Source organism: Malus domestica, chromosome 06, assembly GCF_042453785.1.
Source record: "Malus domestica chromosome 06, GDT2T_hap1".
Lineage (NCBI taxonomy): Eukaryota > Viridiplantae > Streptophyta > Magnoliopsida > Rosales > Rosaceae > Malus > Malus domestica.
Window position 1 is genome coordinate 507,138 of NC_091666.1, and position 66,085 is coordinate 573,222.

The following is a 66,085-nucleotide window of genomic DNA, read 5'->3' on the forward strand; positions in this document are numbered from 1 at the left end:
TACCCCAGCATAGCTCACCTGATACCAAAGCCAAAGCCGAGGCACCCAGATTACACGCCCCCGAATAACGCGGGCATGTTTTGTTGCTACCATGAGCACAACGGCCATGATAGCGAGAAATGTATCATCCTCCGTGATCGTATTGAAGCTTTGGCACGAGAAGGAAAAATTGATCAATTCCTTCTTCACCCTCAAAGGGATAACCGTAACCAACGCCAGGTGAATGTCATATATTCCATAAGCGGCGGCACACCCATATCTGAATCTTCCAATAGGGCCATGAAAAACAGTGAACGAAGTCTGAGGCCTGGTCACCAAGTGTTTCACGTGGAAGACATCAGGGGAGGGAAGTATCAAAAACCTAACTGGGATCCGATATGTTTCTACCCTGAGGAAGAAAGAGGCATCATCTACCCTCATAACGACCCATTGATCGTGGAGGCTCACATAGCCAACTTTGATGTTCGACGAATCCTCGTAGACACAGGGGCTTCGGTCAATATCATGTTTGCCGAAGCTTTCAGGGCACTCAGTGTAGCTGAACACTTGCTCGATCGCTCGATTTCTCCTCTGATAAGCTTCTCCGGTGATATCGTGCAACCCTTAGGGAGCATACATTTACCCTTTACTATTGGTACAGGCCCTTACACGGCTACCATTACCACTAACTTCCTAGTGGTTGACTGCCCAACGGCATACAATGTCATCTTTGGGCGCACAGGCATCAATGATCTCAAGGCTATGGTATCCACGCATATGCTGTTGATGAAATTTCCAACCTCCCATGGCAACGGCTACATCAGAGGAGATCAGCTTAGTGCACGATCATGTTACAACACTTCAGTTAAGCAACAACACTTGCCCGGACCCAAGGAAACCTGTCTGTACATGACCAAGTCACAAAGACCAGCCTAGATGAAGCGACCTTGGATCTTCCTGATAGCAACAATCAACCCGATGATCCTCGAGATGACTCTTTCACCCAGCAAGCCCAACCTGCTGAAGAGTTGGAGAAGGTACCTATCTCAAGAGATCATCCAGACCGCATGGTGAATATTGGCACCACATTGTCACCATCCCTTCGGTTAGCATTGATATCTTTTTTGAAAGAGAACACTGAAGTCTTCGCCTGGTCATACGAGGACATGCCAGGCATCTCTCCCGATGTCATCTGTCATCGTTTCAGTATTGACCCCAAGATCAAGCCGGTGAGACAGAAGCGAAGATCTTATGACGCTGAACGATACGAGGCAATGAAAGCAGAAGTTGAAAAACTCAAAGGCATAGGCTTTGTCCGCGAAGTCAATTACCCGACATGGGTAGCAAATGTGGTCCTTGTTAGGAAAAATCCAACCAAAGAAAGTCTTTCGCTTCAAAAGGTCTTGTGGAGGATGTGTGTTGACTACACCGACCTAAACAAAGGGTGTCCGAAAGATAGTTTCCCTCTTCCTCTTATTGACAGGCTTATAGACTCTACGGCAGGGTGTGAGCTCTTGAGCTTTATGGACGCTTATTCAGGATACAACCAAATCCTCATGAACCCCTCAGACCAAGAACACACGGCCTTCACTACTGACAGGGGACTATATTGCTATAAAGTCATGCCTTTCGGCCTAAAGAATGCAGGAGCAACTTATCAGAGACTGGTCAATTCAATGTTCGCCGAACAAATTGGGAAGAACATGGAAGTTTACGTTGATGATATGCTAGTCAAAAGCAAACATGCTGACCAACACATCACCAACCTATCTGAAACTTTCACCATTCTAAAGAGGTATCGAATGAGGTTGAACCCCAACAAATGTGCCTTCGGCGTGGGCTCTGGCAAATTCTTAGGCTTCATGATTAGCCAACGAGGCATTGAAGCTAACCCTGAAAAGATCAAAGCAATCCTCGACATGAAAGAGCCAATAACTTCAAAAGACATCCAAAGCCTTACTGGCAAGGTGGCAGCCTTAACCAGATTCATCTCTAAGGCCACAGACAGATATGCTCCTTTCTTCAAAGCACTCAAGGGAAATAAGAAGTACATTACATGGACGGAGGAATGTGCCAAGGCATTCAGGAACCTCAAGGAGTACATGAGTAAAGCCCATCTGCTCTCCAAACCAGAAGTTGGTGACACTCTCATCATCTATCTATCGGTTTCGGCTTCAGCAGTCAGTTCTGTTCTTATTCGAATGGACAGTGGTGTCGAACGGCCCGTCTACTACGCTAGCAAGGCCCTACAAGATGCGGAGACACGATACTCCAACATTGAGAAATTAGCTCTAGCATTGGTCATGTCTGCTCGGAAACTTCGCCCTTATTTCCAAGCACACGCCATCATCGTGCTTACCAATCACCCTCTTCGACAGATACTCCAGAGTCCTGACACATCTGGGCGAATGATCAAATGGGTGATAGCATTGGGTGAGTTTGACATCTCCTACCAACCAAAACCAGCCGAAAAAGGTCAAGCAGTAGCAGATTTCATCGCCGACTTCACATATCCGGTTGACATTGCTTCTACACCTGAAGCAGTAGCTTCATTACCATCGGAAGCTCAGAAAGTAGAATCAACGACCTCAGCATGGAGTCTGTATGTTGATGGCTCATCCAACCAACAGGGCTGTGGAGCGGGACTAGTCTTGACTACGCCCGACAAAGTAGCGATGGAGTATGCTCTTCGTTTCAAATTCAAGGCATCAAACAATGAGGCCGAGTATGAAGCCCTTCTAGCAGGATTACGTTTGGCCAAACACCTCGGGGTTAAACAAATTGATATTTTCAGTGACTCCCAATTAGTGGTCAACCAGGTTACCAACAACTTTGATGCTAAGGACAGCTCCATGGCAGCATATCTTGCGCAAACACAACTTTTGCTCAAGCACTTCCACTACCAGATCACCCAAGTTCCTCGAGCGGCAAACAGTCATGCAGACGCCCTGGCTCGCCTCGCCTCAGCTGTGGAAGACAAGATTGGAAGAAAAATTCATGTCGAACTGTTGGCAACACCAAGCACCATGGCCGCAGAAGTATGCAACTTACAACAGGGGGATAGTTGGATCACCCCGATCTATAATTTCCTTGCTCATGGCACCCTCCCAAATGATAAAGTCCAGGCTAAGCAAATTCGATACAAGTCTACCCGCTACCTGATCATCAATGATCAACTCTATAAGCGAGGTTTTAGCCTGCCATACTTAAGGTGTCTTACGCCTGCCGAGGTGAAAATCGTTCTTCGGGAAATACATGAGGGAGTCTGTGGAGATCATGCTAGATCTCGGTCCCTAGCACACAAGACTTTTCGCCAAGGATATTACTAGCCAACACTCCACCAGGATGCCATCAAAGTATCCCGCTCATGTGACAAATGTCAACGATATGCAACTATTCCTCATTCCCCTCCAGAGCCTCTTACTCCTATGATCAACCCTTGGCCCTTCGCCCAGTGGGGACTTGATTTGATCGGCCCAATGCCGGCAGGGAAGGGCAAAGTCTGTTACGCAGTCGTTGCAGTGGACTACTTCACAAAGTGGGCCGAAGTAGAACCCTTGGCAACCATTACTGAGGTAAAGATAGAAGACTTCGTGTGGAAGAACATCCTTTGTAGATTCGGCATTCCCAATGCGATAGTCACTGACAATGGGCGACAGTTTGACAACAAGAAGTTCAGGTTGTTCTGCTCTAAGTTCAACATCAACTTATGCTTTGCCTCTCCAGCTCATCCCCAGTCTAATGGACAAGTTGAGGCCATCAACAAAATAATCAAGCGCACTTTGAAAACCAGCTTGGACAAAGCTAAAGGCTGTTGGCCAGAATTTGTACCCCAAGTTCTTTGGTCATATCGCACTTCATATCGGACTTCAACAGGAGAAACTCCATTCTCACTTGCCTTTGGCACAGAGGCGGTTGTCCCTGTTGAGCTCGAGCAAGCAACATTCCGAGTCCAGAACTACATTCAAAGTGAAAATGACAAACAACTCACCCTCAACTTGGATTTAGTCGAGGAACACAGAAACCAAGCTCACTTGAGGAATGTCGCCTACAAGCAGCGCATCTCCAACTATTATGACTCTAGGGTCAAGCCTCGTTCTTTCAAAATAGGAGACTGGGTCTTAAAGAAAAGATTACTCTGCGACAGAGTCCCGAGTGAAGGCACACTTAGTCCAAACTGGGATGGACCGTATGAAGTCATTGGCATCAGTCGCCCTGGCTCTTACACACTTAGAAGCTCCGATGGCAAGACCCTTGGCCATCCATGGAACGCTGATCACTTGAAGTACTACTACAAATAGACTCACGATGTACAAGTGTTGAGCTATAGCCGTTCGGCATCCTATGTAATGAAGGCCATTTGGCAATGAATTCAATAAAGAGGTAATTTAGCCAACTCAGCCCTCACTCTTTTACATTCCTAGCAAGGGAACACTCAAGTGTTGAAACCTCAAAGCAGATATATCCAACACGAAACAAAATCTAAGTATGTGTCGACAAGACTATACAAAGAAAGGAACAACCAAACAATGGCTTATATCCAAACAATAGATCTATTCATACATAGCCAAACATGCATTAATAATAGTGCAAACACTCATAAACACCTAAAATCCAAAACTCTCAAGCTTATAACATGGGCACATGTTATACACACATCAGACTACTACATCCAGAATACATGCAGATAGTAAAGACACTGCTATTCATTCTCATCTGAAGCCGAACCCCTGGCAGTATCACTCCGCGTCCTACCATCATCCTCTGCATCCCCAAGATCCTTTTCACCATGCTGAGTCTGTGCATCAGCATTACCTTCATTATCAGACTCATCTTCGCTGCTAGGATCAACAGCAAGGACAAATGTCTCGCCCTTTCGATGATGCTCATCTATATCTTCGTGGTATTTTCGAAGAATGCTCCCATCATCATAACGATCAAGGACGGCCATCCATTTCCTTTTTTCAAAGCGAGCTTCTTGAGCACAGTAGGGTTTAATAGCAAGATGAAAGGTCGAAGAACTTAAGTATTCTTGCACAGCAGCCTCCCTTTCAGTTGGAATGCTCTTCTCCAGTTCAGAAATCTCAACTAAGGCACCATCCAATTCTCCCCTAACCTTGGATACCTCCAAGGTAGCCACCTCCAACTGTTTTTTAGTTGCCTCAAACAATTTCTTAAGCCTTAGGTTCTCACCATTTCGCCTTTTCAAGCTCTCCATGGTTTCGTCCTTCAGTTGGAGAGCCTGAGTCAAAAGTCCCTTATTCCTTCGGGCCTCGTCCACAAGCTGCTTATTCTCCTTCAGTTTTGCCTTGTACCGCTCAACCTCTTGCAGTCTGTCGTGATACTCGGCCATGACCTGCATGGCAAGACGATCAACACTACCTAAATAATGATAATAAAGAGGAAAAAGTAAGGAAATGACAAAGTAACACTCACATATGAAGACAGCTTCAACATCCGGTCGCAATCCGATTCATCCTTAGCTAAGGGCTCTCCGAGCTCATCGAAGGCGAATCGACGCCCTGCCAAGCAATTGTTGATATCCCCAAAATCCTTTGGCCGCGTGGCAACCCTCAAGTCCTTCCACGGGACACTGCCAGCTCTTTCCTTGCCTTTCCCCTCATGGCGGGAACCAGGATCACTTTCCTGGACAGTGTGCTCCATAGTAAGAGGAGGAGGCAACAGTCGGCTCCCTTCTCCTGCAACTACGGCAGCAGCATTTTCAACGGCCTCGACTCCAGTCTTCCTAAAGGCAGGCCCCTTAAGGACCTCATCTTGGGACTTAGGTCTAACGGATGGTTCCCCTCGGAACTTATGAATTTTCTTATGCGGTAGGATGTCTTCCGAAGGAACTAACACTGGTGCTTTCCTTTTATGGGTGCTAGTCCCTGTTTTCTTGCTTACCTTCTCCACTGCATAAGGAAAATCAAAATAAGAAATACAACTTTCCAAATAAAGTAAGGAAAAGAGCAAAGTTTACATGAAGGATACAACTTACTCGATCGTCCCTGGCTCTCGGAAACTAAGGGTTGGAAACCGTACCGACGAAATAAGGGTCGTAGTTTGCTTAAGTGTCTATCCTCTTTGGGCACCCTCAACACCTTCTCTATGTCAGATAGCTCCTGCCCAAACAGTTTGATGGTGTCCCGCGTCACTACATGAAGCAAAGTGTTAGAAGCAAGAAAAGACCACAACAAATAGCAAATAGTACGAACGGTTGATACGTTACAACCTACAGTCTGGAAGTGAGTAAGCACACGTCGCTCAGGCGTGACACCCTTATCATACTCCCAATCATTATACAGAAAGCACCAACGGTTTTTCCATGTGTAGTATGCCTTTTTCTTACCATACACAATACGCTCTCTCTCACTCCGACATGCACACTCGGCATAACCAGTGCATGATTTTGCTGGGCGCATCTTGTAACAGTAACGCCACTGATGGAAGGAAGGCTCACACAACCCACACTCCATCCAAATGATATAAAATCCAATCAAAGTATCCCAGAAACCAGGATTGAGTTGCCCAGGTGCATATCCGATCAAAGATAACATCTTTTGCAACCACGGATGTAAAGGTAGTCTCACCCCTAAAGTCAGTAATATCTGGGTGTAGAACATAACATGACCCTGGGGAGGCTCAGAAGGCCATTCTTCATCATGTACCAAACGTATCCCTACACTACGAGGGATATTACATGACTGCCTTAGCGCCTCAACCTGCTTCTCATTATCTAACAAGTTATTCTTTAGATGGTCTGCTGTGAACTCAGAGCGAACTATGGGTATGGCATCAAAAACAACCCCCTCACCCAACGCCATGGAGGAAGAACTAGCAATAGCTAAAGTTTGACGGTTGGGAAGATCATCCAATGTTTCTCTAGTACCGGACTCTAACAAAGACCCTGAAGACTCCGACATTGCAGACTCAGACTTAGAGCTAAAGCTAGAAGAGCCCTCATCACTAGAACTTCCAGGCTCTGACATCTACAATAAGAAGAAACAAATTCTATCACTACATGCATGATCAAAACATAAGGAAGTTCCTATATTACCCACATGAAGATGGTGCAAAGCGATGCCGGAACCCTTCTCAATCAGAAAGCAATCCGTCTTCCACAGTCACTACAAAACAAGCAAATGAAGACCGTGTCAAGCGCCAAAAAAAAAAAAAAAAAAAAAAAAAAAAAAAAAAAAAAAAAAAAAAAACAACAGCTTCATCCAAAAAGCTTCACCCGAAAAGCTTCACCTCCAAAGCTTCACCCACAAAGCTTCACCTAAAAAACTTCACCTCCAAAGCTTCACCCACAAAGCTTCACCTAAAAAACTTCACCCACAAAGCTTCACCCAAAAAACTTCACCCGAAAAGCTTCACTTAAAAAAGCTTCACCTAAAAAAGCTTCACCTAGAAAGCTCCCTCTACATACTTTCACCATCAAAGCTTCACCTACAAAGCTTCAACACAAAACCTTGCTCCAAATAAACAAATTTTGTTCACAAAACCCAAGATGCCCTTGAACTTGTACAAAAACACTTGGGTAAACATAAACATTTTTTGTTTTACACCCACAAGGGCCCAAAATCTTCCATCTTATTTATTCACTTATATATGTTCCCAAACATATTATAATAGATCAAATAATAATTCAAAGTCCAAAATTTAGTTATGGACAAAAATACAAGCAATTCACCAGTACTGAAGTTGCTACAAAAACTGGAATCTTCCCCAGCCTAGAAATCCAACAAAGCTTCGCCTCCTTTCCCCTATCAAATTTTTGCAGCTGCTGCTTTTCTACAATGGAGCTGAATTTTGGACACCCTCTAGTTCTTGAGCAGATGAACAACTTTCAAGAAGGAATCGTTTCTGTTTGAGCAACGGAAATTAAAGTGTTGAAGCTCCAAACATGATAGTCGGCTTCTTGCAGATTTCGAAGCTGTTGTGATGTTTCGAAGATCTGGAAATATTTAACCGTTAGTTCATCCTGAATATTTGATATGTTATGAAAGAGTCGATGAGGAACAACTTCAATGAAGAAAGTATGCCGATCTGAACAATAGAAAATGGAGTTTCGAAGCTCACAACAAATCTGACGGGTTGACAGAAAAATAATAACCAGTCACTCATCATACCTGGATTTCTGGAGTTATACTGCTCCGAGGGACCTCAAATTTGGATATGTTGTAGTTCACAAGTTAAGTAACAACTTCGATGAAGAAAGTATGTTGATCTGAGCAAGAGAAAATGGAGTTTTTGAAGCTCACAACAAGTCTGACGCGTTGATATACAAATGACGAACAATCACTCATCATACCTGAATTTCTGGAGTTGTACTGCTCCGATGGATCTCCAATTCGGATATGTTGTAGTTCACGAGCTAAGGAACAACTTTCATGAAGATGGTTTTGCGATTTGAGCCACAGAAAATGGTGTTATATTGAAGAGCTACCACTCCCTCTACGTAGACACCCTCCTTGGTTTACCTAGCTCCAACACCCACATTTCCTTCAACAAGACTGCAGCAAATCCGATTGTGAGGAAAGATGGCAATCTTTCCAGCCAAAAAGGAAAGGCAAAGCAAAAGAAAATTAAACACATTGATGGCATATTATGAAAGAAGAAAAGGAAAAGTAGTACATGATGATGAAGTGTGGGAACAACATCATGACAAATGATGATGAGTCATGCTTTCCCCCCTCCTTGGATTCGGCTGAAAACATCCCCCTATTTGGATTCAGCTGAAAACATCCCACTCAGTCGACCAAAAAAAAAAAAAAAAAAAAAAAAGAAAAAAGGGCCTAGGCCTCCACTTCTTTGGGCCTAACACATCTTCATAACAAAAAAAAACAATATATGAAGAACGAGCCCTGGGTTACCACTTCGAAAAGAAACAAGTGAAGTTTTCCTACTCATGACATTGACTACTAGCTAGACACCTCATTCGGCAACTCTCTTCGCCTGAAGACTTGGGGGACTCCCACCATATGCTACTGCACCTTGACACTCGGCAGTCTCACAACCACTCAGTGACTTGGATTTTTCAAGTCTCCAACCGAGAAGTTTTCCTCACTCGGGAAATTAAGGGAACACTACCTCAAACTACATGCTTCACTCACAAAGCTTCAACAATACAGGTTTCAACAAAAGCAAAAATTCAAAGAACTTTATGAAGAAGGCTTTGGTGTATTTAACACAATATGTTGAAATGAAGCAAAGCTTATTTATTAATATTTTCGATAAGCCACAAATATGTACATATACATGGGTCAAAATAAACAAACAAAAGGAAGCCTTCACAAAGGTTGCTTAGGGGAAGTCTCAGCAGTCGGTAGAGCCCCAGAAAGAGAAAGCACCGGAGGGTGGTTATTCGGAGCCTCAGTACTTGACAAAACCCCAGAAGGAGGAGGCATTGGAGGTTCATCATTTGAAGCTTCATTACCAGGTACAGCCCCAGAGGACGAAGGCAATAAATGCCTTTGGAACAAACCACAAACCGCTGATGATCAAGTAAAACCTTACCATCAGATTCCTTCATCTGGTCAAGCTTCTTCTTCATGTTTGTAGCATAGTCATGGGCGAGCCGGTGCAACTGCTTATTCTCATGTCTGAGCCCTCTAATCTCCTGTTTGAGACTCATCACTTCAGCAGCCAATGATTCAACTTGGCGGGTTCTAGCAAATAGGCGTTGGGCCATATTAGACACAGAACCTGCACACTGAACACTAAGAGCCAGAGAGTCCTTAACAGCCAACTCATCAGACCGTTTGGAAAGTAGTCTGTTATCTTTGGGAGTGAGAAGGTTCCTGGCCACCACTGCAGCGGTCATATCATTCTTCATCACAGAATCCCCAACGGTAAGAGGACCAGTAGGGGATATGAAGGATGGGCGCCATATGTTGTCTGGAGAAGGCGTGGCTGTCTCTTCTCCAAGGTTCAAGTCAAAACGACGGTCGGAGGGTCCAGACATTTTCAAATGTGTTGAAGAAGGAAGAGGTCAGATAAATCAAGATCTTAGAAGTGCAAGAAATGAGCTTCTACTGGTAGAGATTCAAGTGTGCTGTGGAACTTAATGCCAGCCTCTATAAAAATCTGCACTCGACGGAGCTTCAGAAATCGAAGAGGCGTTTGCTTTCTCAAAAGCTGGGCTGCTCAGAGACCACGAGGGCCGATCTCAGAAATCGAAGAAGCACCTGCTTTTTCAGCCTCGTCAGCACCTGTCACATGCACAATCAGCTTTGCGGAAATTACGGGCAATCTGTCGAAGATTTCTGGTGAAGTAGAAAGCACGTGAATCTTACTGTTCAATCACCGCTCTCCATATGCACCATCAACTCCTCGGGTACCACATATAACTTTGTCAAAGATCTCTGACAAAGTTTAGGCACGAGAATTTCGAAGTTCCAGCTACCCTACTATTACCCATAAGGGTAAAGGAACAGCACCACTGCTTGACAACTGGAAAGTCCCTATGTGTGTCGACCTCCGTGTTTTGCGGCAAGACAGGTTGGCAAGAACGTCCAACCTTTACTCACATTCGAGAAAAGACTCCCAACATAATTACTTTCTCAAAAACCGGAGTAGCACCGCTTTCCGAATCTCGAGAGTCAGATCCTCGACGGGATTGCTTGTTCGAAAACCGAAGAGGCACAACTCTCAGAACTTCGAGAGCCAGATTTCCTTAGATAAAGCTTGTCTGTAATCTTCACACGTAATATCAGCTTTCCAGATACCACATACCACTTTTTCAAAGTGCTCTGACAAAATTAAAACACGTGAAGCTGGCAGCTCCCACTACATTGCTGTGACCAAGAAGGGTAAAGGAATAGCATTACTACTTGTTATTGGGAAATCCCTATATACATTGACCTCCCTCCTCAACAGACAGAAAAACCTGCAAAAATGCTCAACCCTTTCTCGCATTCGAAAAGGCACCCTCAACATAACCTCTCGAAATACTCAGCTTTATTTCCCCCCGATAATACCTCAGCAAATAAGCCACACCAAGAACAAGAGTATCTCATATCATCAGGGTCGAAAGCAAGAGTATCCCATATCATGCTTTCTCCCTGTCTTTGTCTTTGTCCTTGTCCACACCTGCAGGACAAGGAGAAAGAGAGCAGTCAGTCGGAACCTGAAATCAAACCTCCAATTTGGAACTGACTGCCTGGAGCCTTTGCCTGGTTGCTTACTTAGCATTGCTCTCGAGTACTCATCCTCAACTGCTGTCAAGGTCACGAATTCCACCGGCAAATACCTCATGACAGTTGATCAGATATTGGCTCTTTACACTGAAGCTGCCAAGCGTGGATGAGTCACTATGAAGGAATGTTCTGAATGACCATTTAAATGCAAAGGTTGCACACCACTTCTGCCATGCAAAAGATTGAAGCAGAAGGTTCAACGGTGAGCTGAAACAGATCACTACAGCACGACACCTTTCCATACCACATTCATTATTCCGTCAACAGCAAAAGTATCCCATATCATCAAGGTCGAACGTACTCTAGATTTGATGGACTTGTTTTGACCCTCAAATTTTTGAGTCGGCCTTATACTCTGAAGGGCACCAGAAAACCCTCCAGCACAGTTCAAGAATAAGCCTGTGGAAAGTTACTTCTTCAAAAGCAAAAGTATCTCATATCATCTCTTATCCATTTGCTTCTCCTTATCCTGGCAGTTGAATGAGAGACAAGGAGAAGGAGAACAATCAACCGGAAGCCGAAGTCAAACCTCTGATCCTGGGTTGCTTACTTGGAAGTTTGACTGCTTACCTTGTCTGTCACCTCTTTCGGCAGATCTCCTAGCTCGGCGACTTGGGGGACTCCTACTATAGGGTTTGTATCGCACTTGACCAAGCCCGAAACTACAAGTAAGCTTCAAAGTGAAATTGATACATTACCTTGTGCATCTTCATCAGCTAAATACACCATTCCCGGATGGAAGAAAGGTACTTCCAGATAAGGGCAGATGAAGATCAGACCACGCTTCGGTACTTAGAAGTTTCGTGATTACTCAAGGGATTGGATCTTGCAAGTCCCCAACCGAGGAGTTTCCCTTACTCGGGAACTTAGGGGAGCACTGTTTGTACCATACTTGACCAATCCCGAAACTACCGAGCACTGGCCAACGCTATACTGTCAAGGACCCAGAAGAGTTCCCCTCCGACCAGGAGGCCAATCACTACTCGACACGTGTCAAGATTAGAAGCCAATCAGAGCGCAGCACGTGTCGACATCAAGAACCAATCATAACATGACACATGTCAATGTGACAAAGCTACAAGTTTTTCTATAAATAGGGGTCATTCCCCCACAATATGGCCTAATGCCATTTGTGTTAAATCATTCACAAGAACTCACTAAATTGAGAGCTTGATCCTTTGTACTTGTGTAAGCCCTTCACTACTAATAAGAACTCCTCTACTCCGTGGACGTAGCCAATCTGGGTGAACCACGTACATCATGTGTTTGCTTCTCTGTCTCTATTCATTTACGTACTTATCCTCACTAGTGACCGAAGCAACCAAGCGAAGGTCACAAAACCTGACACTTTCTGTTGTACCAAAGTCTTCGCTGATTTTGTGCATCAACATATTTCAATGGAGGTTTTCTGCAACCTTCAAAATGGCAGAGAATATAGAGAGAATTTCAGAGATAAGATGATGGAATATATTTCTGATTTTTTTACACTACAACCATGTGTGTGTTTATTACCGTTATACATGGAAAGGAAGGGAGATCCTTCACTCACCAAACCAAGATACAATCTCAACCCTTAATTACTATCTCCATATGAGATGATGCCACTTGTCTTAATCTATTACTTAAGCTAGATACAAGATTGAGCTGCCATATGGACTATGATCCAATGACTCAGATTCAAACTAAAAACAAAAACATTTAAATTGATCTTTGCCGCCAAGCTTCAGCTGAAGAGTTACACACCAACGAAACATTTGCATGACAATATTGCTATGGTGCTACCCAAATCGAGCAGTGTAATATATCTATCTAACTCTAAAGGATTATCATGGCTCTTTACACATATAAACAACTACAGAGGTGCCCCTCAAATAGAATATATTCGGCTTAAACCGATATGCAGAGAAACCTTCTAAAGGTTTCTTGATGTTTTCTCTAGGAGCCTTACAAGATTTAACTTTAATTATCCTCATGGTTCCTCCACAAACCCTTATTTTTCTTCCCCAATTAAATTTTTCCACAAACCATATCACCTTCCCCAATTAATTTTTTCCTAACCCTACATCCCCAATTTTTTTTTTCCTGACACCCATACACTTATCCCTTCGCTCTTCCCACCCCTCTTTCACTCACTCTCCCATCCCCAAATTCTAAATCCAAATAAATAAATAATGAAATTTTACACAAGAGAAGCTTACCAGAGGAAGGACGCCGAGACGGAGAACGAGAGAGATAAATGGCTTCTTTCAGATCTGGGTCAAGAGGTCGTCGAGGTTCGAAAATGGCGTGCGAAAGTGAAAGTGTGAGAAAGGCAGGAGAAATGAGAGCAATGTTGGCAAATTGAAAAATTCATTAAACCGATTTACTGTTCACCCATGTTTTCAGAATAAGCTGCTTTTTGCAGCTTGCGGTTTTTAGCTTTTTTCATCTAAAACTTTGAAATAAAGTTGTTTTGGAGTGTTTGGGAAACACCAAAAACTCTCCCAACTTTGTTTCATACCCACTTTTTTTAAAATCACCTCAGTACCAAACTGGTACTAAATTCCGTCCGGATCCAACACCTCTGATCCTTACATGGTGGGGGGTTTTTGGCTCAAGTGTGAATTAGGCTTATTTCTAGCTAAATCTATATAGAATTTAATTTTAATCACATATTGCCTCTTGTGAGAATGTAAAGGTAAAATAGTTTTATATTGGTGAAAGGAGAAACTTTGCAAAGGCTTATAAGAGGTTGGGCTACTCTCCATATTGCCAATTGGTTTTATGGTGGAACCTCAACTTTCTTCATGGTATCAAAGCAGGTTGACCCATGTGTAAAACCTAACTGCTACATGTGCTCCACGCCACCCAATTCGTGTTGTTCACGCATTTGGCTTGAAAATTCACCACACATGAGCGGGCGTGTGAGAATGTGAAGGTAAAAGAGTTCCACATTTGTGAAAGGAGAAACCTTGCAAGATCTCATAAGAAGTTGGGCTACTCTTCATATTACTGATTGATTTTATGATGGACCTCAACTTTTTTCACCTCTTATAACTCAAAGTCTTGATTTTACTCTCTGGAACTCAAAATTTGCTCCACTTTGCCCTTGAAACTCAATTTTGATCTCATTTTGCCCTTTTAAACTCAGAAGTAGTCATTTTACTCACTTGTTCCACTTTCCCTTAATTATGTTAATTCATTAAGTGGGTTTGATTTGGATCCACCAAATTAATCATTTTTTCCCATCTTTGCATCTCAAGCACAGAAACCTAAAAAGTTCTAATTCTTAATTTCTTCTTTTAAACTTTATATTTTTTTTATTGTTGAATGCTAACGCGTGATGAATATTTATAATCAAATTCATTGGAACATGTGGCATAGTCATATTGAGTGGTGGGTCCCCACATATATACCAAATGGTGACTTTTGGGTTTCAGAGAGAAAAGATAGTCCACTAGTCAAAGTGAAATGATTTGAGTTTCAGGGAGTAAAATAGTAACTTTTGAGTTACTAAGGCAAAGTAAAATTAAAATCAAGTTCCAAAGAACGTAGGTAAAAATAAGCATGCGAATTACTTCAAAATGCATATGATAGGATTTATAGTACCTGCGCAAATAGGGGTAAAATCACTTAAAATACTTGCAAGAATATAAGGTAATTGTAGCACAAATGCTCAAGTAAGTCGTTGTCCCCGAAGATTGTTTGACTAATTCGTAGTTAAATTAACTCTTAATTAATTATTAAAATAGATTTTTATCAAAGATTTAAGATTTTTGAATTTGAAAAGATTAAATTAACAATAAAAGAAATTTGGAAGTTTGGAAATAATAGCTGCAAAGAAGAAAAACGTTTTTTAAATTAAACAATTTAGAGAAAAACTAAGGTTTAGCCATCACAGTTACAATCCTATACAATTCTACCAATTACTTATGAAATTCCACATACATGCTTTGAAGGTTAGGTTTTTCTTTGCATATTTTCCTTGTAATGTTCAAGCGAAAAAGTATATATAATATGCAACCCATTAGTGATATTCAGATCAAATATAAATATGCAAGACTTATTAAACTTTGTGAAAACCCTTTGAAAAACCATGCAACCCTTACGAACGTGATGTTCGCCGTAAGTGAACTTACAATTACTAATCACAAGAAACCCTCCTCAATTTCAGGGTGATGTTCCAACAGAAATTGCATCAAATTACTTGTCTAAATATCCTAATGGTGATCAATCATTAAAATACATAGATAGTCTTAATCACGATGATTAATAATTCAAAGCAAGCATGCATCCATTCATAAACAAATTAATAAAATCACATATTTATGCTAAGGCTCATGGCCTAACCCTAGCAAAATGAATTAGTTACGCATACTCATAATAAAAATCAAAGAAAATATAAACACCTTGTAGGTAAAAAGTCTGAAAATTCTCCAAAGCTTTGCTAATAAGCTCTACAGCCCAATCTGTCAACACTGCGCGCTGGGTATAAATTAATTCGCCACGATCTGATGCTTCAAGATAAAATTATGAAATTTTCATAAATCTTCTTGACAGATTCACAAACCCACTCCAATTTGAATCACTCAAAAATTCCACCGTTTGATTACTTTTTGCTCAAAATAAGTTTGCATGTCCTACATTAAAAACACATAGCAAAACATCAAAATCTCACCAAAATATACCAAGAATAGGGAATAATATATAGTATAAAATCGACTCATCAACATAAACCATGTTGTCGTGGTCTAAGTGTGTCTATTCAACTCCTTTTGAGATTGACCTTCAAAATCATATCCTGCAGATATTTCATAATCATGACATACTATTTTCGAAACTGAAATTGAAATTCACTCTGTAATGGTGAAATCATGTTTTTCAATTGTCCTATGCAATGATAAAAAAATCTATTGAATATCATCTCGTAACTCTGTCTGTGTAAGTTTGTCTTACATTGCCAGTCCCAAGCCCAAATAAAGGATGAGGGGGATGGCATCAGGTAGTTGATAGCCGGCACTCCTAGGTTACGTCGATTCCTTATGAAAATGAATCCATAATGAAATCACACTAAAGCTAGGGCGTCACCTGTAAGTGGCGCGTTGTGTGGCCCGAGCACAGTGATAAGTAAGCAAGGGTCGTTGTATCTCCATCGGCACCCGGATGCAGTGTTAAATGAGTAAGGGGGTCATAGAAACTTCTTTTTGAACGACTCCACTCAAAGTTGTTTAGGAGCATATGCTTCTATCAATTTTACACAGGACACACAAAAAAAGTACTTTGATCCTATTAGACGGGGGAGGGTGAAGAAGCTAAGACAGAAGGGTAGAGTTCAAGAGAGTAGAATGCATTTAGGAATGTGGAATATAGGAACCTTAACGGGAAAATCTATGGAAGTAGTTGAAGTTATAGTGAGGAGAGGGATAAGTATTATGTGCCTACAAGAAACTAAGTGGGTTGGTCTTAAGGCAAAGGATCTAGAAAACTCAGGTTTTAAACTTTGGTATTCGGGCACAAATAGAACGAGAAACGGTGTTGGCATCATCGTGGACAAGACCTTGACACAAGATGTTGTAGATGTCAAGAGGATAGGAGATAGAATCATGGCAATCAAGATTGTAATAGGACAAGAAATCATTAATGTGATTAGTGCATACGAACCTCAAGTAGGGTTGGATACGAGTTTGAAGGAGAAATTTTGGGAAGATCTTGGAGACTTGGTGAAAGGAATTGATCAGACGGAGAAGGTATTTATAGGATGAGATTTAAATGGACACGTGGGCAATGAGACATGCAACTATAGAGGTTTTCATGGTGGTCATGGTTTTGGGGAGAGAAACGAGGATGGGGAAGCCATCTTGGATTTTGCAATGGCATATGATCTCTTCTTAGTCAACATCTTCTTTAAGAAGAGAGAAAAATATGTGATCACCTACAAGAGTGTGTCGTTGAAAACACAAATAGATTTTCTTCTAATGAGGAAAGGGGATCGTATAACTTGTAAGGATTGCAAAGTTATACCAGGAGAGAGCTTGGCTAATTAACATCGCTTGTTGGTGATGGATGTACATATCAAAAGAGAGAAAAAAGAATAAGACCTAGAAGTGCCCAAGGACTAGATGGTGGAATCTAAAAGGAGAAAAACAAGCTATTTTCAAAGAGAAAGTAATCACCCAATGCGTGTGGGATAGAGATGGGGAAGCTAGCCAAATGTTGGATTCCATGGCTAGTTGTATCCGAAAAGTAGCAAAAGAGGTATTAGGAGAGTCCAAGGGCTTTACTTCACACCAAAAGGAATCTTGGTGGTGGAATGAGGAGGTACAAACAAAGGTGAAGGCTAAGAAGGAATGTTGTAAAGCCTTATATAATGATAAGGCCGATGAAAATGGTGAAAGGTATAGAATAGCGAAGCAGGAGGCAAAGAAAGTTATGAGAGAAGCTAAGCTAGCAACTTACGACGATATATATAAGCTTTTCATAATCTTTTCAATGAAGGACATGAAAGGTTCTTACTACAGAGAACGCGGTCAAAGACAGATGGAGAGGTTATTTTCATAATCTTTTCAATGAAGGACATGAAATGAGTATTTCCTTAGGGGAGTTGAGTAACTCAGAAGAGTGTAGAAACTACTCCTTTTACCGCTGAATCAGGAAGGAAGAAGTGGTTGTAGCTTAGAAAAAGATGAAGCATAAAAAAACAGTGAGCCCAGATGATATACTGATCGAAGTGTGGAAAGTCTTGGGAGAGACTGGTATAGCATGGCTCACAGACATTTTCAATAGGATTTTAAAAATGAAGATACCAAATGAGTGGCGAAAGAGCACTTTGGTGCCTATCTACAAGAATAAAGGCGACGTACAAAATTGCATAAACTATAGGGGTATTAAGCTAATGAGTCATACAATAAAACTCTGGGAGAGAGTCATTGAGCATAGATTGAGGCAACAAACACGGGTTTCGGACAACCAATTCGGGTTCATACCAAGGCGCTCAACCATGAAGGTAATTTATCTCTTATGAAGATTGATGAAAAGATATAGAGATAGGAAAAAGGATTTACCCATGATCTTTATAGATTTGGAAAAAACGTATGATAGGGTCCCAAGAGACATTCTTTGGAGGATTTTAGAGAAGAAATGAGTACGAGTAGCATATATCCAAGTTATAAAGGATATGTATGATGGAGCAAAGACTTCCGTAAGAACTTATGAAGGACAAACTGAAAGTTTCCCCATAACTGTAGGGTTACATCAAGACTCATCCTTAAGTCCTTACCTTTTTGCATTGGTAATTGATGAGTTAACGGGACATATTCATGATCATATTCCTTGGTGTATGCTTTTCGTATATGATATAATGTTGATAGATGAAACTCAGGAAGGGGTAAATGCGAAGCTTAACCTTTGGAGAGAAGTGGTGGAATCTAAAGGTCTTCGCCTAAGCCGATCAAAGACAGAATATATGGAATGCAAGTTCAGTGCAAATGGAGGCCAAAATGAGTTAGGGGTGAAGATCAGATATCAGGAAGTACCAAAGAGCGACCGCTTTCACTATCTAGGATCTATCTTGCAAAAGAACGGAGAATTAGATAAAGACCTCAACCATAGAATACAAGCTAGATGGATGAAGTGGAAGAGTGCATTCGGCGAGTTGTGTGACCGCTGTATGCCACTGAAGCTCAAGGGAAAATTTTATAGGACGGCAATAAGGCCAGCGATGTTGTATGGCACAGAATGTTAGGCGGTGAAGCATCAACACGTACATAAAATGGGTGTAGCGGAGATGAGGATGCTTCGTTGGATGTGTGGGCACATGAGAAAAGATAAGATTAGGAATGAGGATATCCGAGGTAAAGTAGGAATAGCCGAAATTGAAGGAAAGATGAGAAAAAATCGGTTACGGTGGTTTGGACATGTGCAAAGAAGGCCTACTGATGCTCATGTTAGAAGATGCGACTGTAGGATAGAGGTCCAGGGCCGAAGGGGTAAAGGAAGACCTAGGAAAATTTAGAAGAGACTCTAAGAAAAGACTTAGAGTCTTTGGATCTAACAAAGGATATGACACATAACCGAGCGCAGTGGCGTTCTAGGATTCATATAGCCGACCCCACTTAGTGGGAAAAGGTTTTGTTGTTGTTGTTGTGAATATCATCTCGTTCTTGAACTTTCGCTCTTAGTTTTATTCAGTATTTCATTTTGGTGGAGATTTGGAATGACGCAAATACATTTAGCGTGGTGGTATCATCTAGCTGCAACATTGCATTGGTAAAGTTATTTTAGTGGGATTGTATCATTTCATGTGTGTTTTGATTGTAATTATTTCTTTAAGGGAAATTTTATTTAAACCCACATAATCTCTCATTACACCCAACTTACTCTCTATACCCATATTATTTTTAATTAAACTCTCAATATCTCTTTAAATCTAAATTTACTACCTAAATTGCCCTCACAAACCCAATCAATATGTAAAATTATCTTTACGCCCATTCAAAAAATAAAAAATAAAACTCAAAAGCATACGTTATCTCCTCTGAAGTTCTTATCTTCTGACATATCCGTCGTAATTTCTTTCAATCTTCCGTCGCTTTGCAAGAGCACACACCACTTTTAGCATCAAACACAAATTTATCAGAATTTAAAACCTTCAAACTATCCATGTGGACAATAACAAGCAGAAACAATCTTGGGGACTAGATTTTGAATCGTTTGAAGCCAAAACCGAATTTGGACTAGTTAGATATATAAAAGAAACAACACACCATTATCAATCCAATTTATATGAGCCCCTTGGAGTAGAAGAACAGCCAAGGTTGAGCTCGGAGAAACTTCAGAGGATGGGTTTGAGTTTCCGACCATTGAAAGAGACGCTCACTGACTCAGTTGAGAGCTACAAAGAGGCTGGACTACTTTGATATTGAAAACATCTCAGAGTGTGCTTAATTACGTAGCTAACTACATTGTTTGAAGTTACACATCCCACGATCGAAGAGGAATTTGGCTTAATTTGTTTCAATGCCGATTAGGTTGGTGGAGTCCAGACATATGTTAGTTTTCTGTCTTATAGCTACTGCCTGGTGGTAGTTTACCAAATAATATTTCGTCTTTTTGTGTTTGTTAGAAAAAATAATGCTTTGGCTTTGGCCTTTAAAGCTATTGAGGGATATGTCTCAGGTTCTAGAATATGCGTCCCTTGGGGTCCCAGGTTAGGTGTTTATTGTTTGGAGTTGCTTGAAGGTGTTGAATAAAATAAAAAGTCTCGCATTGAACATCTTATGAAACAAATCAAAATTTATTTCAAATGGTTTCATTTCTAATTGCGCAAAGTTTTTAATGATAAAATCCCCACACTTACAGGATTGCACAAGTAATTAAGTTTGAGACAAGATTAGTGTTTACTGAATTGTATAAGTGATTAAGTTTGAGACAGTAGTAATATGATTAATAGTGGACCACTGACTTGACCCTCTAAAATATTAACATAATAAGGGGTCATTGTCTAACACCTACTAGTCTTAGCTCATCATGTCGCATATACACCTTGATCATGTTTAATTAGGTGAAAGTACACCAATGAATAAGAGTCTCTTATTTAGTGAAATTAGTTTTCTAATTATGTTTTAATAGTGAGGTGATCCGGCAAAATGCTTTTGGACAGAATTTGAATCAGAATCTTCCGTTGATGTTAATTTTAAAACAGTATTTTACGTAAATAATGACAAAGACACACAACTGACTAGCTATAGCTGGAGACAAGAGCTCGTTCGATGGCTCGTCCTAGACCTATCATTTTTTTACACTCTCCTAGACCTGTCATTAGTTTTGCAGTTAGGATCAGACTTCTTTGCCCTCCCACTTTCTATACACTCTCATCATCTCCTATTTTGTGTGATCACGATTAAACCACGTTAACATTTTATATTGATTTTTTTACAGAGATAATAAGACAAAAATCAATAGTAATATAAAATGTTGACGTGGCTTAACCATGACCGCACAAATAGAAGAGAATGAGAGTGTATGAGAAGTGGGAGGACAGAGAAACCAGGTCCTTGCAGTTATTAAAAAATTGCTTGATTGATCACGGGTCGAACAAGTCAAATTTGGAGAACAGTAGAGTCACGCTCTCTCATTAGATTGTGCCTCAACATTGGTTTGAGAAAATGATTTCAACATTTCTTTTCTCATTTATTTGTGTCTTGTAATTCTCGTTTAACAGTTCTAATATTAACTATTTATCCTACCCAAGGATTTAAATATCGAAAATATCGGCGATATTTCGCCGATATTTTCGTTTTTTTCGGTTACCGATATTTTAATGAGTATCCAATGAGTTTTCGTCAAAATATCGCGATATTATCGATAATATCGTGATATTATCGATATTATTGATAATATCGCGATATTAGTTATATTTTCGCGATATGACATCCAAAAATTCTTAAAATTTTCTGAAAAGTCTCAATTTTGAAACTAAAGGGATTCGAACCCCCTCCCATTTGACTCTTAACGCCTTAACCACCATATCACTTATGGTTGTTGTGATAATATGCTACTATATTTATATATATTGTTTTGTTTTGAATTCTTTTTACAATAAACAAATTTGCACATATTCCAAATTTTTTGTGGTATTATATTTTAAATTGTGTCAATTAATTACTTAGTTAATGGCATGTGGTTTTTAATTTTTCTATTTTTTATTTGGTCACTTACATGGTAGGGCTGGAAAAAATTCTCGAAAATCCCAAACCAAACCGAAAAATCCCCAAACCGAAAAATCCCAAACCAAAACCATCCTGAAGTTCGGGAATCCCATCCCGAAAAATACCGAAATTTTCGATATGGGATTGGTTTCCAAATCCCATTTGTTTGGTAATCCCGAAAAATACCGAAGTATTCGGTTTTCTATTGACTTTTGGGTTTTGGTTCTTGAAAACCATTGTCATGGTTGCTGACTACTCTTCACAATACACTTACTCTACAAATAGAGATGATGAAGATAGTGAAAATTTTGAACCTCATATGAACTCTATGTGGTACTAAGTCACTCATGTATCTTACCATGCAATGTATAAAGTGTAAAATATTGTACTAATTCATTATATATAAATAATTATGGTGTGTTTAAACTTCTTTCATTAATTACTACATATTTTCTACATTCACAATGTTTGCCAGTTCGCTATATAATCAACTTAAATCAGTTAAATCCATCATGCAATGCATTTCCTTCCAATTTTTTGTGATAAACTAATAGATAATTGACTAAATAAACATCATGCAAAGTTTCAATAAAAATTTCCAAGTTTTTCTTACAATTTCCGTGGTTTCCATGTAATTTTTATCGATATCGATATTATCCCGATATTTCCATCGATATTTCCGTGTTTTCAGACTACCGATATTTCCGATATTACCGATATTTTCTTCCTTGATCCTACCAATGCTTTGTAATCTTTTTATTTAAGGGGCTCCGTATGTATCTTTAAAGAAGTCATTCAGTGAATTTTAAAAATTATATCTAAGAAGTGAGCCATTTTCTTTTTTGAAAAGCATTTGACTTGGTCGTGGCAAGCGAATACGATTAATGATGTCGAGCGAGTTCCGTTTCCTTTTTTTTTTTTTTTGAAAAACCTCAATGGTACGAGAGGGAATTTTATTGATAACAAAAAAAATAAAAAGTTATACCTATCCAGGAACATAAACCTTACCCCTCATAATACAAGAAAAAAAGATTAAAAAATACATGAAAAAAATGGGGACATAAACATTACTCTTCTAGAAACGAAAATAATAAAGATACAAGGAAAAAAGGGAGGCACATGAAACCTAACCCCTCTAAAGCCAACCTAAAGGTTTAAACCTACAAAACAAATCAAGCAACATCATAAGGTTAAGAAAAGAAAACAGTGTCACATTAATTTGGGAAGTGGAAGCCAGGAAATCCAGCATAGTCTGAAAACACATCAACATGAGCCGCCACCGAAGGGGAATCATTTCATACCAAAGTTGGAGAAAACAAAGCTATATGAGCTCAATTTCCTTTGGTTGAGTGATTATCAGGTTATCTACTCAATTCATATTATGCAAGAATTTCGCTTTATTACAGAGACTTAATAGTTGTGCCCACTCTCTCGCTCTGTTGAGAAAATTCTTGTATAGAGATGAAGGTTTACTAGTCAATTCATATTGTACATCAACAACTGTTAGTCAACTTTTGAAGTGAAGGTTTTTTTTTTTTTTTTTTTGTGCACTTGGCAATGACTATGAAGAAGCTTGATTTTGTTGGATGACTTATAACAATGCTTCTTTGCAAACGATTGAAAGATTATAAGAGGCTGTGTACTCCACCCATGGCACCATTAAAGTAGTTCTTCAGTTTGCAAAGATTTAGTTCTGGTGAGAATTATCATTCTTGTTTATTGGTTGTGGGTCTTTTATGGATCCATAATTGTATTATATTCATGATAAATTTGTAATTGTAGAGTCGTGATGTTTCTTTTGGTATATGCATATTGTTTAAAGGATTTTCCATGTGTTTTTCCTAGCTAAAGTTGTTCTAAGTACGTTGTTTGGTGTGCAAGTCCTACGTAAATTCTTGATAGTTCTTACTTGTATAATGGTTTGGCCCCCGCATGTGAAATCCTAGTTCCGCCCCCTAGTTTCACATTGAAGAGATCTAAAAAATTGCATTCTGTATCTTTTACATTATCTGAAAACTCTCACTTTGGTGTATATATTATATAGTGTATAGCCCAGTCATATGTGAGGATTGGGATAGCACTGTAAACATAGAAATTCCTGCGATGAAACGAGACAAGAACAAGTGTACAAAATAATATTTTGTATTAATGATTTTGGGGTTACAATCTCTTTATAGTCGATCCTCTGATTCAATCTCCGTAAGATGTAGATTTGTGGATGTTTTATTGATCCAAGGGCCGTCAAGGCTTGATCTTGGATGAACGGTTGGAAGTTTCTTCAAGAGCCTTCGGGGCTTGATCTTGAAGGTTGAGGGAAGTTCCTTCCAGGGCCTGGATCTTGATAGTTGATGGAAGTTTCTTCAAGGGCCTGGATCTTGACCTTCGGGGCTTGATCTTGAGGGTTAAGGATGAATAGATCTTCAAGGGCTTTTGGGTTTGATCTTGAAGAATGGTAATGAACGGATCTTCAAGGGGTTTTTGGGCTTGATCTTGAAGAACTAGGATGAACGGATCTTCAAGGGCTTTTGGGCTTGATCTTGAAGAATGAATGTTTGGATTTGTTGATGTTGTTGATCCAAAAGGTCGTTGGGGCTTAATCTTAGAATGAACGAATGATGAACGATGAACACTTTCTTCAAGGGCCGTCGGGGCTTGATCTTGAATTGGTGGAAGCTCTTCAAGGGCCGTCGGGGTTTGATCTTGAAGGAGGATTTGACGAAGAATGAAGGATTTGCTTGGGAGCCTTAGAGTTTCAAAGCTTCAAGGTTTTGATGTGATGTGAATTGGTCAATGAAAATGAATGCATTGGCTTCCTATTTATAGAATTCCAAAAATTGAGTTTTGGATTTAAATAATTAGATGAAATAAATCATTTCTGCCAGGTGTTGACACGTGTCCTATTTGATGACTTTTCTAATTTATTTTGATTTTTCGTTGAGTCACATGTTACATATAAAATTTATGTGACACGTGAACATTGGAATTTTAATTATTGATCAACATTTATTTCACCGAAATTTCGATGTACAAGCACATTTACCCTCAATGTTATAGACTTGCATCTCTCATATATGGAGATATTACAAACCCATACTCGTACATGAGTTGTAGCATTCTATCTCAATCCTAATATATATTCGAGATTGACACGTGATGTCACCACATACATATTCATCGATAGTGCCTTGCCTCTGAGACATGACTTAAACAATTCAATAGTGTAGTAATTTTTTCCTTTTATTTCATGGATGCATCTAACCTCTATGTTAGACTGCTTACACCCAAAAACAGGATCTAACTATTCATAGTTTACGCTTTGTTAAACTCTAACATTTCTCATGATACTTCCTAGCAGAAAAAATAAAAAGTTCTAGAATCACTAAATAGAACTCGACGAGCATAAATCACTAGATTTCAAACTACATAACAAAATGATATGACAACCAGGATTGTCATTTTGTCATCCGCATGTATCACAATATCTTACAACACAGTTTCCCAATCACAACAAATAGTTGATTCCATGATTCATGGATACACAATATTAACATTTGACAACTTAATCAAGCAACGAGATCAAGCATCCTTTCATGAAATTTGATAAAGTAAATCTCTGTATTTCCCAACCTATATTCCAAGCAATATTGTAACCTTAATTTACAAAAATGTCTACAATTAGTAATTTCTATTCATAAGAATCTAGAGTTTAGGACAAACTCAACGGAACCAACCAAGAGCTGGGATTTCAAACCACTCAACAGAATCCCACTAGGAAGTGGTCGCCCTTCATTGATTTACCAAGCACAAATACTCCTTACAACCCTAAGGAGGAAGTGGTTGCCCATCGCGGATACACCAAACACCATCATCCCTAGATAGCCTATGGTCCCTCATTGGGGATATAACAAGCAAAACTACAGGCATAACCTAATCGTGTAGGCAATGATCACCGCTAAAATATGTATGGTCCCCCATAACGGATATACCAAGCAGAACCATAAACATGCATCAAATGGTGTTGTCCCCTAATGCATATTAACCAAGCAAGACCACTCATGAGCACCATGTAACCAAGTAGGCAGTGACCCCTAATGCAGATTAACCAAACAGGTCACCCCCTAGAATATGTATAGTCCCCCCCTAATGCAGATTAACCAAGCAGAACCATAAGTATACACCCAATAGTGTGGTCCCCCAATGCGGATTAACTAAGTAAGACCACCTATGAGAACGAGATAACCAAATAGGTAATGACCCCACATGCGAAGTAACCAAGTAGGACCATAAACATGCATCAAATGGTGTGGTCCCCCAATGTAGATCAACCAAGTAGGACCACCCATGTACCACATTGCTACATGGTTAAGTTATATCATCACACATTATACATCATACATCATATATCAATTCAACATGAATCACAATTGAAAGTACACACATTATCGGTCATGAATTCCACATGACTAACCAAAGGTCTTGTCATCGCACGGAAACTGATGCACACATCCCTTAGTATGACTCGCTTACCAAGATAGACCCACTAGGCTTTATCGGGTATCTAGTAATGTTAATTTTAGTATTTAAGAATGCTTCATAACATTTTGACCAAAAGTCAATAATTGGTCACTATGGTCAACGACCCGGTCAACAACCCTAGTAATTCAATTCGGAAGACCCTACGTCAAATTTCCGATTTGTAAATTCCTAGGTTCCTAAAATATTACGTATAATCACATTCTAAAATATTAACATAATAAGGTCATCTCCAATTGACCTGGCTAAAAGGCCATAGACCAAAATGTAGTCCATTTTGACACGAAAACCGTCTCCAACTGAGAGCCAAGCCAAAAGGCTTGTGGGCCGTACCAGGCCATAAACCAACCACAAGGCCAAGCCAGCCAGCCAGCCAGCCCGATTTGGGTAGCCCAATCCACTTGGTGTTGTTGGTGTTGTGGGTACCGCTCTGGTTAGGTTGCGTCACTCTCCCATCATGCCTTATTTGTAGTACGCTTACTTGCATTTTTATGAAGTACTATTATTTTATTTGAGTTACTATTATTTTATTTGTTTTTAATTTTATCCTTCGTCAATCCACAAAATATAATACCATTTTTATGAGGTACTATTATTTTATTTGTTTTTAATTTTAAGAAATTTTATATGCAATCCGCATTTGGAGCTATCCTTATTTTTTTCTTCAATATTTTTTTCGATTTAATTTATTTTATTTCTTCTTATCTTTTGGCATAATTTATTTTTTTTATTTAATATGGTAATTTAATTCAATTAAAATAATAAATTATTAGCCCTCTTAGGTTGGAGATGGGTTTTTTGTCAAATGGGTATGTTTGGCCTATAGCCATTTGGCCTTCTCGGTTGGAGATGATATAAAATATGGTCTGACATTGTTCATTAAAATATAATTTATTGCAGAACTATAGGGCTAAACATGGCCCTTTGGCACTTTTTCGATTGGAGATGGCCTTAGAGGTGAGTGTAGTGGAGGTGATCATCGACGTTGAGGTGAACAGAGGAGGGAGATTACCTATGTCAAAGTCCCAGAACTCTCGGGGCTCGATCCGTCACGAATGGCAGCCAAACTGGGTCGATCTTGGGTGGAAATGACTGTGGGGATGAGAGGAGTCTATCCCAGAAGGTGGCTAAGATCCTTGTCGACGAAATTCGCCGGAATGGACATCTAAATGTTTGCCCAAAAAGGGTCAAAATCGTAGAGAGATTTAGGGTCGACCCACACGCCCGCTTTCTAAAACGTGAAAGTCTCCCTTCCTAAATCTGGGACCTTCCATAAATAGGTCAAAAAGATAAAATTACCCCTTCATTTGTTTCCTTATTTCTCCTTTATTAACATTTTTCGTCTGTACGTTCGCAATATCAAGTTCTATTTGAAAAACACTAAAAGTGACCTAAAAAGGATTTTGAATTTTTAATGACTAACTATGAAGTTAAAATAAATTCGCGTAAATACAAAGTAGGTAAAATTAAATAGTGAATCTGAGAATGGGATTTCACACTTTCAATATTGCTATGGAAGATTCAGCAAGTTGTTGTAGAACTCAATATTGCTTTGGAAATTAAATTCAGCAAGTTGTTGCAGGAATAACTTCGTAGCACCACCCACAACACTATTTCACCAATAAACATGCACCACGTGGGCATTCATCTTTAGTCACAACATATATTAGACAACCCCCAGCGCATATATAAACAGACAAGTAGAATGACCAAGAAGATATAGGCAGAGAGATCAATCATAAGAGAGGTGGGACTGAGAGGAGTAAGGAAAATATATAACTTGGTAAGAAGACATATAGCAAGTAAAGATATGGTGGGTGGGACGACTGATCAGAAAGAAAAAGTATGCGTGACTGGAGCTGGAGGATTTACTGGCTCTTGGCTCGTCAACCTCCTTCTCTCCAAGGACTATGTTGTTCATGGAACCGTCAGGCAACCAGGTCTGTCACTCCCATCACTCATCGTATATATAGTCTCAGAATATATATTTATATATTGTGCGCTCATGCAGGAGACAGCAAGTATGATCACTTGAACAAGCTTGAGAAAGCATCAGAGAACCTCAAACTGTTCAAGGCAGATTTGTTGGACTACGACTCTCTTCGTTTGGCCATTGAAGGTTGCAGCGGAGTCTTCCATGTTGCCAGCCCTATACCCACTTATCTTAAAGACTCAGACCCTGAGGCAAGAATCTTCCAGATTATGTTATGTTATGTTAATTAATTAATGCCTGCCTCACTCAACTTATATTATTTAACCTGAGGCAAGAATCATAAAAAATGCATAATATTAAAAGATTTTAATTGATTTTTAATATTTTTAGAAAATATAAAAGGAGTATAAAAGAAATAAAAACATATAGTTAGATAACTGGAGTCACTCCTAAAAATACTCTATGTTTTTTGACCTGGATCTAAAAGCCCCTTTTTACTATACGGAAATCATAATGGGAGTTGTTTATCACTTTACCATCATCTAAATATCATATCCAGAAAAAACCATTGAATTTGAAGGTCTTTTAATCATTCATATACATCAAATAAATAAAAGATTCATCATGAGGGTGCTATTTGTTATTAAAATCGTCTATTGGTTTTGACACACATGTATGATTAAAAGACCTCCGAATTGAATGATATTTTGAAAATGATCTTTAAATGATGATAAAGAAAATGACGGTTCCAATTTTAATGTTCGTCCAGTGAAAATATGTTAAGTATAAGTGGGGGACAAGTAAGTTCTTTTATGAGAGGAACACAAGCATTATCCTTTCAGTTTTGAGTAAAAAACTGAAATTGTAGAATAAACGAATGTGTTGCAGGAGTTTCTCGAACCAGCAATAAAGGGAACGCTGAATGTACTCAAGGCTTGCAAAGAAGCCAACGTGAAGAGAGTTGTAGTTGTGTCGTCTTTAGCCGCTGTTATTATGAACCCGGAGTGGCCTAAGGATCAAGTCAAGGACGAGACTTGTTGGTCCGTTCCCGAATATTTGAAAACAACCAAGAAATGGTACTATCTTTCGAAAACGGAAGCAGAACGCGAGGCTCTGGAGTTTGGAAAAAGGAATGGACTTGAGGTTGTGACTGTTTGTCCTTCTCTCATTTTGGGGCCAATTTTGCAATCCACTCGCAAATGCAGTAGCTTTCTCGTTGTTATGACTATAAAAGGTATCTCTGTGCATATTCATATATTAAGAGTACAAGGTACAGGACATGTTTCTTGTTTGTGCAATATTAATGGGCTAGTGTGTGTGTGCACGCGCGCGACTCTGTACGAATGTGTAGGTGATCTTGAGTCCTTGCCATGCAATTACTGGACGTTCGTGGATGTTCGTGATTTAGCTGAAGCGCTGCTTCTTGCATACAAGAAGTCTGAGGCTGCAGGAGAAAGATACATATGCCATTCACACTCAATTGGCATACGAGATGTGGTGGAGAAATACTTAAGGCCTACATATCCCGATTACAAGTACCCCAAGAAGTAAGTTAATCCATTAGACCAGCCTTTCAATAATTAACTAGCGTCTTCTTTTTTTTCAGTTCATCCTTCTGTTTGCTTGTGTACGTTAACGATTGATCCATGTTCATGTTATTGATATATGTTACCGGTTGTATTGGCAGCCTTACCTACGCAGAGGAAGAAGTACAACACATTAATTCCGAAAAATTGCAGAAGTTGGGTTGGACTTTCCGGCCAGTTGAGGAAACGCTTAATGATTCTATTGAAAGCCACCGGAAGGCTGGAATCGTGGGTTAGGAAAAGTTGACAGACTACTGTATTTGTATTGTATTTTCCCTAGCTAGTTAACTAGCTACTCGTAATATGCAAACTGCTGTGCACAATCACAACAAAATAATAGTTCTGCTTATTAAGCATGATAAGTAGCAGCATTAGTTATTGGCTACACATATGCTTCATATAAGCATCAAGTTAAGTTATGCTCTCGTCTTGAATCCTACCCTATACGTTTGGGCCGCTTTAAATTCCTTCCGGATCTAACACCTCCGATGTCAAGAAAATAGAATGTGTGATGGTTTTGAATGAATTTCTTCAATTGAATAATTATTTATGTACAAGGTATTATATACAAATATTACAATCAACGACACAGCCACTATTACGGCATGCAAGCCGTGATCCATAATTTGTGATATTTGACTTATGCTAGAAAAGGTAAATTATAATGATTATAATAACTATGATAATATTTTTCTAATGTTTGACTTAATCAGGAAGATATTATCGTAATCATAATAATATTATAATAACTACAATAATTATTTCCTAATATCCGAGACTTACACGGTGGGGGTTTTTGGCTCAAGTGTGAACTAGGCTTATTTACAACTAAGCTCTCTGGAATTCAATTTTAATCTCACATTGCCCCTTATAACTCAAAGGCCGTTATTTTATTTTCTAAAACTCAAAATTCATTCCATTTTGCCTTTGAAACTCGATTTGAATCCCTTAAACTTAGAAGTTGTTATTTTACTCTATAAAGCTCAAAATTTGCTCCACATTACCTTAATTATTTTAGTTTTATTATATGAGTTTGATTTATATCCACCAGGCCAATCATTTTTCTCCATCTTTGCATCTCAAGAACAGAATCCAAAAAAAAAAATTCCAATTCTTAATTTCTTCTTTTAAACTTTAAATTTTTTTTATTATTGAAACTTGAATGTTAATGCATGGTAGGGATTTATAATCAAATTCATTGGCACATATGGCACAGTCTTATTGGGTGATAGGTCCCACATATGTTTCCGAGGGCGACTTTGAGTTTCAAGAAGAAAAGAGAGTTCACAAGTCAAAGTAAAACAAATTTTGAGTTCACGGAGTAAAGTGAGAACTTTTTAGTTACAAAAGCAAAATAAAATTAAAATCGAGTATCAAAATAAAATTAAAATCGAGTATCAAAATAAAATTTTGAGTTCACGGTCTAAGTGTGTCTATTTAACTCATATGGCCAACTCAATCAGTTCCTAAAAATAAAAAGCTTCTATGCCTGATTAAGCAGAGCATATGGTTTATAGATCAATCAAAACAAATGAAAACAATTATTCGGAGATTATAGAGAGATAAGAACAAGACTAGTAGAAATGAGTAATGCGATACTTATTGTTTATTTTTACCATCATTTGTACTCTTTCTAATAAGGGTAGGGTCCACAAACATGTGGGTCTCATCTCTATGAGAGAGATGATACAAATAAAAAGGTCGTACCCAGTGCACAAGGCTCCCGCTTTACGCAGGGTCTAGGAGAGATGATACAAATGATGAAACAAATATGTGATAAAAGTAGCAATGGAAATATAAATCACTAACATGAGAAAATGGATATCAAAATGGAAGACGATGGCTTGTGGAGAATGCACCTTGTTATGGGTGGAGAAGATGAAGTTATAAATTTAGGCGTAAACAAAACTTCTAAAATATGAGAGTAACCTGCCATTTAGTATTACGGTCTAATGGTACTCCATTTCACTTGTAAGTATGAGGCTAAGCCCACCCCCTCCCTATTAGTATAGGTAACATTGATTGTTCAAAAAAAAAAATATTGAGAGTGACCTAGTTCAGCCTACTTAGTGGGGTCGGACCCGATCTGTAAGCCCCAAGTTAGAGCAGGAATTAGCCTCAAGCCAATTGTGAAAGTTAAACGCATTCTTAATTGGATAATATACATTTGCTTCCCTATTGAGGAGAAATTCTAGTGTAGAGAGATTGGGATCACCGAATTTTGCATACTAGACACACAAAAAGTACCATACCCCATCTCTCTGACTTAGAGTTCCACCATACACTAAATCAACAGTTCATCATGAATATATTATTTGTTAGTTTACATACATCAATTTATTCTATCATTTAGATGCATAAAGAAAATACAAACACAAATGAACTACAACTTCCTAAATCTCACATTTCACAATATTTAATTGCTTGTTATAAATCTCATATAGTATAAACCTTAAACATGCAAATGTGGTGCAACTGCAGGTAGAGTTGATTGAACCAGCTTTAAAGGGAACACTGAATGTACTAAATGCATGCCTAGAAGCTAAAGTGAAACGAGTTGTTTTTTGTCCTCTGTATCCGCTGTTTTTATGAACCCGGACTGGCCTAAGGGTCAAGTCAAGGACGAGACTTGTTGGTCTGTTCCCGAATATATTGAAATAACCAAGGTAATTATTCGTTAGTGATCTGCACGTCAAAGAGATACACCGGTTGCATTGTTGTTATTAATTAGTCAGTTTTAAGCTGAACCTATATATGATTATGATCTTTGATTTTCTGGTACAGAAATGGTATTTTCCTTCAAAAACAATAGCAGAATCAATGGGAGGCCTTCGAGTCTGGGAAAAAAACTGGACTTGAAATCGCAACTTTTTGTCCTTCTGATATTTTGGGGCCGATCTTACAACCCACCTTGAATGCGAGTAGCTGGCTTCTAGCTAAGGTTCTTCAAGGTAAGAACATCTCCAACGTAGTCTCTCAATTTCGCTCTTCAAATTCTATTTTGTTGACCTATGTGGGAATTGAAGAGTAAAATTAGTTACCTTGCAATCTAACAAACTCTTCAAATTTGATTGTTTGGTTATTATTTAAATTTATGTTTTGTCTTCTCCCTATGTAGCACACTATTTATATTAAGTTGGAGAGTGAGATGGAGGTCTCTAAATTTGTAGAGAGAGAAGAGGTCCTAAGTTTGATATTTGCCATTGAAGAGTCTCTTGGAGCTTTGTTTTGTTGATGTGACTAATGCATTTGAAAGTTTGATATTTGCCTTTGAAGGGTCTCTTGGAACTTGTTTTGCTGATGTGACTAATGCATTTGAAGAGTTTGTTGGAGACACTCTAATATTTACTTTAAACTTATTTGCCACATCCGGTAATATGTACATGTTTCTTAAGAAATGAAATATGACCAAGGAGTCATAAAGTTCCCAAAATTAACTCATATGGTGACCCCAAAGCTTCAAATGTCGATACAGAGACGGCTTCTAGCCATTGGTGTCGCAACCTAGTTTGTCCCCTCAATTGCAGTTGCTCAGCCATCGCAAAAGTTTGTTACGACATTTAACCGGCACAAAAGGATTTTGTTTTTTCTTGTAGTACGTAGTCATTTATGCTAATATTAACGATCCGTATTGTTAGATTTATGCATAGTTATTAATATTTATAGAGGTTATGTGAGTATATACGTCTCTTACATCATGTGCAATGTGACTCTGTACGCAGGGGGGTTTGAGTCATTTGGATACAATTATTGGACGTTGGTGGATGTTCGTGATGCAGCTTGACACAAGAAAAACCAAAGGAGTCTCAGGGAGACGGGGGATGATAACCTGAGATTCGCTCAACCAGGAGCAACGGACCTCGCTTACGTCGCTAATCGTGAATTCACTCACACAATCAAGTCAAATGCTTGATTTTAGAAGGAGAAATCACTCTCTTCAAATGCAAAAGGCAAATACAATTTTAATTCATTCAAGTCCCCCATTCAAGGCTTTCTAGTACAATATTTATAAGCGTTTACAAATTAATAGACTTTAAGTTTCCATGACACCCTTACAACTCCCAAAATAACTTAACAAATTCCTAAATAATTAAAATACAAAACCTTTGTTATTCCAAAGCATATTAATGGTTTCAAATTGTTTTCTCCAAGTCTACTGATGAGTCAAAATTATATTATATATTTCACCATATTCTTAGTATAATTTGATAATTATTTTGGTAGAATTTTGATACTTTGCTTTATATTTTCAATATAGGACATTCGATTTCTTCTGAAGCAAAACGTGACCAAACGGACGAATTTTGGAGTGATCAAATTGAAGGACGTTCGTGTGTTCCTTAGCTTGTTCGTGTCAAAATCTCAGCAATTTCTACCAAGCGGTTATTTTCTGGAGATTAAATGAAGGAGCAGTGCGCGTTGTTGGAAAGTGACGTTGCTGAGCTTAAACTGCGTTTTTGGAGCCCAAGATGACTTCGGATGGGTTCGTGGCCTTCTATAGAAGTGTTCGGAATCAAAGCTTTAAATCCAGCTATTTTGGGCCAGTTTTGGAGCCGATTTGGGCCCAAAACATGGTTGTGTAGATTTTTTGGCGAATTTATCAAGTCAATTTAGGATTATATTACCTATTTTATTTTAATTTATTTAGTTTCCTAGTCTTATTCTAAGACCTTTTATTAGGAGGATTTTATTTAGAGTAGTATAAATAAGCTTTTTAGCAAATCTAGGGTTTTTTTTTTTTAGGGAGAACGCATGCAATTTTTGTAAAGAAGATTTTGGGCAACGCTTAAGAGATTTCAAGACTTTTACTTTCAAAGTATTGTCACTCTTTTTCTATTTCAATAAAGACTTTATGATTTTTATTATGAATATGCATAACTAATTTTCTTTTGCTAGGGTGAGGTCATGATCCTTAGCAAGAATATGTAGTCTCTTTTTAATTGCTTATGAATTCATGCATGCAAGTTTTGGATTGTTAATCACTGTGTTTTAAACTATCTATTTGTCTTAGTGATTCGCGACCATTAAGATATTTAGAAAAGTAATTTGATGCAATTCTGGCAGAGGGCTATCCCTAAAATTGACTAAGGCTTCTTGTGGTTAATATGTGTAACCTCTTAGGATGGACGACATGTTTTAAGGGTTATATGGTTTTTCAAAAGGTTTTCACAAAACTTAATGAGGCTTGCATGTTCACATTCGATCTGGACACCACGAACGGGTTGTATGTTAGATATACGTTTTATGTTAGGTTCCAAGTAGGATATACTCTAGGAAAACCTAACCTTCAAAATATGGATGTATGGTTCATAAGTAATTAGAAGAGTTACATAAGATTGTTAGAGTGATGGCGGAACCCTAGTATCTTCTCACTTTAAATTCTAAAAATTGTTTCTTTCTCCTTCTTTAAAATTGCAGTTTTTAAGTAATCTTTTTAATTAAATTCGTTTTTCTTAATTTAGGTCATTAAATCATCCTTTTCCAAAATTTTGTTCTAAATAATTAGTTGAGAATTGATTTGGCGTTAATCTATTTAAATTAATCCTTGTGGAGAACGATCTTACTTGAGCCAACTATAATACGAGAATCTTGTTTCTCTTGCAAGTATTTTAGGTGTTTTTAACCCTTTTTGCACATGTGGTAAAAATCCTATCATCTACCTCCCGCATCATTCTCATTTTCTCAAAAAAAAAAAAAACTTGTCCTCGAGTTTCAATTGACCTCTTCTTTTTTTTTTTTCTCCTCGATCTTTTGGATGTCCAACCAAAATGTTCCACAATACCCAATTTAGCACCAAAATTTTCCAAGTTCCTATACACCATGCACACATTAATGTTTTCTTCGTGAACATAATCACCTTGGAATAGTGCTTCCAAATCACTTCTTCAAATGAGCCGAGAGAATTGAAATCGTGTTGAAAAGTTCTTCTATCAAAGAGCTAACCTCTCATATCTTGTGCAACGAAACTGTCCCAAAAAGGATCATGAATTCTACGGATATTAAGTGCTTGTACTCCATTATATAGTTGTCCATGGAACTCTTCAACCACATCTTCATCGCCTTCGTATTGATCATAAACCGGGGCGGAATCCCATTCGGCCAAGTTATCGATTACATCACTACTTTCTGTATATTCCCCTTTCATGCCAAACTCCATGTTGGAACGTTTTTCAACCTCATTAGATGCACAACAAATCTCACATGCACCATCTGGACAACGATCAAAATTTGGAGAAAGATTGAGATTTAGAAAATCGTTACTTGAAAAATCAAAGACAGCCGTTTCTAGAACCCATCTAACCTCATTTACTGGAGGCAACAACATGCTTTAGTAAATTAATTGAAGATATTGTTTTGTAGAAATAATGGATTGAGGAATCGCTTCAGAATTAAGAAACTAGACTAGAAGGGCTTTCAAATCATATATGGTATGAAGGTCGATAAATGCTTAACCAAATCGAAAACTGACCAGCAAGAGAATTGATTTTGTTTTCACGACAGCACTAATGCTCTGTGGTGTTTTGCCTATATCTGCACACACAAAATTCGGTTTGATGCACGGTTTGTTGCGTTGGAAACTAGACCTCCACAGCTTTCCAGTGATTGTGACTCTCTAGATAAAAGTCACGGAAATTGAGTTGGTTTTGAGGACAAACACAGATGATGTGTGTAGCGCTACCACCAGGATTTCAGATAAAAATTTGAAAGGCCGCTCTGATGCCACTTGACGTAGGAAAAACCAAGGGAGTCTCGAGGAGATGGGGGATGATAACCTGGGATTCGCTCAACTAGGGGCAATGGAGCTTGCTCACGTCGCTAATCATGGATTCGCTCACACGACCAAGCCAAATGCTTGATTTTAGAAGGAGCAATCACTCTCTTTAAATGCACAAAACAAATACAATTTCAATTCATTCAAATCCCCTATTCAAGACTTTCTAGTACAATATTTATAAGCGTTTACAAATTAATAGACTTTAAGTTTCCATGACACCCTAACAACTCCCAAAATAACTTAACAAATTCCTAAGTAATTAAAATGACACGCCCCAACCCTAATATTCCCTGAATACCAGGATAGACACGTGTTGGCCGACATCCGAAGGTGACAAAAGCCATTACTTGATACAAAAGCTAAGAATAAGAAATAAATAAAAGTTAGAAATTTAAAATACAATGAAATAATAATTTAGGAACGTGCTCAGAGCATACAACTAAACCTAATTACTAAAAGGAATTAAGATAAAATTGAATGAATAAAGAAGTGGGTCCTACATCGAGAAGATTCAAAGATGCTGCTGCGGAAGTGTCTTGACGCCGGGATTAGGTGCCTTGATCCTAAGTCCTGAATAGGGGCGCAAAACAAAGATGAGTGGACCAAGTTCATAAATATATATATATAATAATAATAATAAAACAGTTATCAATGTACTAACCCCCACAGTTTATATATAATGAAAACTATTAGCATAATAAGTGATGGATTTAATAAAAATCCTAGCATGCCAAAAATATCTCAAAAGTCATATCGCGGAAACGCGTCGCGAAAATCAAAACAATAAACGTATCGTAGATCGTCTCGTAAGTGCGGTGTGCTGCTAAAAAGATCGCCAAATAAATATATCTCACGGCCCAATACATGCTCCGTGATCTCTGTGCCCGTAGCCAGAGATTACCAACTCCCGGCCCAATGCCTGCTCCATGTCCCTAAGCCCGTAGCTAAGGATTACCAACTCCCAGCCTAAATGCCAACACCAGATCCTCGCCCCAGGCAGCATAGTGTCCTCTAGGTACGCACAAATAGTTACGCCTCTCATAAATAACAACTTCATAGTATAAAATCATCCATCGTCTATACTATAAAGAGGGGTTTCTAAAACATGTTCTAGCATTCTATCGTCATTCATTAGATAGTCTACTAGATCATGGTTTTTATAGAAAATATGATATATATTAAAATATAGCTCAAAATAGGCTAACATTTATTTCCTAACCAAAAACACGAGACGAAATCAATAAATTCAATAAACAAGCTTAACATAAATCGAATCATAAATTCGTAGGCATGCTAATCATTTATGCAATTAATTTATAAACTCATGCAATTTTAGAAGGGGTCCACTCACAGTACTTAGCTGCCAAAAACTGCGCCACTAGCGAAGACGGAAGCGTCACAATAATTGCCCCTAAGCACATTAAATGGTACAATTAATAAAATTATATTAAGACAATTGAATTTGGGAAAACGGACGTCGGAGACGGATTTAGGACGTCGTTTTACCCTAAGAAGGGTCCTAGATACATTTCGTAAAGTCAAAAGAATATTCCAGAGAATATTCCCTACCAGAATATTCCACACAAAGGGTTTGGGTTGAAAACAAAATAAAAGGATTTGAGTTTTAGGTTAAATGAGTTAGAGAGTTAAAAGGGTTTTTGGGCTTAAAGCCCTTAACAAAAACCAGCCCAAGGCTCTTATTTTAAAAACAACAAATAAAATAAATAATAAAATAGAAATGGGTTTTTTTTTGTTTTTTTTATTTTAAGAGCAAGGAAAGTTCATTCCAGGGCAGAGAGGCCAACGAAGAAACAAGAGAGCCTACAAAGAGGCAAATAGAAATGGGTTTTGGGTTGGGCTCGGCAGGAAAGGCCAAAGGCCTTGGGGTTTCTGGGCTACCGGATTCAAATGAAGAAGAAGACCGGAAATTCGGCCGGAAAACCATCCAATTTTAAACGGCCATAACTTTGTCACTACTCAACAAAATCAAGTGAAATAAGAACGAAAGTTGTAGCCCTCGAAGAGACGAATAGAATGGTACCTCACACAATTTAAGATTCAAAAACAAATTTTAAAAGGAAAATAAATTCCCAAACTTGGTGAAAATACAAAAATACCTTTTATGTACAGTAAATCCCGGAACGGATTGTTACATAAAATACAAAACCTTTGTTATTCCGAAGCATATTTATGGTTTCAAATTGTTTTCTCCAAGTCTACCTCCCGCATCATAGTTGAAGCAGTGCAAACTCTGAGGGCGGCGAACGGTACGTATGCACGGCACAGGCGATTGGGATAAAAGATTTGGTGGACAACTACTTGAGGATTGCATATCCTAACTACAATTATCCAGACAAGTAAGTTTGTCTATCTGTCTATCAGCCAAATGCCAGCGAAAAACAATTGCTCAATTTTTCGTCATTGGCGATTCATGTTGATATTTTATTGTTGTAATGGCAGCCTTACCCACACAGAGGAGGAAGAAGAAAAACTGAATTCGGATAAATTGCAGAGATTGGGTTGGAATTAACGGCCACTGGAGGACACTCTTATTGATTCCATTGAAAGCTAGGGGAAGGCTGGAGTCTTGAAGTAGCCAAATAAAAATCCCTTCTATTACTCCGGTAGTATATATGCTCAGCGTCCAAGTTTACTTGGCTAATTTCAGATTGATGTGTTTTTAAAATATTTATTATGCGAGTAAGAGAAGGGTATTTTATTTTTTTTATTTTTTTCACACGAGCCTGTTTGAAAAATGAAAATGTCGTTGACGTCCTTCAGGTAGGTCTTCTTGCTGACTTGCTCGGGCGGCTGCTAGAGGGCTTCATGAAGTTCCCATGTCTTGGCAAGAATTGGACCGCTGGAGTGTTTTTCTTGGCCCAAAAGGTGGACTCTTACCTTTTTGTTGGCAATAGATTGGATGTCTTCAATTTGGCACGTCAATAGAATGCCAAGTACTGACGCACTTGTGCATGCCTTCAACTTGGCACGTCCTAACATTTCACATGAAAATCCCTCTTCATTCGTTCGGAAGATTAGAGTGCTAGATCAGAAATTGAGAAGTCAATCTTCTTGTACTGATCAGTCTCCTTGTCGAGACACCAACTCCAAAAGTCTGCAATAAAGATGATGGCGGCACCGGCGAAGGAGGAGAAGGAAAGAGTATGTGTAACTGGGGCTGGAGGATTTGTGGGCTCTTGGATTGTCAAGCTTCTTCTCTCTAGCGATTATCTTGTCCACGGAACCGTCCGAAACCCCCAGGTCGTCTGCTATAATTTTTTCTCTGTTACTGCATCCCACTATGATCATCCTTACTGCTTATGTATACCGGAAATTCTCAGTTCAATTAAATGATGAACATGTCAGCTACATTGTTTTAATATTATTGGTAAGGCACCGATGACGTATTGCCACGTTTTGTTGTAGTGATATTGTTGATAATGCAAGGATAACATGTTGGTACATTTTGTTGACTAATAAAATGGTCGATATAGTATCAGTTGCATATTGACGGTATTAAAAGAACAGACTGTGAGGCTGGCTACAAAACATCGGCACAAAATCGATAACATTGCACTATTAGTTCCGATGGAGCGTAATTCATGTTCAAAATGGATCATACATGTTATATTACTGAAAATTAATAAACTCATACAGATGTTAATTGTTTTCATTTTACAACTAATTAATGCAGGGGATAGCAAGTATGCTCACTTGAGCAAGCTTGAGAAAGCATCAGAGAATCTGAAACTGTTCAAGGCAGATTTGCTGGACTACAATTCACTATGTTCGGCAGTTGCAGGATGCAGCGGAATTTTCCATGTTGCCAGCCCTGTAATTCCTAGTGCTAGTGTAACAAATCCTCAGGCAAGAGTACCTAATTCACTGATACAAGAGTGATCAACTAAAAACAGAAAAGAAGGAACTATCCCATGTGAAGCGATAAAGGACTAGCTAGTGTCACGGGATGACTCTTTAAGCCTTCCGCCCGTGCGGCACTTAGACTTGAATACCTCGATGAACAAGCTAAGTAAGCCTTCGAAGCCTCGCTTCCCCGGATCGAATCACAAAGAAAGCTAAGATAGCTTGGAGAATGCTAAGATCACTTAGAAGATGGGAGAAAGGAAGCTTTGTATTGAAAGTTAAGAGAACTTTACAATTGCTTACAATTCTTGGATGGTTTGGCCAAATGGCCTTACCTCCTATTTATAGGCCTAAGTCACCTCCTCAATGGAGGGTTCTAGAATCCCCTACTTACATCCAAAAATATCTAGCATAGTTCTAGATACAACTTGCCTAATCTAGATTATTCTAGGTGAGGCTTAAATATGTACACTTGTGTGGAATGTTCCGGAATGCTCTAGATTATCTTGAATGCTCCGCCACATTCTTGATTTCTCCGGGACGTTCCAGAAGCTTCCATGAAGACAAGGCTTCATGGGCTTAGATATATGATGTCTTGGGCATTTTCTTTGTTTTTAACATGCGGCCCGTGACATCCTCCCCCACTTAAGCCGTCGACGTCCTCGTCGACTCCTGCCTCTCGAATGTCTGAATCAAGTCCTTATATTGCCATAAGGACGTCTCCTTCTCCCATGTTGCTTCGGAGTATGGTAGCCCCTTCCATTTGACAAAGTACTCCACATGCTTTGGTTGTCTTGGTCGCACCACGACACGCTTGGCTTCAATGCTCTCCACTTCTTTGTCAAATGCCTCCGTCATCAAAGGGGGTGCTCGATGAGACTCACCTCGACTTGGTTCCTCATTGTCTGCATGATAAGGCTTCAAGTTGCTTACATGGAACACCGGGTGAAACTTGAGGCGGGGTGGGAGTTCCACAACATACGCGGCTTTGCCAACCTTCTTGATGATAGGGAATGGTCCCTCATATTTCCGCAACAAGCTCTTGTGCAAGCCACGAGTACTCTTGTGCTGAGACGCATTGAGCTTCACAAAGACTTGGTCGCCAGTTTGGAACTCCACATTCCTTCGCTTGCGATCCGCCCATTTCTTCATCTTCTTTGAAGCCTTCTCCAAATGAGCTCGAGCAAGTTCGTGGGCTAATTGCCACTCCTTAGCGGTTTTGAAAGCGGCTGGACTATTCCCCGTGTAGCCAGTCACGACCGTGCTCGGGGTCAAGGGTTGTTGCCCTATAGCCAACTCGAACGGACTTTTCCCCGTCGACTCCGAACGTTGCAAGTTATAAGAGAATTGGGCAACATCAAGTAACTTAGCCCAATCTCGTTGATTGGCACTAACATAGTGCCGCAAATAAGTCTCCAACAATGCATTAACCCGCTCCGTTTGTCCATCAGTTTGGGGATGAAAAGCTGTGGAGAAGTCTAACTTCGAGCCAAGTAGTTTGAAGAGCTCCTTCCAAAATCTACCCGTGAAGCGAGCATCTCGATCACTGACTATGCTTCTCGGAACTCCCCAATACTTCACCACGTGCTTTAAAAACAAGCGTGCAGCTACTTCGGCTGTGCACTCCACAGGTGCGGGTATGAAAGTGGCATACTTGGTGAATCTATCGACCACGACGAAGATAGATCCACATCCATCAGACTTGGGCAAATGTGTGATGAAATCCATGGTTAAACATTCCCATGGTCTTGATGGGGTGGGAAGTGGTTCCAACAGTCCTCCCTGTTGCCTTTGTTCCACTTTGTCTTGTTGGCACACAAGACAAGTCTTCACGTAGGAATCTACATCATCCCGCATTTGTGGCCAATAATAAGCATCGCTCACCAAAGCCAACGTGCGGTGAGTGCCAGGATCTCCTGCCCACATTGAGTCATGGCACTCCTTAAGGATTTCTTTCCTTAAGCTTCCCCACTTTGGGACGTAGATCCGCTTGCCCTTGGTGTATAGCAAGCCGTCCTCAAGCCAAAACCTTCTTGTCTTCCCTTCCTTGACAAACTCCACAATGTTCTTGGCTTGGACATCATGTGATAAACCTTCTCGGACACGGCCCAAGAGATGGCTTTGCGGCTTGAGTACTGTAGCCATTAACTCTACTCGTCTACTTAGAGCATCGGCCACCACGTTCTCCTTTCCTTGCTTGTACTCTAGTTTGTAATCAAACTCCGCTAAGAACTCTTGCCACCTTGCTTGCTTAGGTGTGAGCTTTTGTTGGGTTTGAAAGTAGCTAGTGGCAACGTTGTCCGTCTTGATGATGAATGGGGTTCCAAGCAAGTAATGCCTCCAAACTCTAAGGCAATGGATGATGGCGGTCATCTCCTTTTCATGGGTCGTGTACCTCTTCTCGGCATTGTTTAGCTTGCGACTTTCATAGGCTATCGGATGTCCCTCTTGCATCAACACTCCTCCTATGGCAAAGTCGGAAGCATCAGTGTGTAACTCGAATGGCTTGTTAAGGTCGGGCAACCTTAGTACAGGTTCCTCCATTAGGGCCTTCTTCAACCTCTCAAAGGCCTCTTGACACCGGTCCGTCCATTCCCATGCCTTGTTCTTCTTAAGAAGGTCTGTCAAGGGTGCTGCTATGGCTGAATACCCTTTAATGAATCTTCGATAGTAGTTGGCTAGCCCCAGAAAGGATCGTAGTGTTGGTACCTTGGTCGACGGTTCCCACTCTTGAATGGCCTTGATCTTGCCCTTTTCCATCATAAGTTTCCCCTCCTTTATCTTGTGGCCAAGAAATTCTACTTCTTTTGTGGCAAAGGAGCATTTCTCCTTCTTGACATAGAGTTCATGTTCCCGAAGGGTCTTGAACACTATGCGCAAGTGCTTGACGTGCTCCTCCAATGTCTTGCTATAAACAACGATATCATCAATGTAAACCACGACAAACTTGTCAAGATAAGGATGGAATACCTTGTTCATCAATGTGCAGAATGTTGCGGGGGCATTGGTTAGACCAAATGGCATGACTTTATACTCGAACGCTCCATATCTGGTCACCATCGCCGTCTTCGATTCGTCTCCAGGGGCTATCCTCACTTGGTAGTATCCCGATCGAAGATCTAACTTTGTGAAGTACCTTGCTTCACCAAGTTGATCAAATAAGTCGGCGATTAACGGAAGTGGGTACTTGTTCTTGATGGTAATCTTGTTCAATGCTCTATAGTCGATGCACAACCTTAAGCTACCATCCTTCTTGCGTTGGAACAAGACGGGTGCACCATATGGGGACTTGGAGGGTTGGATGTAGCCAGCATCAAGTAGCTCGTTGAGTTGCTTCCTCAATTCCTCCAACTCGGGTGGAGACATCCTATAAGGTGATTTGGAGGGAGGCTTAGCACCAGGCTCCAACTCAATCGCATGGTCGACCTCTCTCCTTGGTGGCAACTTCTTTGGAAGTTCCTTAGGCATCACGTCCGCAAACTCCACAAGGACGTCTTCCACTTGTTTCGGCAAAGGCCCGTGCTTCTCCTCCCCTTCATTCAACATTAGGGTTGCAAGAAATGTGGCCTCGCCTTTCTTCCAAGACTTGGCAAATTGAATTGCCGACAAGTGCTGGGTACACTTCTTGGCTTGCCTTTCCAATGGCACCAGGCAAGGTTGTCTTCCGTCGGCTAGGATACAGAAGATATTGTAGAAGGGAATGGGAAAGGCTCGTACCTTGTCCATGAACTCTAACCCAATGACTACGCCATAGTCGTCCATCTTGACTACGGTGAAGTCGATATTTCCCTTCCATGAGCCAATGTCTACGTGCACATTGCGCGCAACTCCAACAATGGGGGTGGCAGCGGAATTTACCGTCTTCACGCTACCGGGCTCCTTTGTGACTCGGAGGCCAAGCCTTGTGGCTTCCTCCGACGTCATGAAGTTGTGTGTTGCTCCCGTGTCCACCAACACACGCGTCGTCTTGTCACCAGTCTTGACGTCGACGAACAATGATCCTCCCCCAACTTGAGCCTTAGGTTGTGGGAGGGTTGTCTGGATGGCATTCAGTAGACGGATGCATCCCATCGTTGCATCGTTACTCTCTTCGGCCTTGTCCTCCTTGAAGGCCATGGCCTTAAGGGCCTTCTTTTGTGGGCAATCTCGCATCATGTGAGGGCCGTCGCATAGGTAACAAGTGGGTTGCCAAGACTTACCCTTGCCTTTGTCATGCTTATCGGCTTTCTTCTCCTTCGGTTTGCTTGTCTCGGCCTTGTCCTTCGGCTTATGTTCTCCCCCACTTCTCTCATGGTTACCCCTCTTCCCCGTGGATTTGGAATCACCTTGGTGGCTTGATTTAAACTCAATCAAGGATTCGGCGGCGGCAATGGCATCAGACAATGTTTGCACGTGTCTCCTTTGTAGTTCGAGTTTTGCCCAATTTTGCAGTCCACTCATGAAGTACATGAGCTTGTCTTCCTCTAACATGTTGGGCACCTCGAATAACAAGCTCACGAAGGCGTTGACATAGTCTTTGACGCTCCCCGTTTGCTTGAGCCACCTTAGTTTCTCCTTGGCTTCGTACTTGGCATTTTGGGGATAGAAGTGCAACATAAGATCTTTCTTAAATTCATCCCAAGTGGTGAGAGAAAACGTACCTTGCTCAATCTCCATGCTCCGACGACGCCACCACATAAGGGCATTGTCAGCTAAGAACATGGTTGCCGTTGAGATTTTGGACTCGTCATCTTCAAGCTTCAGGTACTTGAAGTATCGCTCCACGTTCCACACGAATGTGTCGAGCTCCTTTGCTTCCCTCTTCCCATTATAGGATTTGGGTTTAAAGGAGTCGATTACCTTGGAGTCCAACGCCTTGATTTCCCTCGACCCTTGCACGAATTGCTTCACGACTGCTTCTTTACAAAACGCCACATCTCCCTTGAGTTCCCTTGTGTCCTTTATTTCTTCTTGAAGCGCCACAAACCTTGCCTCTATGTTGTCAAGGTGAACCTGGACTTCCCTTCGCATCTTGTCTGCCATGGTGTTGAGAGCGCCAAGGAGCTCATCTCGTAGCCCTTCCACCAAGCCACGCAGTTCATCCTTACCATTGTCCACCATGGTTTGGATTTCCTCCTTGTCGACAACGTCCTCATCAAGTCGAGTATCGAACTCGAGTATGGTTCGTTCCACCTTCTCGAGTCGCTCTTCCATGGTCTCCATTGATGCTTGCAAGTCCTTTAACTTTGGCTTGCTCTTGGCAACGTCTTGGACCTCGGCAGTACGCTCCCTTAGGTCGGAGACTCCGGACACCATCTCTCCACTTGCCATATCCTACTTTCCTTCAAGTGATTCACGAGCTTGGCTCTGATACCAGCTGTCACGGGATGACTCTTTAAGCCTTCCGCCCGTGCGGCACTTAGACTTGAATACCTCGATGAACAAGCTAAGTAAGCCTTCGAAGCCTCGCTTCCCCGGATCGAATCACAAAGAAAGCTAAGATAGCTTGGAGAATGCTAAGATCACTTAGAAGATGGGAGAAAGGAAGCTTTGTATTGAAAGTTAAGAGAACTTTACAATTGCTTACAATTCTTGGATGGTTTGGCCAAATGGCCTTACCTCCTATTTATAGGCCTAAGTCACCTCCTCAATGGAGGGTTCTAGAATCCCCTACTTACATCCAAAAATATCTAGCATAGTTCTAGATACAACTTGCCTAATCTAGATTATTCTAGGTGAGGCTTAAATATGTACACTTGTGTGGAATGTTCCGGAATGCTCTAGATTATCTTGAATGCTCCGCCACGTTCTTGATTTCTCCGGGACGTTCCAGAAGCTTCCATGAAGACAAGGCTTCATGGGCTTAGATATATGATGTCTTGGGCATTTTCTTTGTTTTTAACATGCGGCCCGTGACACTAGGACTCCGTAATACAATTAACAAATTGTTATATACGTAAATCACATTTCACAATATATCATTGCGCGGTGCAATTGCAGGTAGAGTTGATTGAACCAGCTGTAAGGGGAACGCTGAATGTCCTGAGTGCTTGCCTAGAAGCCAAAGTGAAACGAGTTGTTGTTGTGTCCTCTATATCCGCTGTTTTTGTGAGCCCGGACTGGCCTAAGGGTCAAGTCAAGGACGAGACTTGTTGGTCTGCTCCCGAATATATGAAAGCAACCAAGGTATTTAGTCTACTCTTAATTAGTGAGCAATGATGTAGTACCATATTCAACAGCGCGTCAAAGTAATACATCAGTTACAATGTTGCACTAGCATTATTAATAAGTCAGTTTTCAGTTTTGAGTGTAATTTTGGGAAGCAGGATATTTTATTTTTATTTTTAAGCTGAGCATAAATATGATTTTTATCATTGATTATCTGGTATAGAAATGGTATTTTCTTTCAAAAACGTTAGCGGAACGGGAGGCTTTGGAGTTTGGGAAAAGAACTGGACTTGAAATCATAACTGTTTTACCTTCTCTTAATTTGGGGCCGATTTTGCAACCCACCATGAATGCAAGTAGCTGGTTTCTAGCAAAGGTTCTTAAACGTAATACCTACTTTATTTTATTTTCCACACCGTATATGCACACATTTCTTTAGAATTGAATATGACCGAAGTGATCCCTATTGTTAGATTGAAAGCTTATTATTAACTGAGGTTACGAGGGTATTATATATGTTTCTTATTTGTGCAATGTGGCTATGTACACCTAGGCGGGTTTGAGTCAATTGGATACAATTATTGGACGGTGGTGGATGTTCGTGATGTAGCTGAAGCAGTGCTTCTTGTATACAAGAAATCTGAGGCTGGTGAACGATACATATGCACAGCAGATGCTATTTGAATAAAGGATTTGGTGGACAACTACGTGAGGGTTGCGTATCCTAACTACAATTATCCCCACAAGTAAGTTTATCATTTCGGTGATTGAATTCGTTCATGTGTTTGTGAATGCGCCTCTATTAGGATCCATGTTGAGATGTTTAGTGTTTTATGGCAGCCTTAGCCACACAGACGAAGAAGAAAAAAACGTGAGCTCGGATAAATTGCAGAGGTTGGGTTGGAGTTACCGGCCACTGGAGGAGACTCTTGTTGATTCCATTGAAGGCTACCGGAAGGCTAGCGTAATATATATATGTCTAGTGTTAAATAATAAGTTCGGGGTCAACGACTATTTTTCCTTTAATGATTGCCCACCCTATTTTAAAATTCTGTCCTTGTCTCATGTATAAGCATTTTAAAGATGAATTTTGAAGTTTGATAAGACTTTGAAGTTATTGATGGCATGTTGATAGTGGGATGATTTTGATGTGGTAGAAGAAGAAAATTGGTGAGGATTTTTATTTTTAAATAATAGAAAGGAAAAACGTATTGGTTTAAACTGCTCGAGCTAAACCAAATCAAACCAATCATAATAGCAAAAATAGACAAGTCCCACAATCAATAATAGAACTTACATCTATTAAACTCATACTATTCAAACAATAGTGCTTTAAAAGTCGAACTCAAACGGTCTCATTCTTATAAAGAGTGTGGTATAGTTGTAAACGATTCAAAATAAGTTGAATATCACCTTGTTCAAGTTTGGTTTTGTTTAAAGTTTTTCTAACTTAAGTTAGGCTTGACTTCTTTCTTATACGAATCAAGCTCGAGTGAGCTTAAAATGTCGCTCAAACTGTTTGGAGCTAACTTACAGCCCCAGGAATACAAATTGATTGGGTTTATTGTTGAGATGGTTTTGCTGAACTTTGGGCTCAGGAAAGGAGCTGGCCCAAAAGGAGGCCCGAAAGGAAAGACAGCCGAAGCCCAGTCAAAGCCTAGAAAGCAGAATGGGCCTTTTCTAACTTGGTGCAGCTCATGAAGACCACTTGCTTACCTACCCAAAGGCCAAGTGGTATAGACTGACCAGCTACACAGCCCATAAAGTACTTTATGATGGCAGTACATGTAAAATAGCTGATGAGTCATCACCCTTCAAATCGCATTCGGGCAAGGTTGCTGCTACAGGAGACCAAGCCGAGTTGTCTATATAAGAAGAAAGAGAAACCAGGAACAAGGACACTCAATCAAACAAACAAATGCAAGCACAAACTCTGCTCAAAGCCAGATTTGCCTTCAAAACGAAGTTGTAGTCAGCCCAAGCATTCATCCCTCGCGGGATAAACCTTCATTCAAACCCTTGTAATAGCTCTGCTACCTTGTTCAACCTTGATGTAGTATCGATTCATCTTTTGTAAATCTCTCTCCCTCCCTGAAGCTTTCAAACCCTTGATAAACCACAAAGATAGGAACCTGCAAGACGACCAGGCTTGCCCGGCAAGGTTAAACCGTGCCCAACCTTCTTTGTTTTTTGTCTTTTCATTCATTAGCCTAGCAATATGTTGTATACTTCCAGTTATATTCAAGTTATTTCTAGCAAGATGACTATTAAAAGGCTTTCTCAGTACTTGGATCCGATTTGAATATATCTTCAGTGTTCAAACCAGATCCAAGTCCTAAGCCCTCGGGCATGTAAATCTGATTAGTTAAAAGTCTTTGGCCTCAAGGCATAAAAAAGAACCTTATGTGGACTTAACCCATCCACGACAATCCTTGATAAACGAGAAGTCTGAAGTTCCTTGGAGCGCAAGTAATCGACCTACCTCTTAGTCTTATTTCTATTACATTATGATTATCATAGAACGCTTAAGCATGGGAAGGATTCTGATAGGAAGCCTCAAGGCCTACACCTAAGGCCCTACGAAGGCACCTATTTGGATTCATTCCGTTCTGCGGTCTAGAACGTTTGAGTATAAGAACGAACTCTAATAGGAAGCCTCAAGGCCTACACCTAAGGCCCCACAAAGGCACCTATTTGGGTTCATTCTACCTCTCGAACTCGGGTAATCAGAAGTATAATAGTTATAAGACTCATGCATTCACAAGAACAAATATGATGTGTTCGAGCACTGGTTTAGTTATTAATAGGAAGCCTCAAGGCCTACACCTAAGGCCCCACAAAGGCACCTGTTATAACTAACACGGTTTCTCGGGTATATACATATACAACCAAAACTCGACATCTATTTCACATCTGCCATACTAAAGATGGCAGTGGCACGCCTGAGCACTTAAAAGTTAACTTGATTGTGAGCCTCAAGGCTTACACCTAAGGCCCCACAAAGGCACCTCTCAAAGTTAACTCTGTCCTTCTCTTTCAGCCTTACCCGACGAGCCTTGCCCGAAAAGTCTTGCCTGAAGAGTCTTGCCCGACGAGACTTGCCCGACAAAGCCCGACAGTGAAGCAGAAGCCCGACAGCAGCCCTCAACCGGCGCCAACCTCCCGGGGAGCTGTGTGCTCGTCGGCCAGGAAACATCCCGACGGAAATTCCTGACGTGAACACATTCTACTACGTGCGGGCAAGTCTCTAAGACGTTCATGGATTCCATGAAAATAATAAAAAGCTAAGCCGACATCCGTGTTAGTTCCGCGTAGGCATTCGTTCTTTTACGTGCAGGCAAATGGAAAAATGAAACAAAAGTTGATGAGGAATTGTTTCTCGTTTGTTGTTTTGTGTGGAAAATAAGAAATGATGACGCTTTCCTTTTCCTTTTCCTTTTCTTTTTCTTTATGAACCCGTCCTTCTCCATGCTTTTTATCTATTTCTTGCTATCAATTTCTCTGCTACTACTAGTCTGTTTACTGGTGCTAAGTTTTACCATCACCATCCACCAACCCCTCTCTCTCTATCTCTCTCTCTCTCTCGAGTCCCCAGCCAGCCAGCCAGCCAGCCAGCCTATCCCCACCACTTCCACCGGCCTAGGTCTGCTGCTCTTGCTGCTGGGGCCTTGTTTCTTTCTTTCTTTTTATTTTATATTTCTTGCAAAATTCATTGTTATTAAGCTTAATTAAGCTTAATTAAGCTTTATTGGGGTGTTGGGTTGTGTTGGGCTTTAATCACCTTTATTCATTATTTCCTACCAAAATTGACCACCCCAGATTCCCCCAACCTCACTTCAAAATTCAATGGTATATACATCTCCACCCCATCTCAAGCTCGGGTTTTTTTATTTCTAGGGTTTTTCTTTCTTTTCACTATCTTTCTATTTCGGGTTAATACCACTATTTCTACATTGAATTGGATTGAATAATTTGTGATTGATTGATGGCGTATCAGAGTTCTGGGTCGAGTTCTAGTCCCTCTGGATTCCAATTCCCCAATTCCAGTTCCCCTTTTGGTGACACCACCTACACCAAGGTCTTTGTTGGGGGGCTCGCCTGGGAGACGCACAGCGACACCATGCGCCGCCATTTCGACCAGTTCGGCCAGATTCTCGAGGCCGTCGTTATTATTGATAAGAACTCCGGCCGATCCAAAGGTTATGGCTTTGTGAGTATTTCTTCTTTTCACTTTATGGCAGTTTGTTTTGCAAATAAAGAATCAATGGCAGTGGGATTGTACTGTCTCACTCACAACTTTTAGAATGACTTGGTTTCTGTTTGTATTTACATGGAGGGTTCAGGTGACTTTCCGCGAACCAGAGGCCGCTGCTCGGGCCTGTGCTGATCCAACTCCAATTATCGATGGCAGGCGCGCTAATTGTAATTTGGCTTCACTCCGGCAGTCCAGGCCACCTATGCCTTATGGTATGGTTTCTTATGCTCTTGGTTTGATAACTAACTATTAGTCCCGCTTCGTAGTTTCCCGTTTCATGCTCGATTGCAACTAGTTCATTGTTTTCTGGTTATGTTTATCAATTTCTTTTATTACGTTCCATTGTTTTATTGACTTTGTTTTAAACACAGCAATTATCTATGGATTTGAAGAAAAAAAAGAACTAAGATCTTCATTGGTTTCCATCACATTTTCATGTTAACCTTTCAAAGTACCAAAATCTACATGTATTGTTTTTACCATAGCAAACAAACACATGACGCATGACATTTTTTTACTTGCAGGATGTCCAAGACCAGCTTCTCCATACATTGGAGGCGTGCAAGCTACCCGTGGGGCTTACATTGGAGGATATGGCTACCAGCAGCCTCTTTCTTACAACTATCAACAAGGATTAGTTTATCCTCCATATGGGTGAGTTGTGCATTTATAGGATTAGGTGATAGCCATCAAGTTAATTGTAGTTGTGTAATATTTGCTGATCATCCACTTGTGTTGTATATAAGTTGTCAACATTTGATATTTGATTTGGTTAACCATGGATCGGTGACTTCTCAGTAAACAACTTAGTTCTCTTCCATTGTTTCTTGTGTAGTGCGTGCAATTCAAAATATGCAATGCCATGTAGATTTCCAAAATCAGGTTTCTTCGTCATTTCCCTTGGTATTCAGGGTTCATTTTGTCTGGACTATGATGATGTGACATGGCATGATTGGTAATTGCAGGAGACGAAAAAGTGATAGTTGCAGAGGATATGTGCCCAGATCAATGTTTATTGAACAGGCAAGACTTAGGACTAGTGTTTTTTATTGAGGACCAACAATTGGGTTTTCTAGTCTCACCATTATTGATTGATCTCATACTTGAGATTTCTCATTCAAGTATAGGAGCACTTCAGCCTGTAGTTTAGACCTTGGTTCTTGCATTGTAAGGGATTAGTTTTGGTGTCTTGTGTTGTATATTCCATGCATTGCATTGTTTGTAATTGTATTTTCATGATGTACATTAACTCTTCCAAAGTGTCCACAGAAATTATTATATCAGCAGTTGTAATGGTTGTCTTATCCGTGCAGGTATGCAACATATGGACCTGACTACGCTTATTCACAGGTCAGTAATGCTATTAAATGGCAGCATGAGGTGGATGTCTTTCTTTTCAATGTATGAGTGAAGATATTATGTTGCTTTATTCTGACTTGCTCCCTCACTTTGTGCGCCATTTCTTTGGTAGGGTTTATACAACCCCTATGTGGGTCAGCAATATCTTCAAATATACGGACTTCCAGGGACAGCTAATACTTCTCCTTATCCTTATGAACAACTGGGTCAAACCATTCCTGGTGGTCAGGGTTATCCAACAGTTCACGGATATGCAATGCCTGCTCAGCAGATAATCCAGTTTGGTGCACCCAGTGTTAATGCAGTCACAACTTCCCCAGTCCCTCAAGTTCAAGCAGCATATCCTACGGGTACATCTCTCTGTCCTGAAACTATTGTTCTTTTTTTTTTTTTTCTTCACAACTCTGGTGTCCCCCTTCCTAGGGGATAAATTATGATTGTTCATCTTTCAGTATAAATTAGTGAAGCTTTACCACCAAACATGCAACTCATCAAACTCATAATTTATGTGAAATCAACACAACCTGAGGCTTGACCACTGTCTTGATCATATTATTACTACCTATGAGGATGTGAGATCATGATAAATTTTAGTCCTTTATCATGCACATTTTTTGCTTAGAAGGCTTACCCCCTGTTGATGCAGTGAATAGTATGAGTGTGATATGTTTAATTAATAAAGAATTATTTTTAACACAGATTTTACTCAAAGTCTTTGATTTCTATCTTTCAATTCTATAAAATACAAAGAATTTTTTTTTTAATGACAATTTGATAGATTTTTCATGTAGATCAATGTACCATGGAGTATGTAGATAAGACTTAATTGACAAAATTCTGTGTTTTTTAATCAGGTATGGTAGCAAGTGTTGTGGCACAACCACATTTTATATTATCTGCTCCTCCTCAATATATGCAGGGTAGTGGTTCTGAGCAGAGAGCTGGGTGAGGGGTTGATTAAGGTTAGTGCCACATCATAGAATAGATTACGGTGTGCTTTGCAGTCCTATACCTATTCTTTGAGAAAATAGAAAAGAAAAAAGGGATACAACCGCCACTGGGTTCGTATGTGATTTTGAGATTCTTTATTTACTCTTTGCAGGTATTCTTAGATTGCAGCAGGACTAAAAGAAGCAAAACTGCTAATTAAGCGGCAGGCTTCAGGTCGAGCCTTGGAAATTTTATTTTGCATTCTAGAGGTAAACATATTTGGTCATTCTATGTACATATGCAAGATTTACCTATAGGACCTGCAAGTTCTGATTATACAAACCTTTTCTTCCGGCAAAAGATATGCAAAATGAATAATATTATTCTCAGCATGCCTTTGATAGCCAACTGATGATAATGTAGTTGCATATATCATTATCATTTAAAGGTGCAAATGGTTCCATATGAGGCTGAGACAACAAAGTGTGAGAATTCGACTATTATTCATTTGTTCTGTTTGTCTTTGTTGGACGTCCACGTGCAAATTAGTTTAATGGGATGATTTACTAGATTGCTGTTTTCATTAACATGTAGCAGTTCATTCCAATATTCAAATTTTGTGATTTTCCATAGCCATTAGTAGCCCTCCGATTCTTCACCTAATAAACTTTACGTTGTAGTGCTTACTCAATAATTATGTAAAGGAGAGTGGTTCTTCTTGGCGCATTTTGTTTGCATACTGGATTAAATTACCGATACCTCAAGCCTCATTCGGTTTATAAGATGGGATTGGAATGGATAAATCACAATTTTCAAGTATGTTGAAGGAAGAAATGAAAAAATTGTGACCGATGTGGAGGTAGAAGATGAATTACTCACAAAAGAAAACTTATCCACTCCAATCCTCCTCAAAATGGTAGGATTAGAAGGGAGAAGCTTGCTACATGTCTAATCTCATTCTAATCCCCTGAAAGTGAAAAATCATTCTCTTCTACCCTCACTATAACTTATATTTAGAGGGTTCCATTCCAATCCAATCCAATCCAATCCAATCCAATCCAATCCAAAGATAACAAACGAGGCCTAAAAGAATATATAGCTGGACTTGTTTTTGTTGGTTTCATTTTGTGTTGATCTGGATGTGCTTTCAGTCTAGTTATGATTTTATGATTTAAGGCTTGACATCCCAAAGTCTTTGTTTCTGGATTTATGCCCTGTCTTATACATACATTTTTCTGCAGGTCATACATAGTCATGGTCACCAGAGAAGTCAGATGTCAGTGTCACTCCAGATGGCATAGAAGGATGGAGGATGCCAGCTGCTCTTCCCTCCCAGTGCGACATTAATCCTCGGTGCATCTAAACCTGTGTTACTCAGGAAAAGTGGCAGGTTGTCATGGATTGGTGGGTGCTAGAAGCAGGTTTCTAGCAGCCAGATAGGACTAAAACAAGTCTGAAAAAACATGTTAGAATCAACATATGATTCTTTTATAGTCTGCCTTGTCCCGGCATTTTGGGTGTATAGTCTGGTGTCACGTGTTGGTGGGCGGCCCATCACACGCGTAATGTCATTCAGGTATTTGTGCATACTAGTTATAGGATTTTCATTCAACTCGGAAAATCCTGTAATTTAGAGAGTTAAGAGTGCCTGGCTTCAGAAGGGGAGAAGCTTCAGGCATGTTCTGTTTATTTGGAAAGAACAATTTTTGGGTGTATTATACATATATAGTAAAACAGTGTCTCGCCTATTGATCCTTATGATTTGAACGATATGCTTGTTTGTATATCATTTGAAAGATTGCTCGTTATGTTATAGATAAACAGGGTGGTCATGGTCACTCGATCCAGAGTTCACAAATCATGCAACACGATGTTTGACTCGTGCCAAAAACAGTGTGACATGGTCCTCTTTGCCAAAATGATAGGAAAAAAATCGGAGGAACTATCCGTGGAGTAAAATCAAGACCCATTGCCCACACAAAGGATTCATAACCACAAAATTGAAGAAAGAAATTAGAAACGAAGGCAGAGAAGCTGTAAATAAATGTCTCTAAAAGTCCCCAAACCAAACTCTCACCGGCACGCTCCTGAAAACGTTGCACACATTCCTCTGTCAATCTCAACTCCATCGATGCTCTACACTCGAAGGGGCCTTACCACCGCGAAGGACGGCAGATTTCTCATTTATTCAACTGTAATTCCTGAATCCCTCCATCAAATTTCTTGAGATCTGGGGTTTGATCAATTACTCCCCCTCCGTGCTCAACAAGTTTCTGAGGTGGGAGGACAAGGGCGGTGAGGCTGCCTCTCTGGGCACTGAAGCGCTTGCATGTTCTCTGAAGGGCTCTTCCAGTCCCATCAAGGAGAGCCCCCAAGAAGAGTGTGCCCCATGGTTGCAAGTCTTTTTGTGGCATTGCCTGCTTTGCTTCTAAAAAGGTATGTCATTCGGCTGTCTTTGCAGTCCCCTGAATTAAACTTGGGGGCTCTTTTTTGGTAAAGAAACCTGGGCACTTACCACCGGTCTAATTCGTATAAATATATATATTTATATATGTGGCAATTTACAATACTCGTCAGTTATTGCATGCATAACATTCTTATTTGTGGCTCCTGCGACTGACCTTGTCACTCCTCTATGTTCAAGCTGCTATTTTCGTGGGAATTATCAGATTGGTGGCACTTCTTAAGATTTCAGGACGGTGAACCGATGAAGAGATGGGAGGACAATCCTATAAATTTACGTTCAGAGGAGACACTTGTATGACCATCAAACTCTTAAGTTGAATAATGACTTGTTTTCTTTTGCAAAAGCTGATGCTTCATTGGATGCAGACAACAACCTAGACGTGCAGGGAGGGGCGGAAGGAATGAATGTCGAGAGAGCGATTTCTGGGATTACAGAGGTACAGGTATGTGAAATACTGGGTTTTTGTCTGTGATCTTATAAAGTTGTAAAGCATGTCCTAACCATCACAAGTTTTGCAGATGAAAGAGATTCAATAGAAGATTGTTTGCTTCGAGGTGTTAGAATTACAGATGGAGAAAGAATGGCAGGGGTAAAAGAAAGAAAGGAAAATACAACTGATGTACATACAATTCTTCCCAAACATCCACCAAATTAATCACTCTGATTTTCTATTCCATTTGAAATTAATGATCCTGAAGGATTTGACAGCCTGCAAAACCAAATACAGCTTTCGCACTTGCAGTAAACGAAACAGGATTCAGTTTTGTGCACCATCCTATCTAGATTGTCTAATTTAAGCGTCGAATTCCCTTTCTAAGTACTGCACAAAGATATCGCAGCATCAGCATCGCATGTTGGCTTGAGAAATAAAGAATCTGGATTCCAGAGCACAACACACAGTACAACTTAGAAACAAACGTGTCCAAGTCGAATAGATACCTGTCCGGCGACTGTATACAGTCTGTTGTACCAGCCATTGGTTGCCATCCCAAGTGCTGAAAACAGGTGCTTGCAACTTTTTTTACCGGGTTTTTGTAGCGAATACTCGATGAAGCAATTCGAAATTAAATAAAAAAATTACTTCTGAATTGATCTCATCCTTTCTTTAATTTAATAATTTCAGAAGCCCTGCCGATCATCCTTATCGTCATCAAATTCGAGCCATTATAACTCATGAACAATCCTGAGTTGGTATGTATGACTATGAGTGGAGAATTACCTTTAGATGCTTTGCAATCTATAAGTTTTGCTGCCACTTCTGCAGGCCTTTGCCAGCTCCTATCTAATCCACTAACCTTTAAAGTCCCATATTAAAATTAATGCAAAACGAATGAGTAAATTAACAAAAGCTTCCACTGGCCATGTGTTTGGACCCGATTTTACTCTATCAGCCCTAGCAATCGAGGCCGTTGAGTGAGCATAGCTTCCAACCGTCAGATAGAAAAGTGAAGATATTTTTGTTATTGTTAAAGGATAATATTATGGTTTTTATCATAATAATTATCTTTTAATATGAATTATCTTGGCTTTTTCTTATCCAAGATAAATAGGATGCAAACTATATATGTGATATGGTAGTAAACAACACAGTTCGAGTTGGGATTCTTATCACATGGCATGGCTGGGATGTGAAGGTTATGATAGGCTTTAGCCTATACGTGGGATAATGAAATGGTGATGTGATGTGGCAGAAGGTTAGCCTGCATGTCGTGTGAAAGGCTACCAAATATATATATATATATATATGTAATTGGTGGTTGTTTAGGTGAAGGTTATCCAAGCAACTTGATCTTGGGATTTGATGTGATAAGGCTAAGCACAAGGATTGAATTGGGTTGCATTTTTTGCTAAGTTCAAAGTCTTGGGAATAGTAAGGCTTATCTGCATTTTTGGCTAAGTTCAAAGTCTTGGGAATAGTAAGGCTTATCTAATGCAATTAGTGGAAGAGTTCTAATACATGACAGAAGCCTATATCAACTTATCAACCAATGCGCATATGTCCCTATAAATACAAAGGCAGTGGCAACAGAAAAAATGACCTCCAACTCAACACACAAACTGCCATGCGCAAACCCTCGCTCTACGCGAAACCTCTCAAACATCTTGAGATTTTTATTATCTTTTTCGCCAACACATCTTTAGTTTGGATATACAGCGCTGTGAATGCAACCGACGAACATCTTCAGTTTGGATAAATAGCACTGTTGCCGTAGAATCAACTGACCGCGTAGCATCTTCAGTTTGGATAAAAAGCATTGCGTCAAGGCTGACTGGTTATCTATCAAAGTCTCGATCAAGAAGGATTTTCGAATCCTTATTGGCAGAGGTCATCTCATTAGCCTTCTCAGCAAAGTGAGTTGTTACAAGTTACTACATTCGGCACATTGAAAGCCGAATTTGATATTGAACTTCGCATAACTAGTAGCCTTGTCTTCAGGCTCTAGAACCCGAGGTCGAGACGTGTTCCTTCCTCGGCCGCAGTCGCAAGATCAAGAAGTCAGCAGCGCACCCAACGCAACATCAACATATTTTACTCATCTCGACCGACGAATTGGCACGCCCGTACATAATCGAAGGACGTAGTTAGCTCATTAGTTACTCAGCCTGCGCGCCACATAGGCTTGGTAGTTTTTTGGGTCAACATTTTGGCACACCCAATGAGACCCAATGCTTAAACTACAAAGTTCACATGATAGATCAAGATTTCAATCAAGTTCCGTTGGAGATTTGGCGCCAAGTAAAGCATTGCTACAAGAAGAAAGCAAAACTCCTTGAGAAGTTGTCTAGAAGATGGGGGCAATTTTCTGCTCCAGCAACAATCAAAATTAGGCCTAGGAAAATTGTCAAGACGGCTAAAGAAGAACCTAGGCCACTTGTTTGTTTGGTCGAGACTGAAAGTGTGGTAGGCCTAGAAGAAAAAGTTCAAGTTTCTGAGCCATAAATTGATTCATAAAATGATTCGTTAGAGGAGTGTTCCAATGACGAACAAGACCGATACACGGCTTTAAACCATAAAATCACATCGATTGATATGGTAATTGAAGACATAGGCCTAGCCGAAAAAATCACGCCAATCCATATGATTATTGGTGATAAAGCCGATATGGAGAAATCCTGTTCGGCTAAGTTGTTCGAGTTAAAAGTCGAAATTGGCAAAATTATTATGCCTGGGGGGCATAATAATTGTTCAACACATTCGGCGGCTGATGATAAAAAAAAATTTCGTTAAGCCGAACATATTTGCAGGTGATCTTTTATTCGGCTTTGGAAAATCTCAAAGTGAAATTTTTGATGTGAAAAGATCTCGGCTTGGAATAAAGTATCGTTGGCCTCCTCCTGATTACGATTTAGCCGTTTTCAATTTCTTTTGCTAAAAAAAAAAGAATATATTATTTTCTTAACCATTCAGCCTTCAGGCCGATGCATAAGAAAATAAGGGGGGCAACATTTGGGGCAGCAACCTAAAAGATGGTGTTCTCGGCTTAGAAAGTTGTTTTTTTAATACATTAGCCTAGCGGAGGAAAGATGTTTGCAGAAAGCCACCTATCGTGGGAGCTCTCTTCGAGTCGAGTACCAGGCCAAATTCACACTCGGTGGAGGTATTTGATTTCCTCAAGTATTAGAGAGAATTGGGAGTTTGACAGCTGATTTCATCAAATATATATATATATATATATATATATATATATTCATATATAAAATCACCTCAGTACCTTGCATCAAGAGTAAACGACTAGGATGGGTCATCTTTTGCCGATACCATTCAATGCATGCATGCAGCGTTTTGGGGGTACTTCCTGTTCAATAATCTCGGCAGAAAGAAATTGCAGTGGTGTGTTCGTCGAGCTCAACAATGTTTTCGATCTGTACGTCTCGATCGAGAAGTTAGGAAAGTTAACCAACGACCACCACATTTATTCGGCAAATAACAAGTGAGAATGAGTATAGGAACTGCTTGGTAATATTTGATACTCGGTGTAGAAGAGAAATAAAAAGGAGGAATCTAGAAAAAATAAGGGTGCAAACTGTATGCTCGACGATTAAAACTTTAGTCTTGCCGAGACTACATATTATACATATAGAGTTTTGGTGTTGGACAGAAATCATGCAACATTTGCCGAGTTTGGTGTTGTCGGTTCATGTGATGGTGTCGACAAAAAACAAATTATTTTCTTAATCATTCGGCCTTGCAGGCTGATGCATGAGAAAATAGAGGGGCAAGCGTAGCTTGGAAATCAATGCTAAAACTAGAAAATAAAACAAATAACGAAAGGCACGCCATGCCTTTGAGATTGAACATGCAGTCTATTCGTATGAGTAAAAAAAGGAAAAGAAGAAAAAAAATTCTCTCCTCTTCATGAGAGTTCCTTATCTCCGTTTGTGAGAGTTCTTTCTCCCCTTGTGAGAGTTTGTTTTTAACTTCTTCCTCCCTCTTCCATCGCCAGTCCTGGCTGTGTCCAGGGTCTGTGCCAGGATCGACGGCTGTCTCATGTTTCTCTTTTTCTTCTTTTCTTTTCTACATGCTCGTTGGCCTGCATTTTGTCCCCGTTGTTTCGACCCAATTTACCTGCACTACTAGCTCTTATCCCCTCTTCTTCCCCATCCTATCCTTTCATCATTGCTCTATCCTTCCTCTGTCTCACTCAATTTGGGCTCTGCAGACCATTTTTCTTCACGCGACTTGTTGCGACCTCTCAGAAGGTGTGTACAGCTCCGGCTTCGATGGAAACACCACCACCTTCCATGTGTATTATTTATACCATATTTAGGGCCTCGTATTTAGACCTCGTATAAATACTCGGGGGACTTAAATGTAATTATGTGATAAAGGAATAGGCAAATATGTAATAAGTGAGGAGTCTTTATTCTATAAAAGGACCCATCACCCTCATAATTAGAGGAGGCCAATTCCTAAGCCCTCTCACCCCCTCTCAAAACTCTCACTCTCAGAGCTCTCTCTCCCTCAGATAAATACATATTCAGTTTGGACGTAGCCCAAACCTTGGGGTGAACCACGATACATCTTATGTCATTTACATTTCTTGTAGATTTACGGTCGGATTTACGTTGTTCCAAGACCTCCGGTTTTATGCATCAACATTTGGCACCGTCTGTGGAAATCGACACAAAAAGCTATGTCGGTTCTCTTTCATTTTTCATCTCACCACCGTGAAAACCTCACCACACTCCACCGTGAATCTGCGGAAACCCAAGAACCAAAACAAAAATAAATCCAAAAACAAAAACGGGCATAGATCCGACAGCCAATTTCAAGTTGGTGATTCTGAATGGCAAGACTCACTTGGAGACATATCAGAAGTCGTTTCAGACGAGAGACGTTTCTACACTATGGGGGATCTTACAATTGTTACGGAGGTATCTAGGGAAAGTACCTGATTTGGAGCTCATGTTTGACTGTGTTGACTGGCCCATCATTTTATCAAGGTTCTATAACCAGCCCAATTCAACGGCTCCACTACCATTGTCTCACTGCTGCGGAGATGACAGATCTGACTACTGAGCAATGGCAGTAGCAGCAGCATGACAACTGAAGAAAGAGATGCATTTCATGTAAATGTGATCTTACCACTTGGGCTCAGATTCCGCTCGACTACTACTACTACTTTTCCTCTGACCCCGACGACTCGTCCACCTCCGACGACTACTCCGACACTAAAGCTCCATTCTTTTACTATTATAACTCTCAACTTCTCACCGAAAAACCCGTAGGATCTCTCACCGGAATCGGAATCGGGTCGGGATGGCTGGGATGCTTCACTTTTGACTTTACGTTTTCAGCAGAAAACAAATCTTAACTTCGAAAGGGACAGAAAGATGGATAACTTTGGGCCATCTTCCCCAACTCCATCGAAGCCCTGAGATCGACGTTGTGACTTGTCTTGCTCAGAAGTGGTGCCTTCGGTTGGGCGAAGCATAAATTTTCACAAGTTTTGCCGATCATTAGTTCTATATTCATCATATCGATGAGAGTTTATTGATAAATGACCGGTGTTAGGAATCGAGTTATGAAAGCGTCGATTAATCTATCAACGCAGAACGAGAGGGAATAGCGGTCGATCCAGAGTTTGTGGGCGCTGAAAAGGGAGAGGCCGTCGCCGTCCGACTCGCCTGCTTTGTCTCTTCCTCTCTTCCTCTCTCTCTCTTTCCTCACTCTCTCGCTCCTATCTCTGAAAAACCAAAACCATGTGGTTCATTCATTTGTTTCGTTCCAACCTTCTTCTTCATCTCCACAAATACCACAGAAAATTTTCTGATGGGTTTTCTTCGTCACCATTGACAATGTTGGATTTTCACTGCTTCCTTTACATTCTGATTCTCTGCATTCCCAAAGCCGCCGTGTTCACCGTCGTCACTGCCACCAAATTTGACTTCAGCACCTTAACTCTAAGCAGCCTGAAGCTCATTGGCGATGCCCTAAATATTTTCTGGAAGGATGGCGTTCATTTGGCATCAAATCATGTATTTTTTAGTACAATGGCAACTGAGAAAGGTCACTACCACCGCTGCCACGGTTCTGGGATGGACGGCCGAGATCATCCCTTCGATGCCTGCTGCCTCTGCCTCAAGCCCTTCATCGACCCCATGTGCTGCCAAAAAAGCCACATCTTTTGCAAGGAATACATTCTCGAGTGCTTGCTTTCTCAGAAGAAGGACATCCACAGCGACAGGTTTTTTCAGATCTAAAGTGCAAACAGCTGGGAGCTCAAAGAAATGAGTAATGCTGGGAGCTCAAAAGACGATGAGAGAGAAAGAAAGAAGATAAGAGAGAAAATAAAAAGAAGCATATGACAAGCACGGAAAGGCAGGCATACCACACGTCTAAGCAACTGTCATTAGAGAAAATCAAGAAAAGCAATGGCAATTAAAAGTTTAAAGTCAGATGGTCTCCAAGGCCATAGAAAGTGGGTATACAGAGAATGAGCAGAAAGAGAAAGCAAAAGCAAAAGGGGAGAAGAGAATAAAATCTGAAAGATTGGGTTTTGACTGAGCACATGCATGGCAGTATCGCAGAGACAGATATAGAGACAGAGAAAGAGGTGTGGTGGAAAAGAAAAAGCAGAAAGCAAAAGCAAGGAATAAACATCCATCATAATGATGTGATTTACTTTTCTTATTTTTTGAATGATGTATTTTTCTTATCTTTCCGAGATTCGTATAAACCCCATCAGAGGGTAAATAAAAAAATAAAATAAATAAAAACGGCAAAGCCCAAAATAAATGAGCTGGAATGTTGTGTGGAGAGTGAAGGCCCATAAACCCAAAATAGCACCAACCAGGTCATCAAAAGTACGCCCAGTACTCCATAATTATTCGGCAACCCGCCGCTATTACCACCAACCAGGTGACCAAAAGTACGCCCAATACTCCAAAAATTATTCGGCAACCCGCCGCTATTACCACCAACCAGGTGATGAAATGTACAACCCGTACTCTCCTTCATGCCACCAACCAGGTGATCAAAAGTACGCCTAGTACTCCAAATTACACATGAGCATTACTCATGTCATTCATACATAAACATTCATAAGCATCACTCATGACAATCATACATAAACATTCATGACCATCATTCATGTCAACATTCATGAGCATCACTCATGTTAACATTTATGAGCATCACTCATGACAACATCCATAAGCATCACTCATGTCAATCAACATAAACATTCATAAGCATCACTCATGTCAATCAGCTTCAAAAGCTTCATTTACAAAGCTCTAGCTTCAAAAACTTCATTTACAGAGCTCTAGCTTCAAAAGCTTCATTTACAAAAGCTCTAGCTTCAAAAGCTTCATTTACAAAAGCTCTAGCTTCAAAAGCTTCATTTACAGATCTCCAGCTTCAAAGTTTCACTTGCAAAGCTTCACCTACAAAGCTTCAGTGCACGGTATACAAATACCACCTCCGAACAACCGCCATTTCAGCCCATACATGGATTCAATTTGAAGTCTTCAGCCAACAAACTCTATTGACCGAAGACTTGGGGGACTACATTATGTACCATATATTGGGCCTTAACTGGGCCTCATGAAAATTAATTGGGGGACTTAGCCCATTACTTATGTATTGAGGAGCGAGCCCTTATTCTATAAAAATGACTCATTCACTTTCATTAGAGAGCACCCATTGTTCATATACTGAGGAGCGAGCCCTTATTTTATAAAAGGGACTCCCTCACCATCATTAGAGAGCAACGCCGCCAGCTGAGCAACCGCCTCACCACGAGCATCACTCATAACCCATCACTTATGTATTGAGGAGCGAACCCTTATTCTATAAAAGGGATTCCCTCACCACCATTAGAGAGCATCGCCGCCTACTGAGCAACTGCCTTGCCGCGAGCATCAACTCTAGCCCATCATTTATGTATTGAGGAACGAGCCCTTATTCTATAAAAGGGACTCCCTCACCATCATTAGAGAGCATCATTCATGTATTGAGGAGCGATCCCTTATTCTATAAAAGGGACTCCCTCACCTTCAAACGCCGCAAGCCGAGCCAACCAAGGCAACATAAGCCACGAGCCGAGCAGCCTCGCAGCGTGTGCTACTTCTAGTTGAGTGTTATTTCAGATTAAGCACTGTCTCATATCGAGCATCAGTTCAAGACAGTATCTAGTTACTTCGGCCCACACATGGACTGAATTTCAAGTCTCCAGCCAAAAGACTCTCTTGACTGAAGACTTGGGGGACTACTGCTTATACCATATTTAGGGCCTCGTATTTAGACCTCGTATAAATACTCGATGGATTTAAATGTAATTATGTGATAAAGGAAGAGGCAAATATGTAATAAGTGAGGAGTCCTTATTCTATAAAAGGACCCCTCACCCTCACAATTAGAAGCCCTCTCACCCCCTCTCAAAGCTCTCACTCTCAGAGCTCTCTCTCCCTCAGATAAATACATATTTAGTGTGGACGTAGCTCAAACCTTGAGGTGAACCACAATACATCTTGTGTCATTTACATTTCTTGCAGATTTACAGTCGGATTTACATTGTTCCAAAACCTCCGGTTTTGTGCATCAACATGTATGCCTATATTGGCATTGTTACTGGTGGGATCTCCTTCCCTCTGGTTTCCTTTAATATGTGGCTCAGATTTATTTGGTGCTTGATGGAGGCAGGTTGGAGCTTTCTTTTCCACCACTTATGGGACATCGGTTGGCTGGATCTCTGGTATTTGCCGGGGATGGAGGTGCATGCTGGTGGATTTCGATCGATGGTGGTTGTGGTGCAGGCTGCTTCAGCTTGTTGCCTTTTTTTGTTTTCCTGTTTGGGCTTTGTTTTGCTTGGAGGCCTTATTTTTATATTGCGCTGGACTTGTAATTGAGCTTCCAATTTTGTGTAGATGTTGGGTTGTCAATGAAATCACATTTGTCCCAAAAAAAAAAAAAAAAAGAAGCACCAAACACAAGATGGACAAAAGAAAAATGTTATCCAAACAGGTTGAGAGTTGATAGTGGAGTGCAGGAAATGCAAGATACTCGCTTGATTTGAAGGACCACGTAGGCAGTAAACAAAATTTTCAATTTCAAAAGGAATTGATGGTCGGTCAACCAAAGAAAAAGCAGATGGCAATGAAGGCTTTGGAGAGTAAATGCAACCATTAAATTATTTATTTATTTTTGTACGAATGCAAAAGTGCAAATTAGGCCTTGGCTTTTACTTGCTTCTCTGTATATTAAGGGAAAGGACAAAAATAATAAAATATTCAAAATATTAAATTTTGTCTTTTTCTTAATTAGGACTTTAAAATTTTTAAAAATTAATTGGTTACGTTTAAAATAATAATTTTCAAATAGAGTTGCTCCAACCTTGGGCCAAAATTTTTTTTGGATTAAAATTTGATTTTTTTTTTGGCAAATTTAACACAAGAAAGATGCTTATTTAAAAAATTATGACCCAACGCACTGAGACGAAGAGAGCGCAAAAGATTGACGGGCTAAAAGCAAGAAAACGCGCCAAACGCAAGGAAAAAGGGGACAATGCAGAGGGGAAGTGGGGCCCAGCCTGAAGGGGTTATCAAATACCCATGTGCAATCCTAACTGCTTTATTTTGATTGAACGTTGTAGATTATTGGATCGTTGGTTGCTCCAACAACTCAGATTTAAAAATATTTAATTTTAAATTTTGAATTTATAAATACATTGAATTCAACGGGTAATATCAAATATAAGCAAATTTAAAAGTAAAAAAAAAAGTCTCTTTGTCACTTTTAAGTAAGGGGTATTAGGTTTGAATCTTGTAGATGAACTAATTTGATATCAAATTAGGTTTACCTATTATGTAGCTTAATCAACTCCTCATTCCTTAAGTGTAAAATATATCGTTGTACTAAAAAAAAAT

At 40.0% G+C, this 66,085-nt stretch overlaps 3 protein-coding genes and 2 long non-coding RNA genes across 16 annotated transcripts; 4 read left to right on the forward strand and 1 right to left on the reverse strand.

The window, feature by feature from the left end:
• Positions 1-4,486: 4,486 nt before the first annotated feature.
• Positions 4,487-7,190, reverse strand: LOC139197154 (uncharacterized). The gene is made up of 3 exons (XM_070823894.1): positions 5,978-7,190; positions 5,416-5,891; positions 4,487-5,335 (listed from the first exon to the last, which is right to left on the reverse strand). The coding sequence occupies exons 1-3, from the start codon at positions 6,966-6,968 to the stop codon at positions 4,682-4,684; spliced, it is 2,121 nt and encodes a 706-aa protein (XP_070679995.1). The 5' UTR covers positions 6,969-7,190; the 3' UTR covers positions 4,487-4,681.
• Positions 7,191-28,097: 20,907 nt separating this feature from the next.
• On the forward strand, positions 28,098-30,336 carry LOC103420127 (cinnamoyl-CoA reductase 1-like). The gene is made up of 5 exons (XM_070823895.1): positions 28,098-28,338; positions 28,410-28,582; positions 29,220-29,565; positions 29,683-29,878; positions 30,019-30,336. Exons 1-5 carry the CDS (start codon positions 28,209-28,211, stop codon positions 30,152-30,154), a joined length of 981 nt encoding a protein of 326 aa, XP_070679996.1. The 5' UTR covers positions 28,098-28,208; the 3' UTR covers positions 30,155-30,336.
• An 8,540-nt stretch (positions 30,337-38,876) lies between these two features.
• LOC103420126 (uncharacterized) lies at positions 38,877-47,711 on the forward strand. 2 transcript variants are annotated; one of them, XR_011582296.1, is made up of 7 exons: positions 38,877-39,049; positions 39,153-39,316; positions 39,474-39,953; positions 40,387-40,649; positions 46,458-46,721; positions 47,257-47,449; positions 47,544-47,711. It is a non-coding gene; the product is annotated as an uncharacterized lncRNA (long non-coding RNA). The 2 variants fall into 2 exon arrangements; XR_011582297.1 differs by having other exon boundaries at positions 40,387-40,559; positions 46,536-46,721.
• A 2,475-nt stretch (positions 47,712-50,186) lies between these two features.
• Positions 50,187-55,043, forward strand: LOC103409399 (uncharacterized). 11 transcript variants are annotated; one of them, XM_070823896.1, is made up of 11 exons: positions 50,187-50,552; positions 50,701-50,913; positions 51,047-51,170; positions 51,483-51,612; positions 51,794-51,840; positions 51,924-51,981; positions 52,272-52,308; positions 52,430-52,667; positions 53,172-53,279; positions 53,420-53,516; positions 54,489-55,043. In XM_070823896.1, the coding sequence occupies exons 1-9, from the start codon at positions 50,550-50,552 to the stop codon at positions 53,264-53,266; spliced, it is 945 nt and encodes a 314-aa protein (XP_070679997.1). In that variant the 5' UTR covers positions 50,187-50,549; the 3' UTR covers positions 53,267-53,279; positions 53,420-53,516; positions 54,489-55,043. The 11 variants fall into 11 exon arrangements, with proteins under 11 accessions (XP_070679997.1, XP_070680000.1, XP_070680002.1 ...); XM_070823904.1 differs by having other exon boundaries at positions 50,343-50,552; positions 51,040-51,170; XM_070823899.1 differs by lacking the exon at positions 53,172-53,279.
• A 498-nt stretch (positions 55,044-55,541) lies between these two features.
• On the forward strand, positions 55,542-56,811 carry LOC139197155 (uncharacterized). The gene is made up of 4 exons (XR_011582298.1): positions 55,542-55,683; positions 55,892-56,005; positions 56,080-56,156; positions 56,233-56,811. It is a non-coding gene; the product is annotated as an uncharacterized lncRNA (long non-coding RNA).
• The last annotated feature ends 9,274 nt before the right edge of the window (positions 56,812-66,085 follow it).

Coding starts and splice junctions, on each gene's coding strand:
- LOC103409399 (XM_017325275.3), top strand. CDS start 50,689: ATGGCGTATCAGAGTTCTGGGTCGAGTTCTAGTCCCTCTGGATTCCAA. Junction 51,841..51,923: donor ATGTAGATTTCCAAAATCAG/GTTTCTTCGTCA, acceptor TGGTAATTGCAG/GAGACGAAAAAGTGATAGTT. Junction 52,668..53,171: donor TCAAGCAGCATATCCTACGG/GTACATCTCTCT, acceptor TTTTTTAATCAG/GTATGGTAGCAAGTGTTGTG.
- LOC103420127 (XM_070823895.1), top strand. CDS start 28,209: ATGGTGGGTGGGACGACTGATCAGAAAGAAAAAGTATGCGTGACTGGA. Junction 28,583..29,219: donor TTAAAGACTCAGACCCTGAG/GCAAGAATCTTC, acceptor AATGTGTTGCAG/GAGTTTCTCGAACCAGCAAT. Junction 29,566..29,682: donor CGTTGTTATGACTATAAAAG/GTATCTCTGTGC, acceptor ACGAATGTGTAG/GTGATCTTGAGTCCTTGCCA.
- LOC139197154 (XM_070823894.1), bottom strand. CDS start 6,968: ATGTCAGAGCCTGGAAGTTCTAGTGATGAGGGCTCTTCTAGCTTTAGC. Junction 5,892..5,977: donor CGAGAGCCAGGGACGATCGA/GTAAGTTGTATC, acceptor TTCCTTATGCAG/TGGAGAAGGTAAGCAAGAAA. Junction 5,336..5,415: donor TGTTGAAGCTGTCTTCATAT/GTGAGTGTTACT, acceptor CTTGCCATGCAG/GTCATGGCCGAGTATCACGA.